This window comes from Dipodomys spectabilis, unplaced genomic scaffold (genome assembly GCF_019054845.1).
Source record: "Dipodomys spectabilis isolate Male_0828 unplaced genomic scaffold, ASM1905484v1 ptg000071l, whole genome shotgun sequence".
NCBI lineage: Eukaryota > Metazoa > Chordata > Mammalia > Rodentia > Heteromyidae > Dipodomys > Dipodomys spectabilis.
Genome location: NW_024870748.1, coordinates 6,828,970 through 6,891,376, shown reverse-complemented (window position 1 = coordinate 6,891,376; position 62,407 = coordinate 6,828,970). Strand labels below are relative to the sequence as shown.

The 62,407-nt window shown below is 42.9% G+C and overlaps 1 protein-coding gene across 2 annotated transcripts; it reads right to left on the bottom strand.

Annotated features, from left to right (window-relative positions):
- Positions 1-1,775: 1,775 nt before the first annotated feature.
- Positions 1,776-33,392, bottom strand: Xpnpep2 (X-prolyl aminopeptidase 2). 2 transcript variants are annotated; one of them, XM_042682399.1, is made up of 22 exons: positions 33,288-33,392; positions 31,114-31,257; positions 28,502-28,575; positions 26,458-26,568; positions 23,956-24,019; positions 22,918-23,022; positions 22,595-22,681; positions 21,550-21,696; positions 17,754-17,855; positions 17,266-17,347; positions 16,754-16,949; positions 15,490-15,579; positions 14,077-14,186; positions 13,502-13,579; positions 11,924-11,995; positions 10,023-10,083; positions 8,683-8,752; positions 8,000-8,104; positions 7,533-7,592; positions 6,890-6,966; positions 3,652-3,741; positions 1,776-3,075 (listed from the first exon to the last, which is right to left on the bottom strand). In XM_042682399.1, exons 2-22 carry the CDS (start codon positions 31,160-31,162, stop codon positions 2,881-2,883), a joined length of 2,025 nt encoding a protein of 674 aa, XP_042538333.1. In that variant the 5' UTR covers positions 31,163-31,257; positions 33,288-33,392; the 3' UTR covers positions 1,776-2,880. The 2 variants fall into 2 exon arrangements, with proteins under 2 accessions (XP_042538333.1, XP_042538331.1); XM_042682397.1 differs by lacking the exon at positions 33,288-33,392 and having other exon boundaries at positions 31,114-31,376.
- Positions 33,393-62,407: the final 29,015 nt, after the last annotated feature.

Here is a 62,407-nt window from a genome sequence, read left to right as displayed (position 1 = left end):
TTCAGTAACTACTTCAAGTTTAATGATATTAGAAGCCCATACAGGCTGCTTTGGGTCAAGCTTTTCTTTCTGTTTTTTTTTTTTGGTCCAGTCGTGGGACCTGAACTCTGGGCCTGGGCGCTGTTCCTCAGCTCTTCAGCTCAAGGCTAGCACCCTACCACTTGAGCCACAGCACCACTTCTGGCTTTTTCTGCCTATGTGGTGCCGAGGAATTGAACCCAGGGCCTCATGAATGCAAGGCAAGCGCTCTACCATGAGACACCTTCCCAGCCCAAGCTTTGCATTTGTGATACCCCTGTGGCATTTTTTGAGGTACCTTGGGTTCAGGGAGTGTAGATAGAAAGATCCAAATGAGATACTTGCTTCCCAACCCTTTCAGTTTTATCTATTTATATATAAATTGGAGTCCTCAATCTTTTCTCCAATGGTGAAGCTATAGCTGAACTCATGCTGTATCAGTCATTAGTATTATCTTTTATCTGTGCAGTTTCCTGGTCTACAGACTGCCACATCTTGGTCTCATGGCCTTCTCTCCATAACCTCATAGGAAGGCCGTATGAGTAGTTTACAGAACGGATAACTGACAGGTGAAGTGACTTGCTCAAGGCCACACAGCCAGTACAAGTGGAACTAGAACCCCTGAATCCTAATTACTAGGAAAAGGGGATTTTCTACATAGTCTCCTCCACAGAAATAATCAACATACAGGAGAGATTTGGTAAGCTCCATTCTCCAGCAAAAAAAAGATCCAAGCCCAGGATGGGCCTTTATGAATCTTCATTTTCAAGTCATGTCACAAGAGGTGCTGTGTGTACTAGTCTAGCTATGACTTGAATATTTCCCCAGTGACTCAAAATGGGGCCCTTAAAGCAGGAATGGTCAGTGTCAGCCCTTTGGATCCAGGGAAGGGAGAATGTGGGCTGGCTGCTACCCACTCTGCAACCATGCTTCTTGGGTGGAAGATCTCAATCCCAAGATGGTGGGTTGGAAAGGGCAGCTGAATTGTGAGTTGTGACCAGGTGGGGTCCTGGTTTTGGAGCTAGGAAAGGGGGGAACACAGATGCCTCTGGTTTAAATGGCCTCCTCCAGTGTGAGCCTTAGACTACAAGAGAGGTTGCAGAGCTTTCTGAACAATGGTATATAATCATGATGTGACAAATGATGACGAATTTTATTAGTGTACCTATCTGTGGGGTGAGCAGGTGAGAGAGCAAACAGGCCCACCAATGGGTGCCACGGGTTCCTTAGTGGAGATAGGTCAGGGCTGGAGCCTCGGATGTGTTAGCTGTCATTGGCCAACTTCGCACACAGCAAATTAGGCCTCGTTGACCTAGCCTTGGGAAACTTCCGGGCCTGGTGACTTTCTTTGACCTATCACCTTGCCCCCAGAGCCTTGGCTCTCATCTCCTCCTACCTTATTTGTGCTCTCCTGGGCCACAAATTCTGGCTCAAACTTTTATAGATTATCTTTACCAACTTTCCTAATATGTGGTTTCCCTGTGTTCCCTCCACAAGGGTCTATCACTTAACACAGGATGGAGGTGGCTGGATGGGCATGGAGCGCATGCTCATGAGTGGGAACACATGCACACAAATACACATGCGCACATGCACATTCTCAAGCTGTTGCGCTCCCCTACTGAGCTGCTGAGAGCTTCACATCCCCATCCTCCACCTTAGCCTCTTCTCTGCCTCCCCTACCACAAAAGCCACAGGTAACAGCAACCTCTGGTAACACAGCAACAGCAAACACAATACAAAACCAGAGGCAGGAGTCTTCACAAGGCTGTTTTAAGCATCTAGCAGGATGTGAGGCCAGGTGGCTAACCGCCAAGACTAGAGAAAACTCTTCTCTCCCAACAGTGGGCTCAGTGAATGAGGGGCTGAGGAGGTAGGTAAGAGATTCAGCATGGTGCTGAAGGGAAAAGGAGCTGGAGTGTTGGTCCATCTGCCCCTCCACCTCCCAACAAAGTGCTGTGTATCCTTGGGAAGGCCCACTCCCTACTTGGACCTCAGTTTTCCTGTCTGTGAAATGGGGAAATCAGACTCCAATGTTAAGGGCCATGTAAGGACTTGGGAAGATTCAATAACATTGGCACCATGGCTGTACTCCAAGGACACCTTGGATGTCAGGAAAGCTTTGTAATAGTGACACCATGTAGTTGCCTCAATTGCTCCCTGAATTCCCAAATGCCTTGCCACAATCCATTCCTAGCCCATAGCCAAATTCTTGCACCCTAACTCTTCATGCTTTCCCTCAGCATGGGGCACACTCAGGGGTTAGGAACTCACATGTGAGCAATGGGCTAGTGCATGTCTCTGGATGATCTCTGGCTCCAGACCTAACCTACCCCCTGCTAATCTGTTTTCAATCCTAGGATGGAAGTCTGCAACCAGAAGATTCACCCACCCTCCCTCTATAGGTACAGCAGGCAATCTGGAGAAAACCTAGTTCCTTCAAGCCCTATGGGCTGTAACCAGGAAGTCATTATAGGGCTGGGGACACTGGGATTGGCCATAGGCAGCCTTTAGGATGTGGGAATACCACCAAATCAGGAGCCAGTATGGATGGAAATGCTCTGGCCATCCATCTGCAGCAGAGGGATGATAGAGTAGGACTCTTCCTGGGCCATGGGTCCCCTAAGAGTAGGGGCACTGGCTTTGGTTCTTTTATTTGGCGTAGGAGGAGCGGCTGTAGCAGGGGGAGCAGGGGATGACCACTGAGCTCTATTATCCTGGGAAGTTGGACTGGGAATCTAGGGTGAGGTGTATAGGCCTTGGAAGAGGGGAAAGCATTGCTTGGGGTTTGGTCCTGAAGGAGGCTGAGGGGAGCTTTGAGCCCACATGTGGGTGGGGGATCAGCAGAGGAATTGGTAGTTGCTAGCTATTCCAGCAAAGAATGGCAAGAGTAGAGGCAACCCACACAGAGGCCAAGGAGGCTGTGCTTGTGGCCCTGGCAGACAAGGGTTCTGTGTGCCGCTGCAGCCATGCCAATTCCTCCAGCAGTTGGCGACGCTGTAGCTCTGGGCCCACCTTCTCCAGGATAGTCTGGTGGTAGTGATTCAGGTACTGGAGCTGCAAAGGGATCAGAGTTTGAGCTAGCTGCCCAAGATCGAGGCCTTGGTAACTTATATATTGGTATCATCCAGGCCCCTACTGTGATATTGTAAATGCTTACCTTGGACCAAGTACCCAGCCACATTTGGGCCTCATGTATTCTCTGGGGCTTCCCAGAGGCAGGTCCCCATAATGGATGCTTATGTTAACAATGATGCTCATGGGAATGGGGGTAAATAACCAGGGCAGGAATCCCATTTGACAAGAGACTGAGGCCCACAGAGGGGAAGGAATTGCTTACAGTTCCAGATCTTCCAGTGGCACTGCTCAGAAGTCCAGCCTCAGACTTCCGAGGGGTTTACTATCTGAGGTTGGGAAGGCTGGTCTAACTACAAAATTCCAGAAACTTTGAGATTCCTGGTAAGCTGGGAAGATATACTCTAGGGCCTGCAGTGCCACTTGTGTGGACCCTCCTGGAGAAAGCAAGGACAGATGGTCTTGGAATAGGGCGAGTAGAAGCAGGAAAGGCCCAGGGCAGGGGAGAAGGCATTGGTTCATAAGCTGAAGAGTAGGCAATAGAGAAGAGGCACTTACCTGATCAGGGGACAGCAGGCTGACATCGATGAGGTTCCGGTCATAGGGCACAAAGGACACCACTTCAAAGGTCAGGTAGGATCCTGGATACTAAAGAGCCCACAGGGAAGGATGGGGAGCAGAAGAGGTGAGAAAGTGAGAGGAGCAGAAAGTGAGGGAGTAGAAGAGCTAGGCTGAAGGAGGAAGGTGCACTCTACCCAGGAGTCATGGACACACTCTTGTCCACTCTGGACACTTCAGGTTAGGCCTGATCGTTTCTGAGTCTCTTCCCTTGGCCAAGCCTCTTATCTATCACTCATCTTTCTGCTCCCCTCTACATTCTTGAAAGTTGTACTTATGTCTGTTTCTCAGAATGTGCATATCAATAGCATTTGGAAAGTATGTTAAATGTACAGATGTCAGGGCCTGCCTTCCAGATCTACTAGAGGCAGAATTCCAGGGTAGGAACTTAGAATTTATACTTAAAAAGAAATTGTTACTGAGAGAGAGCAAGGGAAGAGGTGACATTGTCCAAAAAGAAATGTACTTTCGACCTGACTTACGTAATTGTTAACTTCTCTGTACATCACCTTTATAATAACACATTTTAAAAAAATTGTTTAGCTGGGTGCTGATGGCTCATGCCTGTAATCCTAGCTACTCAGGAGTTTGAGACCTGAAGATCACAGTTCAAAACCAGCCTGGGCAGGAAAGTCTGTGAGACTCTTATCTCCAATAAACTATCAAAAAGTCAGAAGTAGAGCTGTCACTCAAGGGGTAGAGCACTAGTCTTGAACAAAAGAAGCTCAGGAACAGAGCTAAGGCCCTGAGTTCAAGCCCCAGGACCAGCACTAAAAATAAAAATTTCTTTGCCGGGTGCTGGTGGCTCACACCTGTAATCCTAGCTACTTAGGAGGCTGAGATCTGAGGATTGAGGCTCAAAGCCAGCATGGGCAGGAAAGTTCATGAGACTCTTATCTCCAATTAACCACTAAAAAACCCGGAAGTAGCACTGTGGCTAAAGTGGTAGAGTGTTTGCTTCAAGCTGAAGAGTTGAAAGACAGTACCCAGGCCCAGAGTTCAAGCTCCAAGACTGACAAAAAAATTCCCTGCTCTCCATTACCTATCTATCTATTCATTCCTGTATGTATTTGCTATTTCACCTATCTCTAGAAACATGGAAAAAGATTTCCATCTTCCAGAAAGTCCTTGCATGTATGTTTTTGGAAACTAAAATGACACAGTTTCCTTCCTGGAAATATTTCAGACTTATGCAGAAAATATATCGCTATATTTAAACATTGACTTCTTAATTTTCTGTGAATTTAAAATTGCTCTAGTAAAAAAAAAATCACCCAAAATGGATCCTACCATATCCTCTTCTCTGTACCTTCCTCCCATTTATTGTGACCCTCAGATCTCAGCCTCTTAAGTAGGTAGAATTATAGGCATGAGCTACTGATGGCCAGTTAGGCACAAGGATTTTTAATAACTTTTTAAAAAAAACAGATATTATCAAATTGCTATCCAGAAAGTTTGTACCAATTTGTACTACTCCCAACAGTAAATGGACAGTGCTCATTTCACCATATACTTGCCAGCACCTAGTATTATCAAAGCCTCTTAATTTTGGTAATTTGTTATGTGAAACATGGTATTCTCTTGTTTTGGCTTATTCTTTTAAGGATGAAGTTGAATATCTTTCCACATATGTATGAATCTTGTGTGTGTGTGTGTGTGTGTGTGTGTGTGTGTGTGTCCTTGCGCTTGTACTGGGCTTGAAATCAGGACCTTATGCTCCTGGCTTGGCTTTTTTTGCTCAAGGCTGGAGCTCTAGCACTTAAGTCACTATTCCATTTCTGGTTATTTGGTGGTTCCTTTGAGATGAGTCTCACAAACTTTCCTGACTGGGCTGGCTTTGAACTAAGATCCTCAGATATCAGACTCCTGAGTAGCTAGGATTATAGAGGTGAGCCACTGATGCCTTGTGAAATAGCAGCTTTATTAGGTATAAATTCCCACGTTGCTTATGGTAATTAGAGGGTGTACTTTGAGGTAGTTTATTCTGTTGCATTATTCCTGCTGTGTATTTCATGTCCAGTGTTACTCTGTTTTTATGTAGTAATTTATGGTAAAATCTAAAAGGCTAGTTTCCCTTACTACTCCTGTTTCAGAATTTTCCTAGCTACCTAGCTAGCTGTCTTTGCCTATTGTTTTTTACAAAAAAATCACTGGCATTTTGAGAAGTTATAAAAGTATCCATTTAACATTGATATTGAGGTTGTCTTGAATTTATAGAGTAATTTAGGGAGAAATGAAATCTTCATAATCAAGAGGCTTCTTCCCAGACAGCACCATTTACTTAAATCTTTTTTATATCCCTTAGCAGAGAGTTTGTCCATGTAAGTCTTTTTTTTTTTTTTTTTTGGTCGGTCGTGGGGCTTGAACTCTGGGCTTGGGCGCTGTCTCTCAGCTCTTCAGCTCAAGGCGAGCGCTTTACCACTTGAGCTACAGCGCCACTTCCGGTTTTCTGGTGGTTTATTGGAGATAGGAGTCTCACGGTCTCTCCTGCCCGGGCTGGCTTTGAACCGCGATCCTCAGATCTCAGCCTCCTGAGTAGCTAGGATTACAGGCGTGAGCCACCAGCGCCCGGCTTGTCCATGTAAGTCTTTTAAAGTTTATATACGGGTATTTCATCTTGTTAGTTGCTATAATATCAAATGTTTGTTTCTTTGTTATAGGCCGGTCTTGGGGCTTGAACTCAGGGTCTGGGCATTGTTCCTGAGCTCTTTTTACTCAAGTCTAGCACTCTACCACTTGAGCCACAGCCCCATTTCTGACTTTTTGGTGGTCAAGCAGAAATAAGAGTCTCACAGTTTCCTGCCTGGGATGGTTTCAAACCACAATCCTCAGATCCCAGCCTCCTAAGTAACTAGCATTACAGGTACCAGGGCTTTCAAACATTTATCTCTAACAAGCTCCCCTGGTGATTATTATGTGCCTTAGGGAATAAGATTTAGGGGAGGGACATTGATTCTCTTGGTTGAGTGAGGGATTGCATTGGTATTTAGAAAACAAAGCTTCCCAGATGATTTTAACTTGCAGTTTGAGAAAACTGATTTATGGAATTCTTATGGAGTTAAGGAAGACTCTAAAATTCATGCTTGCACATGAAATGCCTTCTCCTTTGGCCTCCCTCATGCCATGCAGTCCAAAATCACTGCCATACTACCAACACCTCCAGTCCATGGCACTTTACCTTGGTCTTTGCTTCCACCACAAGGGCCACATCTTCAAGACGAATCCCAAATTCTCCATCCTGATAGTAGCCAGGTTCTGGGAGATACAGATGCTAATGGCACTAAGCAGGCGAAACTTCCTGGACCAATCCAAGTAGTTGGAGGACCCAGTTGCCTGGCTGCCTGTGGCTTGTTGGCTCTGTCAGCCCCACAACTTGTTAGATGCTCATTGGCAAAGCACAGACAATCTGTCAGGCCTCAGATCTCCTCCAGGCACAAGTCTGCTTCACCTTCCCTCCCTTGCAGTGCAGCATGGAGGACTTAAGTGTCATTTGGGTTTTGGAGATACTCCCATTGCCCTGTGTGCCACTGTACTGTTATCCCAGGATATTTGATTGGCAACTCCACAGTCTAGATATATACTAGCTGGGAACCAAGATCCAAGGATAAAAAGAGAGCATGGGCCAAGGAGGGTGAGAGTAAGGGTGGGACAAGCCATTTGGGGCTAGGGCAGAGATGGGAGTTGGAAGGTGAAGAATATGTTGGTGGAACAGGGACTGTGGCTGTGCCTAGAATGATCTCTGAAGGTGGAACAAGACTGCTATCACCAGCTAGTCCTGCTCTGGTATGGCATAGTAGTGGGGAGGAGCCCAAGAATCATACCAATGGATGTGAACATGCCCTTGGCCATAGGAATGTTGTCAGATTGGAATCCCACTGGCCCTGGAGAGGAAGATAAAGACATGTTGTCAGCTCTCCTGTCCCCACCAGCTTGGAAATGAGCAGATTCTGGGAAAGAGCAGGTAACTGGAGGGTCACACAGGATTTCTACAAGCATTTGCACACACATGATATGCTATGGCTTTGCTTTCTCTGGGGTTTTGATCGTCTGTCTTGTATTCTCCTGGATGCCAAGCAGGCAAGAGGATTTGCTAGCTGCTGACATTCTTTACTGACCCTATGGAACACTATTTTCCACCAGCTGGGTAGCCTTGAGTAAGTCATGCTCCTCTGTGCATGTGGTTGGTCATTTCCGTACCTGTTAAATGCTCTTTTTCTCTTTCATAGGAGAGTGCAGGGATGTCAGACAAAGGAAGGAATCCTGGGGCAGGGGCTGAGAAAATACCTACATTCATGTACACATAGGAAATTGCCAATGCCATGGCCTGTCCCATGACCATAATTGAGCCCAATACTCCACAAGGCTTTGCGGGCAAATGCTTCCACCATTCTCCCTGGAAGGGAAAAGAGATTACCCCAGTTAGTTAGTTGGACCAAGATTGTCTACCTTGGCCCTTCCTGCTTAACTACCAGGGTAGTTCCTAAGGAGAGGGGTTCCTGAGAAGACACAGTGGATATTGAAGTGGGATGGAAAGGGGCTGATGGATTGAAGCCAGTGGCTCTCTGGGTAGCCCAGCCATTCACTAGCTCCAGCACATTGCACGTTGCATGCATTTTCTGAATGGCTCTATTACAATTTCTTTCCATGCATTAGGACCTAGTGCTTTGACACCCACTTCCTTCAGGATTCTTTCATGACTGCTGCAGCCCACAGTAGCAGTCCTGCAGCCTCTGAGAGACAGCATTGGCTAGCACAGGCGGCAGGGGACCTGAGAACAATGCCTGGCTTTCCTACTATCCTTTTGTGAGGAAGTCAGTTCTAGACTAGAAATGCTTGATTCCATTTTCTCATCCATAGGAAAGAGAGGAAGGTGACATAACTCTTGCCCTTTCTAGGTTCCTGGGGCAATGGTCTGGATGCCGTGAAATTAAGGTCCAAGGCTTTGGGTCCAGCCTGGCCTTTGAAACCCACCTGATGTCCCAGCAGGAAAGACAAGTCTAAACAGATCCATGTTTCCCATCAACACACGGGTATATGCCTCCTGGTAGGGAGAGGAAGAGGTGAATTGAAGGACAAGACAAGAAGCTGTGGAACATTTGGCTGTTTGACCTGAAGGGACACGAGTGTAGGTCTTAGGTCTATAGGGGAGGGGGAAGGGAAAATACGTTCTTATATGTGGTCACTCAAGTTCTGGAAGATGGCCAAAGGAGGTTAAGGGGGAGGTTCCTACATCTCAGTCTTAGTCCATGTGGCCCCCTTTGGTTGGTCCATGGGAGTCATAATGTGTAGAGAACTGAGGACATACTTGTAGCAGATGGTGACAATAGCAGTGGCAGGCAGATTCTCTGGGCTGGAATTTTAGCTTGGCTATTCAAACTCTGAGACCTTGGACTATTGACTTTCACCTCTCCATGCCTTGGTTTCCTCATCTGTAATAGGAGCTAAAATGACCTAGTGCCTAAAGTTGTGAGACAGGAGCAGGAAGACTTATAATGAATGTTATATGGTGAGTACATGCTCAAGCAAAACCTAGCATTCTTACTATTGGGCTCCTACTTGACCATTCTTTTGTTTTTAAGACCTGAAGTTAGAGTTGGACCTGATTATTTGGCAGGCCACTCTTCCTCTGTTAGAGAAAGCGGGTAGGTTGATGGTGGTCTTTCTTGATCATTGCAGGTTGCTGGTGATGTAGTCAAGCCCCATCAACTCACAATTGCACAGGTTTGGGATCCCATATCCTGAGGCAGTGGACTCAATTTGCCAGACTGTGAAGCTCCTGGTGGTCTGTACAGTCTTCCCCTACTCTTGTTTCTAGCACAAGCTCTGACTCACCATATGCATGGATTGGACCAGCCAAATACATGGATTTCAGCTCCATGTTTTGTCCCAAGCCACCTCTCTACAGAGCACAGAGACAATGCCCCAGGCTCTTCCTTGGATGAGCAGCCCTCAGGGTTTTCTGATCACTTCCAGTTCATTTGCACTGGGGCTCTACCTAAGCATTTTCCTCCACTTGGAACCCCCTCTCCCTCCTTTCTGTTAAGTGTAGGCCAGATACACACACAGCAAAAAAAGTAATGTTTGTGCACTGACATTCCACAATGGGATAAGGACTAGCCTGGCCTGAGGCCTTGCTGGTGGTATGAAATCTCTCTGGAGTAGCAGAGAATGCTGGGATTTCTGGTAAGAACTTGTCAACCTCTCTGTGCCTCAGTTTTACCCTCTCAAATGAAAGGGCTCTTGGAATGATTGTTTTTTTTGGGGGGGAGCATTAGAGGAAGGTGGCAGGAGATCTTTGACCCAGCCCTTACCTTTTGGAAGGCGGAGGGGGTGCCCCAGTGGACTGTTCTGGTGATGTCTGTGGTTCCATCCCTGTGGAAAAGGAAAACCAAATCACCCAACTCTGCTGGACACTTAAAAGGACCAGGACCATGTGCTTTCTGTATTTTCTGCTAGGGTTCCAGCAACAGTGTTGGGTTAGGGCCAAGTTGGAGGTCAAAGGAAGGCAGGTCTGATCATCAAAATCACACCTTCAACATCCGTGCATAGAAGAGGCTCTGCAGAGTCCTCAAGTTGAAGTGTTCTTTTGACAATCAGGGACCCCCTCCCCAGCCTCCCCTATATTCCCCAACTGGGTGATTTCATAGCTCTGGGTTTCCTTGGGTCAGAAAGGCTTCTTCCAGGCTTGGAATCAGAGGATCATCTCCCTTTTATAGATGGGCGACTAGAGGTCTGAAAGAGAGCACTATCACAACACCCCAATGTTCTCAGCATTTAGCATGGATAAGCTCCCCAGGAAGCATGGCAGAACAGGTCTCTTGATGCCCATTTCACAGATAACACAACTGAAACCTCTCCACTGAGAGCATTGGGCTGACCCAGTGTTTTGTTCAGAGTCCCAGTGCGGCAAAGTAAGAGCTAGAACCATTACTCCTAGCTGTTCCCCTACATGCATCCTGTAACCCTTTGGGAAGCAGAAGAGAGGAAGGGAGGGGGAAATTGTTCCTGGCCTGGGAACTCCTCTTTGGAAAGTCGGACATGGGGCATGGCAAAATTCTTTCTTAGAAGGAGAGAAGAGGAAGTGAAGTGACCATTCTCTACCTCTTCACTTTGAACATGCCGGAACCCAACAATGCTCATAAAAATTCATTTCCCCTTTGCATATCAGCCATCAGGCAGCAGGAACCAGGGACTGCTCAAGTAGATGGATACTAAGTTGAGTGTCTGCCACATTGGCAGCTGAAAGCTGTTCTAAGGACAAAAGAATAGACTCTGCTCTGAGCACATTCACCATTTCCACATGGGAGAAACAGGCAAATCATTTGAAACCACTCTGTGCTCCCCTTTCAGTTCGGCACAGTTGTGAATGACTCGTCATACATTTGAAAGGGATAGGTTAGCCTATTCAGCATGAGTGTCACGTGTGTCTGTTTGGGTTGTACACTGTACAAGGGAAACACATCTCAAGGGTTGCTTCTCTCACTTGTCCCCATCCCCAACCTGACATCGTCATCTCATATATGCTATAGGGGGAGGGGGTGGCTGAGCAGTATGCATGCTACCTGCTGGTAATGGGCCAAATCCAGGGCCTGGAGGAGTGGGTGAGAATATGGATGTGTCTGTGCAGCCAGGCAAAACAGTGTAATAATTTGAAGATTTGTTTAAAAATTGTTTTTGCCAGGTGTCACTGGCCCATGCCTAGAATCTTAGCTATTCAGGAGGCTAAGATCTGAGGATTGCTCAAGATTCAAAGCCAGCTGCAACAAACAAATCCATGAGACTCTTATCTCCAACTAGTCAGCAAAAAGGTAGAGGTGTGGCTCAAGTGACAGAACACCAACCATGAGTACATGAGTAGAGTATATATGGGGGGGAGGGTGTTGACGGTAGGGAGACTGCAGAAAGAGGACAAGGCTCTAAATGTAAGCCTCAGTGCTGTCACAAACAAAACTAAGCAAACAAACAAACCAAACAAAAAAAATTTTTTTACTTGAGCAAAGGATGTCTTTTCCTAATTCTCACAAAGGAGCTGCGTGCTCCCTTCCTCCATTATTCCACTGTCTGTATGCAGGGACCTCCAAATGGGAAAATGAGAAAGCTGCTCAGGGTTTGTTCAATTCAGGCCTGTCCTTTCTCAGATGGAGAGCTCATAGCTCAGGAAAGGAAAGCTTTGACAGACTTTTGGCAGTCAGTCGGGGAATAGGGTACGTACCAGTATTGTCCCCCAGAATCCACCAGGTACATTTCATCTGAGGACAGCTTGCGATGCAGCTCCTGGGTTGGGCTGAGAATGGGAGAGAACACTAAAGGGAGTAGCCTAGCACGGTGGGGGGGGGGAGCATGGGGGGGGCCCGCTGAGTGAAAGCAGAGGAACTCCCTCCTCCCTCAGGACTGGGTTTTCAGGCTCTTCTGCTGAGGGAAATGAGTGGAAGTCTTCCCACTGGGCCCTGGGAAAATACTCAGCTTCTATTGCTGCTGTCCTGAGCACACTTTTGTTTATCTTGCACTTGGCTGAACAAGGGAGCAAGGCCTTGGTCCTTATGGGAAGGAGGAAGGAATGCGCCCAGGATGTGGAAGGTACTAGGAAAATTTTAGAGACCACCTAGTTCACCCATTCTCTTAACATAGGGAGATACTGGCCCACAGAGGCAAAAAAAGCCTGAATGAGGTCATGAAGGAAACAGGGCGGAGCTTGGTTTGGGTTTGGATGGTCCCTCTAGCACTCTTTGTCTATCTTCCTGATGTATTTGAAGACAAAGCCCCCTCACCAAATGGCAGGGACCCCAAGGGTGAGCCTGAGCAAAAGATTAGAGGGCTGAGAAGTCCTTACTCTGCTATTCTCTAGCTCTTCTAGGGAGAAGGGGTCAGGACAGAGTAGCTGAAGGCTTGAGAGGCATTAGGATCAACCAGGGTGGGAGTTCTAAAGATAAACAAGGTTTATCATCGATGGGGCATCCACCATTTCCTGCTATGCCCATGCCAGGATAAGGCATCTGGCCAGTTTGGCACTCCAAAATTTATTAAGCAAACTTACAGTGATTTGTTTTCTATGGGGCCAAGTATCTGGCTAGCTTGTATCTTGGATTCACCATTATTGGTCAGACTGAGTGAAAAGATGTTTCTCTGTAAGTGCTTATGAACTTTAAGAATTGGCTAACTGCCAGGCACTGGTGGCTCACATAATCCTAGCTATTCAAGAGGCTGAGATCTGAGGATCATGGTTCGAAGCCGGCTGGGTCAGGAAAGTCTGTGAGACTCTTATTTCCAATTAATACTCACAAAACCAGAAATGGAATTGTAGCTCAAAGTAGTAGAGTACTAGCCTTGACCAAAAAAAACCTCAGAGACAGTGCCCAGGCCTTTAGTTCAAGCCCCATGACCACCACCACCAACAACAACAAAAGAATTGTCTAACATAAGTTAGGCACAATGGCTCATTACTTTGAAGGCAAAGATTAGGACGATCATAATCCAGTCACTCTGGGCATAAATGTGAGACTCTATTAGAAAATAAGGCAAAAGGGCAGGGGACATAACTAGAAATTGCAAGGCCTTGAGAATTGACTAAAACTAAGTCCCAGCATCTTGTAGGGAAGATCACTAAGACTTCTTGTTTCAAGGACAGTCCCAGTCCTAGACTAAGCTCCTCCCCTTAGCCCTCACAGTGCTCAGAAGCTGAGGAACTCAAACCCTAAATGTGACTCGGGGCCCAGTGCATCCCCCCCACCCCTGTACCCACAACCACAACCATTACAACCCGAACCCTAGAAAACACTTTGTCCTGAAATACCTGTAGTGGGCTAGGGCAGCATTCAGGCCACTCGCAGAAATGGTTTGGAAACTGGGTCCAGAGGAAAAGTCTTCTTCTCTGGACATGCAAAGCAAAGAATGGTGAATGAATGGGCCTGGGGACTAGGCTATATCCTGGATTCCCACAAGAACACATGAGGGCCACAACTGTCTTCACCTCAGCCTGACTCCATTTGTCTCTCCAAGCTCCACCTCCTGCCTCCTTCTATGCCAGCTCTGTCCTGTCACTGTACGGCATTCAGAAACAGTGGACAAACTGTGAACACCCATACCCATCTACCTTCTGGAAATGTTCTAGTCCAAGACTGCTGGCCAAAGTCAGCCCCCCCTAGGGAGACTGAACTGTGTCTGAAGCACACGCTAGGGGGTGCTGATGGGTTGTTCCGCTTTTCTGTGGGGTCGGAGAATGTCATCCAAACACCTCCAGCACAGCTCCCAGACCACCCAAGAAACTCAATCTGACTTCCAAATACAAGGATGATCTTTCTCCTAAGTAAGGGGACTAATTACCCCTCGCTGCCCCACCCCCACAGCAAAAGATAATCATTCTCTTACCCTCGAAACTTGTCCAAGAGCTGTGCCCCAGAGAACTCATCCACAGTGCCTTTTGGCACGTTCTTCTCCAGCCACACCAAGTACCGAATCACAGCCACAGCATCCCGCACCTGGAGCAGGAAGCAGAGAAGGAGTGGAGGTGCGGCCAGAGCAGAAGTCACAGACTCTAGAAGAAGATCCCATAGCTACTCTGGAATTTGGTGTCATAAAACTTAGGATGACTGGTTATTTGATATCAAAGGATTCCCATTTGTGTTTATATCTGATTATAGTGTGCCTGTGTTTTTTTAATAAAAGCATTCTTATCTTTAGAGATACTTACTGAAGTGTTGACAGCCAGAATGATATGATAGCTGGAATTTGCTTTAAAATAATCTAGCAGCGGGAGTGGGAGTGGAGGGCACGGAAGTGGGTTTATAGATGAAACTATGCCTTGATTACTGAAGCTGGGTAATAGGGGACACAAGGGATCGTTATGCTATTTTTCTCTACCATAGCATGTGTTTAAAATTTCCCCTAAGAACAAGTTTTTCAGTATGAAATAGTTTATCCTAATTTTACCAAGACTATTTCCCAAAAGTGAGCCATCCCTCTTGCTAGGGTAAGGAAATCATTATGGCTAACACTTATTTAACACTTAGAATGTACCAGGCAGTGCTCAAAGCAATATATATTTTACTGAGTCTTCACAATAACCATATGCTGTAAGATTACTTTTTCTGACACAAGGTCTTGCTATGTAACCCAGGTTGGCCTTGAAATTGAAATCTTCCTGCCTCAACCTCCTGAGTGCTAGGATGACAGGTATAAACCACCATGCCCAGCTAAAATTCCTATTTTAATGTATGCTAAAAATGAAAAGAAATAAATGTCAGGAAAACAAACCAGGCTCTTGGGTGGCAAGTATCAGAGAAAGGGGGGAGAGGAAATGGAAAGGGGGATGAGGGTGAATATGGTCAAAGTACTTTAGAAACATGTTTGAAAATAGAACAATGAAACTTGTTGAAATTGTTTTAGAAAGGGAGGAGGGCAAGTGGGAGTAAGATGGAGGGGGTGAGTTTGATCAGGGTACATTGTAGGTGTATATTATGTATACGCATATAGGGTGTATATAAAATACGTAATGTATTTTCTTTTTCTTCACCCCCATTATCATCTCCTTTCATATTCCTCTGATTAGTATTTTGATCCCCATTTTACATAGGATACTGAAGTCCAGAAAAGTGAAATAACTTGCCCAAGGTCTAGGTAGAAGGTGGAGTTGATGCCTGGCCCCAAACCTACACCCAGGAGTTTGGTGTCTGCTTCTTTGTTTCATTGAATGTCTTCTTCATGCTCCTCTGCCAAGCTTCCCTTTCTAACCCTTCATACCAAGAGCTCCAAAGGGCCAATTAACATCAGAAGTGAACTTACGTGGCTGGACTTGAGGAGGGTCTGCTCCTTGCTGTTCTTCATTGCCTTGGTCACCATCACTGGGGAGTAGTCATCTGTCTGGAGTTTCTCCTGTTGGGATCAAAGAAGCAGAGGAAGACTAGGAGTACCCTCCAGGGCACAGTGATATTTCCAAAGGACCAGCAGGGCTAGGCACTGGTGGTTCACACCTATCATCCTAGCTTCTTGGGAGGCTAAGAATGGGAAGATCACATGGTTCAAGGCCAACTGGGACAGAAAAAATTGCAAAATCCCTTTTCAACCCGTAGCTGGGCCCAGGGGCACATACTTACCATCCTAAGCTATGTGAGAGGTTGAGGTTAAGAGGATCACAGTTCTAGGAAAGCCCAGGCTTTCCCAATGGAAGGAAATATGGACATGTGGTATGTGCCTCTCATCCAAGCTAGGATGGGAATCCTAAAATATGTGAATCATGGTCCAAGGGTATGCCAGCCAGAAAGTAAGACTGTATCTCAAAAATAGCCAGCATAAACCAGGGCTGGAGATATGTCTGTGGCAAAGCTCCTCGTTAGCAAGTATGAGGCCTTGAGTACCAAATAAAGTGAGGCTTACTACTTCTTCAGAGCAATGACCTCTCCTTTAGACACTCTCTGGCTATGCAGATCTTGCCTAGGCATGCGACCCACTTACTCACCCTCCCTCCCTCCAGAAAGGCTTCTATAATGAGCAGGCTTGTTGGCAGTTCATTCCCTACAGAACTCTGGCATAGCTCACAGCCAGCCTGGCCTGTGGCATCCAAGGGCTGTTTTAACAGTGTGAGTTTCCTGTATATATCATAGCATTCATTACCATTTACTGAACACCTACCAGGTATTGGCCATTGGGCTGCATTGATACTATCTCGTTTAAATCTCAGAGTAACTCCTCCTATAAGGTCAGGACTCTTAGTGTTATTTTACAGGTGAAGAAACAAATACTGAGGTTGACTAAACTGCTTATCCCAAGTCATTGCACAGTCAGGAGTAGAGTTGGGTTCAATGTCATGTTGACCTGTGTCTAAAATTTCTGCTTGATTAGACCAGGCTATATTGTTTCTAACCTCTTCCACAACTATATGAACTTTCCATGGGCAGAGAACTTTCTGCTCTCTTCCTAGGGGAGCCTGGAAGGGAATACACAGACATTTGTTGACTAACCAGATGATGGAATGACTGAGGGGCTTTGGCTCCATTTTAACTCAACACTTACTGGATCTGGAATAGTGGAAGTTACCTGGCAAACTCACCTTGGGTATCACTTCATAAAGCCCATGTGTGGTATATATGGTCCCAATCCAGACCTTCACATTTCCTACGGCGTAGGCCTGAACACTGTCTTGAACTTGACTGTAGTCCTCAATTTGCACACACATGGATTCTGTGCAATTTGAGTTCAGGTACTGCAGAGTCTCAGGACTAAAACGGCTCTTGTTTGCAAATAACCTGGGTAGAGAAAAAAGCTGGGCAGTATCCCCAGTATCTGCTAAAGATAACAGAAAAACCTACAGGCACACATGCAGACTCTTTGTTCCTAAAGGTCAGAGGAAGAGGAAGCCAGCATAGCATTGGGAGCCAAGCAGACCACATTGAGATTTGTTAGGAGCAGAGAAGAAGGGGTTATGAATATCCAACAGGAGGTTTCCCAGGGTGGGGATCCTGTTACAGCAGGCTCTGGGCAGCCTGAAGGCTGGATATTGGGGACAAAGAGAAGGTAGAAGTTGAAGGAAATTCAAGACTGCTAGCGAAGGAAAAGCCATACCTGATGGAAGAGTTTGTGAGCAGAGTGTAGGAATAGAAGAAGGGGTTGAAGGGGATGTCACGGCTGCGAAGGTTGAAAAGCCCTGGGAAAAGAATTATAGGGACTGAAATTCAGGCCTGTTTTGAGGGTCTTTGAGATGCTGAAGGAGATTACATACCTTTTATCCACCACAGTAATGCAGATACAAAGCAGTTAAGACATAGCTTTCATGGCCCTTAGAATGGCTGAAGTCTAGCCATAGAGATTGGGCAGAAATCCCTGATCTTTCCCTTAAGTAGACAGAAGTATTCTGCTGCTTGGGTCAGTCCATTCATCCCATGGCTTGTGGCTCACCCCAGCTTGCTCAGCCTCCTTACTCTGCAGACATGAGCTTCTGATCTGTTTTCCCTGAGGTCCCATAGGCCACTGGTGGGCACATGGGTGTCTGGGGGAAGGGCCATAGGGCTCAAGGACCTTATGTACATCCATGTCCACAAATCCAGACTCACAGGCTGTCTCATCAAGTGCTGACAGAAGAACAGCAGTTGGAGCCATGCTATGCTTCTGCATCTGACTTCGGATGTCAGATACTTTCTCCTGCCAAGTGCTCCCTAGAAGCAAAGAAGCCCAGAAGAAATTGTAAGCGGCACATCTTGTCTTTGACAAATAGTTCCTGGAGGACTTCCTTAGGATAATAGTTCCTTGCCTTTTTTTTTTTTTTTTTTTTTTTTTTGGTGCAAGGCTTTGCAAATAAATACAAAGCCAGAGCTCTAACACTAAGCTATGAACCTAACCCTTCATTTTGTTTTAAAAAGGCAAAAAGTAGAACCTTAGTTCAAACAAACTTGCTGTATACTCAGTGATGACATGGACTCTGGGCCTACACTGGACTCAGATTTTAGTTTTTCCTTTACTAGTTGGGTGACATTGGGTGAATCACTTAATTCTCCATGTCTTATTTTGCACATCTGTAAAATGGGGATGAGTTGCTATGACTAAAGCATATAGAAAGGTGTCTTGACATTTAGTAAGTCTGGTTGACTTTTCTGATGGATAAACATGCAAAAGAAAACAGGAGAACCAGCCTAGTTGAAGAGCAAAGGGAGAGGCCTGGGGCCATACTGGATGCTCCCCTGAAGTAACTCTAGGATTTAAGAGGTCACAAGTATTGGGCTAAGTACTTCATGTACATTGTTTTCATTCTTACCCCATTTTTAGATAAGGAAACTGAGGCTTTAGAGACATAAAGTGACTTGTCTAGGGTTTTATGTGTTTTAGTGGTAAAACTGGGATTTGAACCCAAGGCTGTGTGACTACATGCCCCATATTCCTTATCTGTACAAACAGTGTATTGTCTTTCTAGTATTTCTAACCTGTTAAGCTATCCCTAAATTATGTATCACAGTGCAGCCCTTCCTAGGATGCTTGTATGAGAGTTCTAGGGCTTCTTTCCATGCCCCCCTGCAAGGTATAGTTTCCCATGGTGGGACTAGGAAGGTTGTTAATTTTTTTTTTTAGAAAGTCATAAACATGGGCCGGAAATGTGGCTTAGTGGTAGAGTGCTTACCTAGCATGCATGAAGCCCTGGGTTCGATTCCTCAGTACCATATAAACACAAAAAGCTAGCAGTGGTAGAGTGCTAGCTTCGAGCAAAAAGAAGCTCAGGGACAGTGGCCAGGCCCAGAGTTCAAGCCCCAGTACTGGCAAAAAAAGAAAGTCATAAACATTAAGGATCCTGCTTGGACCCAGATAGCATAAATGATAAGTTAATGCCATTAAGAACTTTGTGCAAACACGTAAATGTATTCAACAAGAACCAAAGGTTTGGGTATGATATACTTGGGGGAAGTTATTTTATTGTGGAAAAACAAATATGAAGTTTATCATTTTAGCCTCAGTTTTTAATGTGTTAGTACTGGGGTTTGAACTCAGGGCCTTATGCTCCTGTTTAGCTTTTTCACTCAAGGCTGGTGCTCTAACACTTGAGCGACAGCTCCACTTTGGCTTTTTGGAGATGAGTCTCAAGATACTTGTCTGCATGGGCTGGCTTTGAATGTGTTCTTCAGATTTCAGCTTCCTAAGTAGTTATGATTAAGTGTATAAATCATCAGTGCCTAGCTTCTTTAGAGTACACAATTTGATTGGTTTAAGTGTATCTCAATGTTTTGCAATCATAACCACTATCTAATTCTAAGGCATTTTCATCATCCTAAAAGGAAACCTAATACCCATTAAAGAGTCATGCCCAATTCCCTCCTCCTTCCAGCCCTCTCCTTCCAGAAACTACTAATCTATTTTCTGTTCATGGTTTTACCAATGCTTGACGTTTCATATAAATGGAATCATACAGTACGTGGCCTTCTTTGAGTGGCTTTTCTCACTTAGAATTATGTTTCAGGATTCAATAGTATAATACATTTTAGAGAAAAATAAAACTTAAATGTTCAGAGGCATAGAGCTATCTTTGAGTAGCTAACTTTTCATGTTCTGCCCTATACTCCCTCTACCGTCTACCCTGCTTTTAAAAATTGCAAGGGGATGGAACGAAAATCTCTCTTGTCTAAGCTTTTTGAAGCTGAATTTTGTGTGTAGGCTTCCAGGCTCAGCTCTGGTTCTGGATGGCTTTCCATTGAAGATTGGCAGCCTGCAATATTCAGCATCTCTTTACTTGTGGAAAGTGATTTTTAAAAAATCTATGCAAATCCTGTACCAATCTCTCCAGTTGATATTTCTTTTTTCTCCTCTACACTTTTTCCTGGCATACATGTCATCTTTATGGGAATGAGATGATTAGTTGTATTTATGATAAAACAGTCTTGGAGAAGATGTTCCTTTAAAAATGGTGGCAAGAGGCACAAAGAGTGGAACATTAAAACAGATAAAGAATTCTCACCAGTTTCATTATACCCACAATTTTGACATGTCCCTCCTGCTTTTTTTACTTCTTTCCAAGCCAGAAATGTCCATGTGTATAAAAATGGGCCTCTCAGATTGCCCAATGTGACTAACAATCCAAACCTATTGGCCTATTCAGAATTCCCAGAAAGGCAGGGTGGTTAGTGGCCAAGATACTGATTCACATTCAGTAGCCTAGTCCTGGTCAGGATTTTATTATTTACAAGAATCCTAGAGAAACTTTACCACAAAAGGTCAAGGACACCACCCAGGCACTGAGTTCAAGCAGCAGAAATGTCGCGCACGCATGTGCACACACATACACACACTCACGCATACACACACAGAATTCTAAAGCATACAGATCCTATGAGATAGTTAGATGGTGCTACTGAGGTCAATGTTATGGATATTAGATTTTTCCGGGTCAGCTAACTTTTCTTTGTGGTCCAGCCAAAACCCAAATCTTCTTTTATGCCAGGATTTACCCTAAAGTTAATTGTTCACTTTTGTCCATGCCAGATATCTTACAAAACTAAATTCCTCATTGTAGGAGAACAAGATGTAAAAAGGGCCAAATGATTTCATAAACCAGTTCCCACTATCAGACAAGCAATTCCTATCACGTCTTTCCTATTCAATTCCCTTTGACTCTCATTTCCTCCCTTCCTCATATTTCATGTTTCATATCCCAACACTATTTATTTCAGTATTTTTTTGTCAATCATGCACCTTGAAATTTGGGCCTAAGCACTGTCCCTCAACTTTTCAGCTCAAGGCAAGTGCTCTACCACTTGAGCCACAGCACCATTTCCAGTCTTCTAGTGGTTTATTGGAGATAATATTCTCATGGACTTTCTTTCCCCAGGCTGGCTTCTAGCATCAGTCCTCAGATCTCAGCCTTCTGAGTAGCTAGAATTACAGGCATGAGTGACCACTACCCAGCTTATTCTCATATTTTCTTTTTTGTTGTTGTTGTTGGTACTGGGGCTTGACCTCTGGGCCTGGGCACTGTCCCTGTGCTCTTCAGCTCAAGGCTAGTGCTCTACCACTTGAGCCACAGCGCCACTTCCATATTCTCATATTTTCTAAACAGAGCTCTAAGGACTCAGATTCTCTGTGGAAAGGGGGTAAAAATTCTGCACTTTCATCAAGCATCTCAGGGCTAGGAGCATAGCTCAAATGGTAAAATGCTGCTTGCCTAGCTACTGTGAGATCCTAAGTTCAAATCTTAGTATCATCAAAAGAAAATTTTAACCAAGCCTTTTAAGTGACATGCTAAGTTTGTAATCCATTGGGTTGGGACCTCTGTTGGTGACTTTTCCAGCCAAAGGAGCAGCAGTGGGGACCTCTGTTATGAGGAAGCCATGGTGTTACTCATTGGAAAGAGGAATGGGTTTACTCAATCACCTATGAATTCCTCCTGCAGGGCATAAATGGGTTCGCTTGGCACTGGTGGCCTCTCAGAGCCCCACACCAGGTCCACAAGGTTGGTGGTAATGGATACCAGTTCTCTGTTGACTTTTTCAAGGGCCAGGTCATAAGCCATCCAGGTAGCTGTAGAGATAGGAAAGAGTCAAGGAAAACTGGTTCAAGCAAAGTTAGGTTTGCTTTACTTTGCCTCCCACTTCACTCCTGTAGCTCCAGTTGTCTTAAGCTTCCCCTTAAGTGTGGTCCTGCTGCAATGCAGTCCCCCCCACCCCATCCTTCTCTTTGTGTTTTCTTAGGCTAAATTGCTGAGCCCACCTCAATGCTCTCTACTGCCAACTGGCTAATCTTGTCTTTTTAAGTGTCAATGGGTGGGAGTTGACACTCTTTAGCATATTCATCATTTTTACCATGATTTGATGCCACTATTTAAAATAATAGTGATGTTCAGATATTGGGTAGGTTGATAAAGAATTTAGTTTGGAAGTTGGAAGTTTTCCTGGCGTATTCAGGAGGATTCTACCTTTGAGAGTATCGTCGGCTGCCTGGGATCATGATCTTTTATTAGTATTATTATCTTTAAGTAATTGTATTTATTCTTTTTAATGTGTCTCAATTACACAGCCATCAATATAATTTGTTGCAAAATATTCTACAACCACAACTTCAAAACTGTATTTTTTTGTTAGTCATGGGGCTTGAACTCTGAGCCTGAGCAGTGTTCCTGAGCTCTTTTTGCTCAAGACTAGTGCACTACCACTTTGAACAACAGCTCTACTTCTGTTTTTTTTCTGGTGGTTCATTGGAGATAAGAGTCTCATGGACTTTCTTGCCCAGGCTGGCATTGAACCATGATCCTCCTAGCCTAGCTTCCTGAGCAGCTAGGATTACAGGTGTGAGTCACCAGCACCCAGCTCAAAACAATATCTTTAGGGTCATATTACCCCTTTTGAGAAAGTATGTTTTTTACTACCCAGGAGGCTGAGACACTCTGTGGACAAGTCCAAGAATACAGGGATGAACATACCAACCGAGAAGAGGAAGGGATCCACACCCACACGCCCTCCATTAGGAATTTCAGCAGCAAGCCAAGTGGTAATGGAATTATAACTCACTGAAAGACAGGAAGAAATGCAAAGGTTACCTTCAATGCCATCCTCAGATTCCTCTAGCCAGGCCTCTGTCTGCAACAGTCCTCCATCAGTCTTAAAGGGCAGAGATAGATTCAAATTATTGGAGCTTCCCAAATGGACCCAGCAGAACCTTGCATATAGTCCCTCATCTTTGCCCTCCCAATCCTAATCTGGGTTCTATGGCTTTGAGGGGGACAGATCCATTTGGGCCTTCTACCTTCTTTATGGAGTTCCCAGTTGCAGTCCATCTGTCTCTCTGCCTGAGTCCAGTACCGACTGTCAGTCCAGACACCTGCCTTCCTCATGGTCACCACAGCAATACCTGGGCAGAAAAGAGAAACCTGGAGTAGAGGAGGAAGGTGATGATGAAGAATGTGACTTTGATGGATGTGAAATTGAGTACTGACTCTGAAGATGTTACAAGGGGCCTCTAGAAAGGGTTTATCATCTCCACTGGATGGAAGAGGGACAGGATGTGTTAAGAACAAGACCTTGGTGGTAGAACATCTTGGTGAGACTTCTCTCTTTGTGTTGTAGTCTTGTAGAGGAAGCCATTCTTTTAGCAGGAGAAGTAGCTTTTTTGTGAGTTGAAAAGAGCTGATAATACATATGGGTGCCCTTTGGAAAGAGAAAACTTGGTGTTGAGACTTGGTGGCTAATAAGAACACTGAGCCAGAGGTTTAGCTTACAGTGGGTGAGGCCAAGCAGCTTGAAGTTCAGGAAGGAATGTTTAAAGATCAGCAAAAGAATCTGGCTTCCATTGAAGAGGCTGGGACGCAGGTAGGAGCCCCTTTAGAAACAGGGGCATTATTAAGAGCTTCTGGATCTGGGTCTCATTTGGCCATGTGAAGTGATATCTATAAAAAAGACCTGTAAATTAAAACTTATCTCCAAGTGAGCTATCATATGAAAGAATGAATGGGTCCCTTGTGGGTAAATATAGAAGTCGTAACTATCTCAGTAATGGAATCCAGGGAGTGCTGGGTTGCGCCTAGCTATGGCAGCAGCATGGGAAGTAAGCCAGAAGAGTCATCTGCCTCACTCTACAGAAATGTGGCCAGTGTACTTTGAAATTTGTGCCCTGGAGAACCTGCTGATTTCAGGGTTGGGACAGGAGGTTGAGAAAGAGAGAGAATAAGAGGAGCCTCTGTATAGATCTTGGTGTCCTGGTTGCTAAGGGACTATTTATGCTAGGTCCTCTGTAACTATCTTTGGTCCACCAACAGAAGCCAAGGTGGCAGGTAATGGCTGTTACCTGCAGTTCCTGTGAAGCCTGTCATCCATGCACGCCTCTCATCATGTCTGCCAATGTATTCATTCTAGAAAATGGACGCCATAGAGTTACATCCTACATGAAGGCTCCAACTATATTCCCATTTTTTTTGGTCTCATTAGTTGCAACCAGTCCCATAAGGCACCTCTGTAACTGCCTCTGTCCACTATCTTCTCTTCCTTTGAATAATTAAATCTGTTTTAGTCTCAACTCCACTGTCTAGCACTGGACTTGGGGTTATACTGGACTGTTCTTCACTGGCCACTCTAACCAGAATGCAAATTCTGGGCAGTCCAGGACCATGACTTCCAGGTTTCCTTTCAGATATCCCTTCTTCCTCTCCAGTCTATAATAGCCATTGGGTACAGTGATTCCTTATGAGCAGCATCCATCAAACACAGGCTGAAATTACCCAAAAATGTTTCCACTAAAAATGTACAGACTTTTTCTTGCCATTATTCATTAAACAATACTGTATGACAACCATTTACAGAAATTTGAATTGTAGTAGGTATAAGTATTTAAAGGATATGGAAGGGTATGCATATATTATGTGTAAATACTACACTATTTTTATAAGGACTTCAACATCCATTCATTTGAGTGTCTGTGTGGATTCTGGAGCCAATCTCCCATGGGTGACTTTATTGATTTATAATTCTTGAAGACAGATCTTGATATTTGCTTTAGCAAAAAAGAAAACTGGAGAGTTGAGGTGTGGCACAGTGGTAGCATCTGCCTAGTGAGTTTGAGGCTCTGAGTTTGAAGCACAATACCACCAAAAAATAAAGAAAAATGGAAACACTCAACAGAAAGAAAACAGTCTCAGAGACCATCAGATATGTGTCCAAAGTTCTTAGCCATCCACATCAAGTGGGAAACTAATTTAAGAAACCTTATTGGCACTGAAAATGCCTGTTCTTCCAGGTGGGCTGTTACTTGATGTAGAGTGAGTGGAAAGGGTGCAGGCAGAGCCACTGATGGGAAGGGGTGGGCTACTGAGGGAGATCACTGCTTTGGGGAAAGTAGTTCTTATTCAGACTGTTGTGTGTTTTAGACTGTGTGCCCTTCTCAATTGTATATGGTACATGCTTGTGTATCCCAGAACTCACTGTTTCATCCAGCTGGTTCTAACAAGGCCGGGGTCAAAAGGAAACTTACAGTAGTTCTACTCAAATTCTCAGCCTCCCTTCTAACCTCTCAGGGCAGGGATGACCCAGACACACCTTCTGTATCTGCCACTACCTAGGAATTAGTCAAAACTAATTCAGATAGGGTAAGGTTGAGCACAGAAATGGTAGGACAAAGGGTGAACCAATGTAGCAGTGATACCCACTAGGCACTATGTTAAAAATGAAGAACACAACTTGTGGGGGAGCAACTGGGGGGGAAAAACTGAGAGAAGAGGTGATATTGTTAAAAAAGAAATGTATTAATTTCCTGACTTACGTAACTGTAACCCCTCTGTATGTCACCTTTACAATAACAATAAAAATTAACTTTGAAGTTGTTTTATATCCTTCTGAAGGTCAAGGAGATTTGGCTGCGTCTTCCCTCTTGTGTAAAGGAATATGTTTTTTTGTTGTTGTTGTTTTTTTAATTTTTGCAGGTCTTGGGGCTTGAACTCAGTCTGGGCTCTGTCCCTGAGCCTCTCTGTGCTCAAGGCTAGAGCTCTACCACTTGAGCCACAGTGCCACTTCTGGATTTTTTCAAGAGTTTATTGGAGATAAGAGTCTCAAGGACTTTCCTGCCCGAGCTGGCTTTGAACCGTGATACTCAGATATCAGCCTCCTGAGTAGCTAGGATTACACACATGAGCCACTGGTGCCTGGCTCAGGAATGTTTTTTAAGTTGCGTTAAAACTATCCTGAAAAAAAAAGAAAGAAAAAAAATTATCACGTACAGGCTGAGCATAGTGGCAAACATCTGTAACCCAACTACTGGAAAACATAGGTAGGAGAATGGAAGTGTGAGGTTGGCCTTGGGCTAAAACACAAGACCCTATCTCAAAAATAAGAGGTGAGGGCAAGACTTAAATAGTAGAGTACTGGGCTGGGAAGGTGGCTCAGTGGTAGAGTTCTTGCCTTGCATGCAGGAGGCCCTGGGTTCGATTCCTCAGCACCATATAAGCAAAAAAAAAAAAAAAAGCCGGAAGTGGCACTGTGGCTCAAGTGGTAGAGTGTTAGCCTTGAGCTGAAGAGCTGAGGGACAGCACCTAGACCCAGAGTTCAGGCTCCATGACCGGACCCCCCAAAAAAAATAGTAGAGTAATTTTCTAACAAGTCAAAAATAACAGTTGAAAGCCTAGTACTGTCAAACAAAAACAAACTGCCACGTGCAAGGTTTCTACTTTGGTCCCTTTGATTGTCAAATGCTTTCTTTGCTTTCATTTTCTGAGTCAGAACTGCCTTCTGTTTGTGGCCTATGGCTAGTGGTTGACCCATGGTAGCACATAGGACAAGAGGAAGAGAAACAGTTGCTCACCATGTGTGCATCCGTGTCTGGGATTAAGTAGGCAGAGAGGTTCCAGGCCTGTATCTGCTGGCGGAGGGCTGTGAGTCGTGCTGTAGTATTGACCACAGTAACTGGAAGGTGCTAACAGATGATAGGAAAACACTCAAATGCACATACATTGTTTAGACAAAGTGAGACATAGGCCCCTACCTCTAGAGGAGCCAGCCTTTTATAATGAAAGGTGGAATGGCAGCTGATATTATTGCTTAGTCTACAGACAAGATGCCTGGGCTAAATCCAAAGGGCGAGGGGTAGAGTTTGGGGAAGAATCTCTGTGTCAGTAATGGGATCCGAGTGTGGGATGGGAGTGTGGGTGAGAACTATAGGAATCTGAACTCTGTTCCTGGGCCAGGTCAGGAAGACAGTCTCTCTCTGGATACCTTGGGGTACAGTTAGCAAATAAAAATACAGGATGCTACTCAGCTACATTTAACTTTCAAATTAATAATGAATAGTCTTTTAATATAAGTATGCCTCATGTAGTATTTGAGACTGTTTTTTTGGCGGGGGGTGGGGGGGTGGGGGGTGGGGGAGACTGGTCCTGGGGTTTGAACTATGGGACTGGGTGCTGCCCCTGAGCCTCATTGTGCTGATGGCTAGTGCTCTGCCACTTGAGCCACCATGCCACTTTTGGCTTTTTCTGAGTAGTTTATTAGAGATAAGAGTCTCACCAACTTTCCTGCTTAGGCTGGCTTTAAATAGCCATCCTCAGATCTCAGCTTCCTGAGTAGCTAGGCTTACAGGCATGAGCCACTAGTTTATTTGGGACCCTCTTAAAATATAATATTATTTGTTGTCAGAAATTCAAATGTAATCAACCTAGTGTGTAGTATTTTGTCTAGAAACCTCTTTGGGGCTTTTTCTCAGGTTGTCACCATTGGTCCCAAAAGACAGAGGAAAGTGCATGAATACCCCCTCCTCAACACCCTCAGATAATTTGTCCTCTCCAAGACAGATATTTCTTTAGAAGACAATCTTTATAAAATGAAAACTATGTTTTTGGTTTGTAATGTTTGGCTTTATACTCAACAATATATCTAGGTTTGTATTAATATAAAAGTTATGGTAGTGAGGGGTTGGAGTGGATAGGGAAAGAGAAATTGGTTTTCTCTGTGCCAAGAGGGGGTACTAGCAGGAAGGGACTAATAAGGAGGATGAAAGAGGCTGAATGAGGTTGAAATAGATTATTAGCAACTATGAACCAGAATAATGAAACCTGTTGAAATTGTTTTGGGAAAAGGATAAGGGATCAGAGAAAGTGATAGAAGAGTGTGATTGGAATACATTGTAAACATGTGGAAAAATGTGACAATGAAATCCATCGCCCTATAACTAATGTAAACTAATTTTTAAAAAGTAAGGTGGTTTGCCTAGCCATCTATTAAGTGGCTTAGAGTATTATACACTTGCCCACTCATCACACTTCCTCACCTACCCCTTCCTGGAGAAGTTCATTAGATCCAGTTTAGCTATACAAAGAATTACTGAGTCGTCAGCTAGGAAGCTGGCCACCTGATCTATTCAGCTGGCTCCAGTCTTCAGGCTTTCTGGCTTTCACACCCTATGTTTTTCCTCTGGCCCTTCCGCTGGCTCTTCTAGTCCCTTGGCTTCCTCCCTCCTCTCCTCTGTGCTTCCCTCTTAGCTATTTTTCTAGAATTTCTAGTTTCTTTTCTCCCATCCTCCTCCTTGCCTCTGCTTAGCTACATCAAAGGAAATTTGGGGCCTCCCCACCCCTTTCTTTCTCCCTCCCTCTGATGGGTGTTTCCTAGGCCCAGCCAGTGTAGAAGTTAACAGCATGCTGTTAGGAAGAGTGGAAGAGAGACCAGGCATTCATAGAGAGCTGAAGGGTATGTTGGGCACCTGAATCCCTACAGACAGACTGCTCTGATGGATGCTCATAACAGGGGTTTCCAGTGTGAAATCAAGAGAGAGTGTAGTTGGAAGTGGCTAGCAACTGAGCCAATGGGAGAAGACCATAGGGTGGGGTCATATAGGGATGGGGCCAAGTCCTCACCGGAGGGTTGGTTGAACAGTTTCTCATATCCTTTCTTCCAAGGTTCACAGGCTTTGGGTGACTCCAGGCATAAGCTAGAAACCAAGAGAAAAATCCAGAGTTATTTAGTTACCAGAGAATTCTCAGAATGCAGAGACATTCTCCTTCATTCCCCTCCTTCACCTTGCAGAACCTCCATCCTTTGAAAGACACCATGCTGGCCAATTCTACTTAAGGATAAAAATAATCACATTTCATGGGATATCAGGCTGAATTGGATGGCACCCTGAGTCACAAAGAAACTAGTTTCATCAACAAGTGATTGCCACTTTTGGGGGGGTTTAATACTCATTACATCAATTCATTTTTCCTCTAATCTAAGTGGGTCTTTTCAGGGAAATGGAAATGTTGGGTGTAAATTAAATTTTTTCTTTTTTTCTTTTTTTTTTTTGGGTCCGGTCGTGGGGCCTGAACTCTGGGCCTGGGCGCTGTCCCTCAGCTCTTCAGCTCAAGGCGAGCGCTCTACAACTTGAGCCACAGCACGACTTCCAGCTTTTTTTTGTTTTTGCTTATGTGGTGCTGAGGAATCGAACCCAGGGCCTCATGCATGCAAGGCAAGCGCTCTACCACTGAGCCACCTTCCCAGCCCCTAAATTAAATTTTTAAAATCAAATTTTCTTTGAAATATTCTATAGGATCTCACTAAATATCTACCCCCACTTTAATCTTAGTCTTCTATAATTGTAAGTATATATGTATATATAATATATATTTATATATGTACACACACACACACGGTTTACCGAAATTCAAGGCTCATATTGCCATTTCTTACAATCCGAATCTCCCCATATCATTCTAGGTTTATATTTTATTTTTAAAGTATTTTAATTTTTATTTTTGTTGCTCATGTGCCTTGAACTCAGGACTTGAGCATTGTCCCTCAGTGTTACCCCTCAAGGCTAATATCACTCTACCAAAGCTCTACCTTTGGCTTTCTGGTGATTAATTGGAGATAAGAGTCTCACAGACTTTCTTAATTGGGCTGGGTTTGAACCACAATTTCAGACGAGCCTCCTGAGTAGCTAGGGTTACAGATGTGAGCTTCCACTGCCTGGCTATAGGTTTATTTTATTTTATTAAAAATTATTTTGTTCCAGTACGAGGGCTTAAACTCTGGGCCTGGATGCTATCCCTTAGCTTCTTTGCTCAAGACTGGTACTCTAACCTATAAGCCACAACTCCACTCCCACCCTTTTTGGGTAGTTAACTGGAGATGAATCTCACAGACTTTCCTTTCCCTGCTGGTTTCAAACCATATTCCTTAGATCTTAGTCTCCTGAGTAGCTAAGATTACAGGCATCAGCTACCTGGGTGCCTGGGTCTAGGTTGATTTTAAATATAAGACATAAGGGCTGGGAAGGTGCTCAGTGGTAGAGTGCTTGCCTTGCATGCCTGAGGCCCTGGGTTCGATTGCCCAGCACCACATAAGCAAAAAGAAAAAAGCCAGAAGTGGTGCTGTGAGTCAAGTGATAGAGCGCTAGCCTTGAGCTGAAGAGCTGAGGGACAGCGCCCAGGCCCAGAGTTCAGGCCCCATGACTGGACCCCCCCCAAAAAATAAATATAAGACAGAAATCCTACTCTGACATCATCTGGTGAGTGAGGAAAGGTGAATTAGCATTTAAAGAGCTCCTACTACATGCAAAACACTGAAGTCAGCAATTTAACTATTGATGCATATGGCACACACCAACATTATGGTCAACAAAGGTCAGCATATAGGACAATGGTCCCAACATGACCAACCTAATGACATCACAGCCATTTTAGTTTGCAGAAGTCCACTCCATGTTTGTGTGACAATAATTTGCCTCATAATGTTTCACAGAATGTGTCCCCATTGCTAAGTGACACACAACTCTATCTCATTTAGTACTTGAAATAATTAGACTCTAAGAGGTATGTAATGATTATTCACTTCTCAAAGACTCTTTTTGATGGAACTTGAGATAGGCTCCTCCACTCTTTTCTTAACAAGATCTTGACCTTGGCCTTCAGGGTCACTCTTGCCCCTATAGGCCTACATTACAGTTTAAACAATACCTCCGCCTTAAATATCTAAATGATTCCTCCCAGTATCTGATCACAAGCCACGTCCTCCACCCTAGATATCTGACTTTCCCGCTCCAGCTCAGTGGGAACTCTGTCAAATCAGTTTAGCAGGAAACTCCACACTCTGGATGATTCCTCACACTCACTTGCCATGTTCCAGGCTCCTCATTCCGCTCTGGTTTAGATATCCATCCCTAGGGTGCTCTGAAAGGTTCCAAAATGAGCCCCACCTGTTCTTGGTGCTTCAAGGCCCTGTTATCTCTAATAAAGCCTTTATCACTCTACAAACAAATACCAAAATAATTTTTATCATTAACTGGAGGAATAGAAGGACTCCACCAAAGATTCAGCTCACGTCATAAAGGCTCAGAATGAAGATTGGCCCTAATGGGGCTGCATCCCAAGACAGAGAAGGTAACCTCAAGAAAGAGAGACAACCAGGGTCCTAGCCCTCACCCCAATGATGAGCCCCAGAGGAAGAGGCCAGAGCTGGTCTCTAGAACAGATCAGGATGTACATACCACAGAGGAGGATAAGCCAGGGGCAGCAGCCCCAGGGAGTCAGGGCCATGGGATCTCCAGAGGCTGATGCTGAGTGGATAGGGTTAGGTGGCTTTGGAGAGTGAGGGCAAGGCTGTTTCTTTCCCCTCTTCCTCTAGGACTTTTCTAGGCAGAAGCAGACAGTGGTCAGGACTAGTAACAGGAAGGAGGCTGCTCCCTTTCTTCTTTTGTTCTGATGGGCTCAGAGAGCCACAGTGAGCAGAAGAGTCTTGGGCTTTCGCAGACAACTGGTGCAGGCTCCTCGGATAGGGTGTGAGCCCGCCCCAGGGCAGAGTCCAAAGATCTTGGAGACTGAGTAGTAACAGCTGGTTTCAATCAGCCAGTTTCTCCCAGCCCCCTCTTCAGCAGCCCTGCCCTGGCCATTCCTGAATTCTGTCTCCCTCCCTCCAGTAAGCTGTTTCCCATTAGTTCTCCCACACAAGGCACTGGGTTCAGCCTTACTTTTGCTTTGGTATGAATATTTGTCCCTCCTTCTCTGAGCTAGTTTGATCCAGAAAAAAAGCCAGTGACCTCTCTTTCTGCACCCCTTGAAGAAGTTGGTGACAACTACAATTATGTTCTTGAGCTGGTGAATATTCCTCCAGGACAGTCCACTGTGAAAGATGCCACCAACCCTTCCTTTGGGAGCCTCTGAATCTTCTTCAGCTGCACATTCTGTACTCTGCGAAGTCCAAGCTACTTAGGGACAGTCATACCCGGCTGGTGGCACGGTGGGGCAGGAGGAGGGTTGGCACAGAGGCACTTAGATTTCAAGGAATCAGGGGATATCACTAAAGATGGAAGTGAAAGGATCCATCACATCCATGCCAGGGGACCATGCAGAGGCAGGCAGGCAGGCCCAGGATTATTACAAGGTTTATTAGAGGAGCCATAAGAGAGAGCACATGGCCACCTCCACTATCTAGGTAGCAGCAGGGTCTGGGGGTAGGAAGTGAGGTAGATGGGAGCTCAGATGTGTCTGGGTGGAGAGAGGGAGGGGCCAACTGGTTAGCAGGAACTCCAGGGCTAGGAGGAGCTCAGGTCTGGGTGGAGCTGAGGAACAAAGGTGAGCATAATGCTTACAGGAAGAAGTTCCAAAAAGAGGAATTTGGGGGCTCTGAGAACTTTGGTTAGTTGGAAATGTCTTCCTACCATGTCTTCTAGAACAGGTGCTTGGCTATGCTGCAGTGAGGCTTGCTCCTGCATAGCATGACTCTCTGTGATGGAAGTGGAGAAGGTAAGACCAGCATTGTCCCTGTACTCAGCTGTGTCACAGAGCACCATGCAACACCAATTCCAAGGCAGTGTCCAGTAAATGTTTCTAGAGTTTTTGGGTTCTTATGAGCTCAGGAAGGATTTGCTTCCAAGAGGCAAACAGACCCAGTGTATGGATTCTCAACTAGCCTGAGGGTTAAGGTACATGGCCTATTCCTATCTACTTATATGTTTGTATGTTTACCTTTTTGCAGTGCTGGGAATGAGCTAAAGGCCTTGCAGTTGCTAGACAAATGTTCTACCTTTGAGTTTTAGCTCTAGCCCCTACTTGTTTGTTTTTTTTTTTTTGAAAGAGAGTCAAATTATGAAGTTCAACCTGGCCTTGTACTAGCTATATAGTCCAGTTTGGCCTTGACCTTCTGGGTGCTTGGATTATAGGCATTATTGGTTTTGGTTTCATTTTAAATGCATTTGTCCTTATTTATAATAAATTCAAGACAGTTTTCAACAACCCATTAAAAAAACAGTACAACTTTTATAGAGGGAAAGGGGACCTTTATGGAAGTCCATGACAGGGCAGAGTCAAAATGAGTGAGGAAGCTTTGTGAACTTTACTTTCAGGAATCAAAGCAGAGGACAGAAGCTCTGAGCCTTTCCCAACAGATATGAGAAATCTTGTCATTTTGTGGCTGCTGAAACTTGTCTTTTCCCTGTCCACTCTTTCCCACCTCTTCCAGGACTGGTGATGAGGTTATTCCCAGAGCTCTGTGGATTAAGGAAATGTTTCTTCAAAGGCCCTTTCCCTGCCTCTCAACTGTATTCACCATCCCAAGGGGCAAGGAAGTAGATCTATTGGGGTCATTCAGAGAAGGAATTCTAAAGAAAGTCTTCAAGGACAAGCACAGTCTGGCCTGTTCATCCGTGAACCTAAGAGCACTGACCTGGGATCCAGACTGCCTCCATTTCAATGCCAGTTCTGTCCTGTCAGCTGCATGGTCTTGAGTGGTGACTTCACCTTTATGAGCCCTCAGGTTCTTTGCTTGTCAAATGGTGCACAGTCACATTCAGTTCTCAGAGATGTGATGAGGATTAAATGGTTAATACTTAGGAAGCTCCTAGAACATTCCTGGTAGACAGTAAAAGTTAAATGCTTTGTGTTTATTAATACAAATGTATAACTTGAACCAAAGTGAGTCTCATCTGCACCTTGGCCTCTCTCTCCTTGGCATCCAACACTGCTGAAATGGCAGTTACCAAAAGCCAAGCTCAGCAGGGGCCCCAGGACCTTGAGACAAAGGACTCAGACATCCCTCCCTCATATACTGACCTCTGCCCAGGGATGGTCTCTACACAAGACTCAGGCCTCCAATTCTATCCTCTGGGTCCTTGCTTTGGCCCTGGTGATGATGATGACCTCAGCTCTTTATCTCCTTATCTCAAAACCACTCTCTTCACTTTCATCAGTTTGGGGACTTGAACTCAAGTTGGCAACAGGCCTGAAGCAGAAGGAATGATTTGGTATAGTCAGGGTGAATAGCCAAGGGTCCTTGTAACAGACTTGCTTGGAAGTCCTATGAATCACTGCAGTTCACTGTGGCATGCGCAGAAAAGTTAATGTCTTCTGCCTCTTTCACTTTCATTTATTTTTTAATATTTATTTAAAAATTTATTGTAATGGTGATGAACAGGGGGTTTACAGTTACATAAGTGAGATAATGAGTACATTTCTTTTTAGACACTGTTATCCCCTGCCTCATTTTCTCCCACTTACCACTCCCCACTCTCTTCCCCCCACCAGATTGTAAAGTTCATTTCCAACATAGTGCCTAGTAAGTACCACTGTTGCATTAGCTCATCCTTTGTCCTGATGTTTCTGTGGTTCCCTTTCCCTTCCACGAATGAGATAAGCTTGTATACAAGACATAGGATACAGAAAACTAAAACAGAAAGATAAAAATAGAAATAACTGCATACAGGACATAATAAGAACCTCTTAAAGGCCAAATTCTGAAAGTAGAGAAGTTGTTTTTTAGGGTCTTTCCTCTCCATGTTTTTGTATTTTCTTTGTAGCTTGAGCACACTCAAGGCTTGTCACCCTGACTTTTTTTTTGTATATATTTTTAATTGTAAAAATACTGTTCAGAGGGGTTACAGTTACTTCAGTAAGGTAATGAGTACATTTCTATGGAGAGTTGTTACCTCCTCCTTTGTTTTTCCCCTACTACCCCTTCCCCTACCTCCCCAACTCCTCCCACTCCCGTCCTCATCGAAGTTGTAAAGTTCGTTTTCATCGTAGTGTCTTGGACATCTCATTGTTACAATGGGTCAACCTATATCCTTATTTCAGCATGTTATTTCCCTTCTTCTCCCCAAATTAGAAAAATGTATATTCAAGATTCAGGGCACCAGAATCAAATACAGTGAAAACAGGGATTATACCATGGTGGAAGAACATACAAAAGAAACAAAAATTAATCACATGGTACATTATAAATATATTAAAAACCACAGCAAGAAAGATAAAACCACATGTGTCTCTATCTTGGGGTTCATTTCACTTAGCATCATCTTATATGGTCATATGTACATAGCTTTTGACCTATTCTGTTTGTCCTATACTTATACAAGTTATTGCAAATAAGGGAAACCATGGGACCTATGTTTGTTTGGGTCTGGCTTACTTCACTTAATGTAATTATTTCCAAGTCTTTCCATTTCCTAACAAATGGGCCAATGTCATTCTTTCTGATGGAGGCATAGAATTCCATTGTGTATGTATACCACATTTTCTTGATCCATTCATCTACTGAGGGCATCTGGGTTTTGATCTGGGTTTCCATTGGAATAGAGCAAACCAGTACCCATGTCCTTCCACCTCTAAATGTCATCATGAAACTCATGTTGTAAAATTGGTATATGCTAATAAAAATTTTAAAAACCCAACAATCTATTAGATATTCTGAGAAAAGGCATGTAAAGTGAGCAGCAAGAACTCTTATACCAGGACCACAGTGGCTCTGCTGTGAGAAACCCTGGGCCAAGGGAACTGGGGGGAAAGCCAGGAGGAAGGAGGTGAAGGTCAAGTGGCCATGAACGTTGGCAGTAGTGGCCCAGAAATGACAATGCAGGCATTGGTCATAGGGAGCCCTGTAGCCTGGGGACAGATTGGTGACAACAACAGAATGAGCAACCTGTTGAAAAGAACACATCTGGGCAGCAACATAGCCTGGGATAGATGTGGTATGGGACAGAGATCTAGTGGGGTTCTGAACATGTGCCTTACATTTGCCGGGATGTCTCAAGATACTGAAGATGAAACCTGTAAGAGGATTTCCAAGGTCTTGCAGTTCTTCAGGAGGAAAGGGGCCTTTGAGCTAGTGTACTTTAGGCCCCACTGCTGATGTGACCTCAGAGGCTGCCACACTGGAAAACCTTGGCTTTATAGGCATGACATATGACCCCAGTTTCCAAGCCCTTTTCTTATTTCATAAGGTTTCTTTTTTTAAAAAACTTAAAATTGTTATTATAAAGTGATATACAGAGAGGTTACAGTTACATAAGTCAGGTAATGAGTATATTTCTTTTTGGACAATGTCACCCCTACCCTTGCTCTCTTCTCATTTTCCATTGGGTTTCTTCACCACATTGAGAGACAAGTGGAGTCCTCACTAGCAGAAAAGAAGATAGACTTGGAGAAGAGTGGGAGCATTGCCTAGGTCCAAGATAACCTTCTGGCAGAACTGGAACTCAGACCTGTATCTCTTCCTTCCATTACGCTGAAGCTTCTCCATGGCACCTACTCTATGTAGCACAAAGCCATGGCTCCCATGGCTCCAATCTCTGCAGTTTAGTAACAGAAGCCTTCATCCTTTATATATCTTATTATCCCTTTCTTTTTGTACATACTCCATCAAAGTCTAGCTTAGTCACCTCATACACCAAGCCCCAGACCACCTCAAATTCATCCCTCCATCTCAGGGGCTCTTATAACACATTGTCTGAGCCTATGTTTTAAAGGTCTTGCATTGATCCCTTACTTTTCCTTCTTACGTCACTCATCCCTGAGGGCAAGACCTTGCTTTTACAGATATTTGGCTTCACCAAAGCATTCAGGACAAAGCCAGCTCAACAGAATGGGATCAACACCAGTTTGTTGAGTTGACACTAAACTCCAACAATATGTGGCCCAGCCTCTCCATCTGTCTCCTGTAGTGTCCTGAATAGCGGGTGGAGAGTGATTTTCTAGTTCCAGAAGGCTGCTGTGCTACTCATGGTTGTACTTTCTATCATACCTCTTCACTGGACAAAAGCTATCTTGTGCTAGACAAATTCCAGTAGGATTGAGGCAGAAGAATCATAAATTCAAGGCTGACCTGGGAAACTGAGACTTTGTCTCAAATTTTTACAAAAAAAAAAAGAGTGGTAGAACACTTGACCAGCACATGTGAAGTCCTGGATATGGTGTTGCTGCTGCTGCTATTGCTGCCACGGCCTTCTCCCCCTCCTCTTCCTCGCCCCCTCTCCTCCTCCTCCTCTCTTCTTCTTCTTCTTCTACTTCTTCTTCTTCTTCTTCTTCTTCTTCTTGTCCCTCTCTGTTTCTCATGCATGCGCACGCACGTGTATGTGTGTGTGTGTGTGTGTGTGTGTGTGTGTGTGTGTGTGTGTGTGTGTGTGTGTGTGTGTGTGTAGGGAGTGTTCAGAGGGGAAGGAACATGAGTTTATTTTAAGGAAGTTGGTCTTTGATAGATTTTGGCCCATACCCTCTCCACTCAGACAACCTGGCAGCAGGAGTCTATCCTCTCAGGAAGAAGCCTGATTGTCCCTTTACTATAATTGGTCAATGGAGTGAGCAGCTCCTTCCCTGTTCATGGCTCCTCCTCCTTCCTCTTGCTCTTATTCTCCTCCTACTACTCCTTCTCATCTTCCTTATGGTCTAAGTGATTATGATCCAGAAACATGGGGAGACCCAGTGGGCCACTTGGCTAGGTTCTGTTCTCTGGTCAGAGGCTGAGTCAGATCCTGAGCTCCAGCTGAGTTTTATGCTCAGCCAGGCATGCTCCAAATCTGTGCTACCACCTCAAGGACCCTGAACTGCATTAAGGACGCATGACTCAAGCTAAGGCTTGCCAAGGGTCTAGTCGATTCCACTCAAGCCTCCATTTGGTGGTCTTTAGGCCCTCTCCCAGCCATCTGTTGTCTTCAGTAGCCTGATCAGTAGTCTTCAGCCGTCTTGTGCTTTTTGCTTTCTCCTTTCTTGCGACACTATCCTTTCTGCTGATTTCAATGCCCCTCCAGTATAAGACTTTGCTTGTTCTTTACTCTACACTTGGAACATATCCTTCCTTCCTCTCTTGGTCCTGCCAACTCCTCCCTTAGTCTCACCTCAAGGGTCACTTGATTTGGAAGTGACCACTCTGACGTCTTACTCCTCTGGTTGCAGTATCTAGTTACAGATCCTGTCATATGACTCTTAAGGTTTCTCCAGTCATAGGGAAGACCATAGCAATGAGATCATGGCTGCTTCCTGACATCCACCATTATCCTGGGTGACATCAAGGTTCCTGTTGATAACTGGCCTAATATCTGATCAAATCCAAAGTTCCTTCTATCAGTAGCCCTTTCTCCTCTACTCCTTCGCAGCCCCAATACGTAAAGCAGCATCTTGGGCCTAGTCATTGCCTAGGATTGTTGTCCTCTGACATACTGAATTCCAACCTCCCATTCTCTGACTACATCCTCCTGTTCTTCAGTCAACCTTTCTCCCTTACTTTTACTACACCTAACTTTTGACCTCATAAAATCTTCCTTTCTCTTACCCCGTGCTTTAAATATCCATTTCTCAGCTTCTCCTAATAATTTCCCTCCCAATTTGCTCCAAACACTGGAGCTGTGGCTCAAGTAGTGGAGTGCCAGACATTTTCAAAAAAGCTCAGAGTGTGCAAAGCCATGAATTCAAGCTTCTTTGCCCCTCATGAACCAATAAATGTTAATGAAGTAGTATGGGTGCTATGATAGTTTATAAGAAGTCTTAAGAATAGAGAATGAGGGCTGGGAATGTGGCTTAGTGGTAAAGTGCTTGCCTAACATGAATGAAGCCCTGGGTTTGATTCTTCACTACCACATAAGCAGAAAAAGCTAGGAGTGGCACTGTGGCTCAAGTGGTAGAGTGCTAACCTTGAGCAAAAGAACCTCAGGGACAGTGTCCAGGCCTTGAGTTCAAGCCCCAGGACTGGCAAGAAAAACAGAAAATGGATTAGCTTTTTTTTTTTTTTTAAAGATAACTTTAGGGCTCAGATATAGCTTACTGGTAGAATGTGTGCTTAGTATGGGCAAGGCCCCGGACTCAATCCCCAGCATCTCCTGGGTCAGAGCAGAGAAGAGAGATTTTAGGGAGATCCATTAGAAGGCTCTGAAACAGCCTGAGTAAGAAGACTGAGAAGATGTGATAGAAATGAAGAAAAGTGGGTAGATTTGAGATTTAGGAAGTAAAAAGTAACTAATGTATGCCTTTTTGTCTTGCTTCCCATGGTAGGAGCTGTTTATAGTACAGTACCAGTACTGAATATTTGCTGTTAGCCTTAAGGCTAAGAAATAATTTGTGGGATTCTTTCTTTCATTCAACTTATCTTGTGTTTAAAATAACTGTTGAGTGGTACATTTGGGGAAAATAAATATGTGATTTGTTACAACAATAATCACCATTTAAAAAAAGGACAACATTTCCATTCACTTCAACCTCCCCTTTTCAAACACATTTAATTCTCCTGTTCCTTTGAATATCCATTACATCCATCTGTCAATCTCTACCCCCACAATGAGCAGTGTCTAACCTTTGCTACTATTAAGAGTGCTCTTTTTCCAGAAATCAACAGGCTGATTCCTTCATGTCATGTTGACTTCTATTCAAATGTCACCCCTTCAGAGAGACTTTCCCTGATCTTTATTTAAACACTACTTCTTCATCCTCTATTCTGTTTCATTTCATATTCTTCACAACAGTTACCTGGAATTATATTATGTAGCTCCTTATTTATTTTTTATTTTTACTTATTCTATTTTTATTCTCTTTCTACCTGCTTATTTTTATCCACTTCTATATTCCCCAGGATCTAGGACATTGCTTGGTACTTAGTAGGTACCCAACTCAAAATTGTTGAATGAGTGACTGAATCTCAGAACATTTGAACCATCTGTCTTTTCCATGGGAGAATATATTCCAACTCAGTGGATTGGGGTCAACCCAAATTCACAATGTCCAACCTTGGCAGGCCTCTTGGCGCTGCTTGGCAACCCTTTTACTTGTTCTGGTTCAGTTCTATTTCCTAATGCCCTCACTGGCAATTACAGACTGTTATCCATGTCCTCAAACCCATACTCTGTTTGCATTTCAGAATGGACACTTAAGTTGTTCCTGACTTCATATTATTACAAACAAGTGCAATGAGAATCCGTGGACATGTAGAGGAAATTCTTCAAGATCTATATCTAGAAGTAGAAAAGTACATTTTTCATTACAATAGATTGTGCTGAATTTCTCTCCAAGACAAGTGGAATCAGTTCCTAGTCCTAACCAACAGAGAATGAACATAGCTGCTTGTACTTCATCAGCACTGCATATCATCAGTGTTTTAAAATTTTATCAGTTTGAGGGGTTTGTTTTAAAATTTGTGGTTATTGTATTGCTAGTATTGACTGAATGTGTTTTTATTTATTTTTGAGGCAGGATCTGGCTTCGTTGATCTATTTACATACATCAAACAAACTACTTAGACCATGTTAATCCTCATTCATTCCCCTTGTTAACCCAATCCCTGTTTTACTTGCATGTCATTCTTTTCTTTCTTTTTCCAGTGTGTTTTAATTACACCAAGTGTCACTATGGAATTCCAGACATGCACCTATTATGTTTTGCTCAGAATAGGTTATTGCGTTGTCTTTCCTTACTCCCTCATTCTCTTGTTGATCCACAGCTTTCATTGAGATTCCCTATGTAATCTTCACATATATTTTAAAATGACTCACCTTCTTTCTTCTCCGTCTTTTCTTCCTCTCATCCTCCGAATTAGTCCCATAGTTAGAATCATGTTCTATGTGAGTGCAAGTACATGCAAGTATATGTATATATGTGTGTATACATGTAATATATATTATATACATATCTGTGAATATGTAAGCCTTTCAGGTCCACAAATCAGTGAAAACATATTTTGTGCCGCTTAATTTTATAGGCTTTTTGTATATTTCTGGATATTAACATCTTTTGAATAGCTGGCAAGAATTTTCCTCCATTCTGTGGTTTGTTTCTCAGTTTTGGTAATTGCTTATTTTGCCTTTTAATTTGAGATAGTCATATTTATCAATTCTTTTGTCTGTTTTTAATTTTAGATGTGATTCTTATGTAGCCAAAAATCTATCAAGATACTCTTATACTACTAGGATTTGTGACTTACTTCAAAAAGAAATATTATCCTAGATTTCCTCATACTGTTTTAGATTACTTTTGTGAGTGCCAACATGTTTAGCTTATTAACCGATGCAGACTTTATGTTTGGATTTGATGAGAGGAACAGAGCCAAAAATGTCATGGACATTCTTCCTTCACACTACCATTTTGAGAAATAATTGTCCCCAAGCTATTTATTGATCAACATATTTTTTCTCTTTGATTTTCAATACCTAACTTGGTATGTGTTAAAATTCACATGTCCACTGGATTGTACTAAACCTAATTTGCTCCTTTGATCTATGTTACTGTGCCAGTATTCCACTGCTTTACTGACTGTAGTTTGTATTATGTTTTGCTAACTGGTAGTGTAAGCATTCTGCTCTATTTTTCACAATGTCTTGGTCATGTTTCATATTTTCTTTAGACAACCAGCCATTCGCATCCATTGGAATTGAGACTGCTTTCCATGTTTGGATTGATCTCAGAAGAATATTTATTGTTATAAAACTGGAGTTTAAAAAAGTCATAGAACTAAGTCTTTTCACTATTTTATGTCCTTTTATGATGTTCTCCACTCTCACCTTCACCCTAGGTGCTGTGGTTTTAGCACTGGCCAATCCACTAAAGATCCTCTGACAGAAGTCACCATTGACTTTTGTGGTGGCCTCTCATCAGTGGTGGGGTCTACATCTACCCCTTTTAATAATAAGAAGGTTTTTTTTTACTACTTTGACCAACAGTAGATGATAAAAGTAATTTTTTCCACTAATGTAGGTGTTTTTATTTTCTATGAACAGTGTTTTATAGTTTTTAGTATATATGTCTTTCACTGCCTTGGCTAAATTTATTGTTTAAGATTTTCATTAATTTTTGTATTACTGTACGTGGAATTGTTTTCTCAATTCCTTTGAATTATTCATTGCTGATATCAGTTTGGGCTGTAACAAGTTACCATAAACTGGATGGCTTAACAGTTTATTTCTCAGTTCTGGAGTTTGGGTAGTCCAAAATCAAGGTGCTGATAGATGCAGTGTTTAGTAAGAATCCTCTTTCTCAGTTTGCAGATCGATGAGTGAACTTCTTGAGGTGTCTTGACATGGTAGGGGGTGGATGGCAGCTCTCATTGTTGTGTCCATGTCGCAGGACCCCCAACAAGAAGACCACCGAGAGTCGGACTTTACAGCTGTTTTAAGGCCTCATCCTACACTCCGACACAGCGGAGCCTAGGAGGAGAGCCCCGAGCTAAGGATTTGCAGGGCTTATAGAGGACACACAACCAGGTTTTTGGATTACCACCACGTGTTGCTCTGCTAGCTGAGATAAACAAGCAACAAATGGTCACTGCCTCATAACCCTTCACTCATGCCTCGTTTTTGTTGATTGTAGGGCTTGAATTCAGGACCCAGATTCAGTTCCTAGACTCTTTTCCTCAAGTCATGCCTCTTTTCTTTAAAAAAAAAAAAAAAGGCACTAGTTAGAAATACATTAACAAAAGCCGGGCGCCAGTGGCTCATGCCTGTAATCTGAGCTACGCAGGAGGCTGAAATCTGAGGATCGTGGTTCAAAGTCAGCCCACGCAAGAAAGTCTGTGAAACTCTTAACTCCAATAAACCATCAGAAAACTGGAAGTGGTGCTGTAGCTCAAGGGGTAGAGCACTCACCTTGAACTGAAGACCTGAGGGACAGCGCTTAGGCCCAGAGTTCAAGCCCCACGACCGTCAAAAAAAAAAAGATACATTAACAAGCCAGGCACTGGTGGCTTATACCTGTGATCCTAGCTGTTCAGGAGACTGAGATCTGAGTATCTGAGTATCACAGGTCAAAACCAGCCCCAACAGGAATAGTCCATAAGACTTATCTTCAATTAACTACCAGAAAACCGGAAGTGGCACTGTGGCTTAAAGTGGTAGAGTGATAGCCATGAGTGAAAAAGCTCAGGGACAGGGCCCAGACCCTGAGTTCAAGCCCTATGATGGAAAAAAGAAAGAAAGAAAAAGAAATAGTTTAACAAATGAAAGTAAGCTTACACCCATGAGGAAAGAAAGCACTAGCCTCATCATAAGAGTTTAATCCTCATTTAGCTCTAATGACTGCCCAAAGGCTTCATATCCAACTATCACATTAGAGATTAGAGTTTCATTGTATAAATTTTAGGAAGTGCAACATTCAGACCATAGCACATGAGATTCTCACTCCTGAAGCTGTAAGATACCATGCAAGCACTCTAACTACACTGGGGTTTCCATGTTGTGAAAAGCTCAAGGTAGCCCATGTGAGAGGTAGTTTGGAGAGACTCTGAGACCACAGGAAGAATAAGAGAGATGCCTAGCCAATATCCAGCTGTTTCAGCCACCACACCCAATGTTTCTGCTCCAGCCAGGAACATTATTGTTTTACTACAACCATATGAGAGACCTTGGGCCACACAGCTCAGCTTTCACAATTCCCAACCCATAGAAACCATGAGACATAGTAAATTAATACAATTACTTATGTTTTTAGAAGAACTTAAGAATCTCTTATACTGCAATATGTAACCAGAATAGCTTTGTGATTAAAAAATCTAACAGACCATTTTTAAGGTATTACCTTCTCTCTGGTAATTGATTTAGTAGATCTAGTCCCTCCTTGAAACTCTCCCCTTCTTTGACTGCCTTATCTTAGTTTTCTTCCTATCTCCATGGCTGTGACTGGTCAGACCTGGTAGTACTTGCCTGTAATTCTAGCAGTGAGGAGAGTCATGAGAATCCCAAGTGTGAAGACAGCCTAGGCTATATATAGAGAAAAAACAACAGCAAACAAATAACAATTCCCTTCAAAGCATTGTACTTGCTACTTCTTTGTCCCTTACATCACTCCTTTTCATATACCTTCTCCTAAATATTAATGCTCCATCACATTCAGCCCTCTTCTTTGCTGATGACTCACACTGTCCCTGGTTAGTCTTATTCATCTCCACATTAACACCAGTCCAGACATCTTTCTCGAGCTCTAGGTTCATGAAACAAACCTCCTTCTGGCCTTTACCTGGATATTTAATGTTTGGAATGTCCAAAATGGATTCCTTCATACCCTGCACAGCCTAGTATGATCCTCTTCACATGGGTGTCCAACCAGAATCCATTTCAGACTCCTCTGTCTTTGCCACTTCCACATTCAATCACTGACGATGTCTTGTCAAGTTTATTTCTATATTTCTGTCCAATCCTGGGGCTTGATCTCAGACTGGGCACTGTGCTTGGGCTTTTTCACTCAAGGATAGAACTCTACCACTTCAGCAACAGATCCACTTTCATCTTTTTGGTAGTTAGTTGGAGATAAAAGTCTCAGAACTTTCCTGCCTAGATTGGTTTTGATCCTCAATCCTTAAATATCAGCCTCCTTAGTCAATAAGATTGTAGGTGTGAGCCACTGGTATCAGGCTCAAGTTTATTTCTTAAATATTTAAATCTCATTACTTCCTCTGCTTTTTTTAGGGTCATGTATGATTGTCACAGGTCTTCACTGGCATGTCTGTCTCTACTTTCTTTCCCTCTAAACTACTCTCTATGTCCCAACCAATGGTTTAAGACATAGGATTTAGAGCTAAGTAGATCTCTTTTTGTGTCCCATCTCTACTCTCACTGGCTCTGTGACTCTGGGCCTGACATTTAACTTTCTGAGTCTCAGTTTCTTTAAAAAGTAAAACATGTATACTAAATATAGCAATGTTAGTGCCAGGATTCGATAAAATAATGCATGTTCAGCATTTAACACAGTGCTAGCTATATAGAAAACATCCAATAAAGAATGTGGAATGTTTAAAAAGTGGCTTTAGCATATGGATGGCTACAGTAGCTCATCTTTACTGAAGGGCTCCAATCTCAAGGACCACATCAGTTGGGGCTTGACGATCAAATGTGAATGGAAAAAAGTACCATTTGTGATCATCAAGGAAGAGACTACGTATTGCAGAAGACAACTATGATGTGTCAGAGATCAGAGTGGCAAGTACTGCATAGGGTAGGTATGTCTTTGAAAACTGACTTTTCTCACCTAACTGGAACCAGCACTTTTGGAACCCACCAGTAGAGGGCAGCAGAGGTTGATGTGATTGCGGTCTCTAGGTTGGAGTAGGGAGTGTGAAACAAAAACCTAAAAGAACCTAATTACAAATGGGAGGCTGGTTTAAGAGAACTTTCCAGAGGATAACAGTGCTTTGGGGCTCACTTTCCTTTAGGGCCTGAGATGATGGTTAAAGAAGTAGGGTATTTTTGAGAATAGGAAAGGGATTACAATTTAAGGAGGAAGCTGAATTGGGATATTTACAAAGTATAGTAAGGAACACAGCCCAGCAAGTTCAAGTTCATAGAGTTAGAATCAAGAGTAAAAGCTAACATGCACTGAGAACTTTCAGGTGGCTGAACACATTACATGCATTACTTATTCTCACAATAATCATTTAAGGCAGCATTGGATATTGTTTTACCAGTGATGTTTTATAGATGAGGAGACTAAAACTCAGAAAGGCTAAGCCATTTTCCCAGGGCCACACTGCTAACTGGCATTTGATTTAGGATGTAAACCAAGTCAGTCTGACTCTAGGACCTGAGCTCTTAACCATCACATTCTGTTCTTTGTTAAGATCATGGATTAGGATTCTGGCCTCCCAAATCAAGGATTTTGCCATTACAATGACCTGGATGGAAATCTAAATTTAGTAAATCAAATCTCGGTCTTAAAGTAAGCAAAATAGAAAGGCAGTTTAATACAGTAACTGGTTGCTTAGTTGATCCTTTTGTGCCAACATTTTTATTCTCCCATCTGTAATTTACCTGCTTTGTGATGTTCCCGTATTTTGTGAACCATTCAGGGGACAAATGGTTGGTAGGTATTCTGTTGGATGGTTTCTTTCTCAGCCAGCTCTGGTTCTCTCCTGGGCTGCCTTCTCATACCAGATTGTCAGTGAAAGAAAGTCAAAGTGATAAGATTCTTTTGGACAATTCTATATTTTGTTTTCTGTGTACTATTGCTTGTTGATTAAGCTGCCATTTTTATCATTTTTAATATTTTTCATTTTAACAAATCTATGTGTAAACACCCCTCTATCATTGCCATGTTTAGTTTTATTCAGTGTCTGCATATAGGAATTCATTCATTTATTCATTATTCATTCATGAATGAATGAATGAGAAACCACTATGCACCAAACATTATCCTGGGAGTACAATGATGAACCAGTATACACAGTCCTTCCATCATGAGATTTTGCATCTGGATGGGAAGAATGTTGACTTATCCTTCACTTCTTAGTTGGTATGGAGAGTCACCTATCTTCTCCACCTCCATTGCCTTAGTTTGAGCTAACATTATTCAACTTCCAGCTGGTTTGTCTGTCTTTGCTTCCTCCCAGCCCCCACCCTAGCCTGCAAATAGCAGACAGGGCAGACAGACTCTGCCTTTGAAAACATCCCTTTCAACATGTCACATCCTTCCCCAGCTCAACTTGCTCAAAATTCTTCAGTGACTCCCCATTTCCTGTCAAGTGAGGTCCAAACCCCTTCACCATCTAGCCAAATCAAAACAGCTCTATGATCTGATCCTGCCCTATCCTCTCCTCTGTCTATTTCTTCCCTGTCTGGTCCCTTTATTCCACTATGGGAGGGCTACTGAATGTTCCCATGTGATGTCAGCACCTTACCTTCAGTTCTATCTCTTCAAACCCTCCCTGGCCTTCAGAAGCTCCTACAAGACTGTTCCTTCTTCTTCTTTCCCATCTCTGTGATCCTAGATCTAAGGCCCAATTGGTATGAGGATCAAGTGAGTTGCCATCATGGAGAAATGCTTTGCCTTTCACAATGAGACTTGTGATCACATCTGTCCTTATAGCTACCATTTGTCCTCTATCAGACAGTGATGCTCAGTGGTTTTCAGACATCATCTCATCGAATTTCCATGACACTCTACAAAGTATATCACATATATTATGCGCATCATCCAGATGTGGCAATACACTCAGTGAAGTTAGATATCTAACCCAAGGTCACACTTATATGGAGGCACACCCGGGGAGGCTGTGCTGTCTCACAACCCCAGCTGTTTCTCTTTTCAGCCACCTGCAGTACAAATTTAGATGGCCTTTCAGTTCTTCAATACTTGATTAAAAAAAATTATATTGCCATTTCCCCTGATTCTAATTGTCTGTTTCTAGTTTGTCATTGTTTTGTTGTTGTTGTAAACACCTTAAAACACTTGGGAGATAGGGTAGGGGCAACTGAACATACACAAATGAAAAATTAGCTGAGTGCTGGTAGTTCATACTTAGCTACTCAGGAGGCTGAGGTCTGAAGATCATGATTAAAAGCCAGCTCAAGCAGGATAGTACATGAGACCCTTATCTCCAATTACCCAGCAAAAAGCTGGAATTGGGGCTGTGGATCAAGTGGTAGAGCACTAGCCTTGAACAAAAAAAAAAGCTAAGGGGGGCTGGGAAGGTGGCTCAGTGGTAGAGCACTTGCCTTGCATGCATTAGGCCCTCAGTTTGATTCCTCAGCACCACATAAGCAAAACAACAACAACAACAAAAAAAAAAAACAGAAGTAGCGCTGCGGCTCAAGTGGTAGAGCGCTAGCCTTGAGATGAAGAGCTGAGGGACAGCGCCCAGGCCCAGAGTTCAGGCCCCACGACCGGACCCAAAAAAAAAAAAATGTACAGTGACCCCTCTTTTCTTTCTGCTAGAGCTCTTTCAAAAGCTGTTTATCACACCTTCAATATGTACACTTCAAAATGCTATGTTCCCCTATCCTCTCCTAAGGAATGGATATTATTTCATAAAGTACAGAAAGAACAAAAAAGTTTACTTCTTGATTTTGAGAGTAAAATGAGAAAAAAAGCAGTTCAATGAAAATATTCACTAATGTAAAATAACCTTAATCTTAATTATTTGTACTACTTATAACATGCCCAAGAGACAGTATTTTAAGGCTTATATAGGCTTAGATGTCTGGCTAGGAAATACTGGAATATGAAAATTAAATAGTTAAATTTGTTATGTATATAACATGGCAAGATACTTTTTTAATTCAGAAATTATCTGGTCACAAGTTGGGAATGTGGCTTAGTAGTGAAGTGCTTGCCTAACATGCATGAAGCCCTGGATTCTATTCCTCAGAACCACATAAACAGAAAAAACTGGAAGTGGCACTGTGGCTCAAGTGGTAGAGCACTAGCCTTGAGGTGAAGAGCTGAGGGACAGCGCCCAGGCCCTGAATTCAGGCCCCATGACTGGACCCCCCCCCAAAAAAAACCTAAGGAACAGTGCCTAGGCCCTGAGCTCAAGCCCCAGTACAAATACATAAACACACAGACACTTACATGTGTATACACACACACACACACACACACACACACACACACACACAGTCCTAACCCCAAACCAAAAGCATAAATCAAAATGTTTCTCCTGTTCACTCTCAATTCCCAGAAGAGAAGTAGACAAGGGTGCTGGAAGAGCATCAATGACCTTGTGCTCTGTAAGGCTGTTAGGAAAAGGTAATACAAATCAGAAGTCAAAAGGTCAGTTCCTTTTGTTGAATAAAAGAGCACAAAATCTGTTCCAGGTCCTCTATCAAAATGGCACAAGTGGCATGGACTCTATTTCCTTTTGTAGTTTTATTTTTATTTTTTTTCAGGAGCCATCAGGTGGTAATGGATGATTCATGTTTTACTTTTCTTGTTTATTTCCTTTCCTCGACCTTCAGATTGTTTTCTCCTTAATGTTTGTTCCGGTTTTGACAAAGCACTGGGGTACTTGACTAGGTCGGTAGCTTCCCCCCACCCCATATCTTCTTAGGAAAAAAATGAAAGGAAGTGACAGTATTCCCCAACCATCTTTCATTCCATCAGTGGATGGATTGCACCTGTTACTTCTAAGGCCCCTCTCCAATCATTTCCTTTTACAGTAAAAACTCATTACAAGACAATCTCTGAGTGCTGAAGGAGCTCTACCAGGTCGTACTTAAATTATTGTTAGCAAACAAATACATTGAATAAATGGTCTGTAAGCACTGGGTTAACTTCAAGGCTCCAAAGATTGTCCTTCCTTAGGCAAGACTATTTGCATACAAATGATTGATGCTGGAGATTCTTTTTATTTCATTAAGGTAAGTCTCTGATGACTTAGATTAGGCTACAATTTGTCAGCCTACTTCGAGTTACTTTGAGTTATTCAAAGCAATTATTTCAAAGCTTCATTTCTTTATAAGTAACTTACAATACAGATGGTTCACTAATTTGAAAGGCTACCTCCAATTAGTTTGAGTAAGTGAGGTTGGACTGCATTCAATAGCAATTTATTGATTTCCTTCATCAGACAAATCACTCTTCCTGGGCAAGATTTGTTTTTAATAGCTCCTGTACTTTGTGAAAACTGGAATACTGGGTCTCCCTCAGAGATGAAAACGCAATGTCCACTTACTTGCCTGTGAGTTGGAACCTCAGTAGTAATGATTCCTTTGCACAAATACATCTACATGCTTATAGGCCTGTCCTCTGTGATTAAAACATGGGTGGAAGTTCAGGGTCAGGCTTTGAAGGAGAGAGGATTGGTGGTGAGTTGCTTTACCTCTCTAGGCATGAGTTCTGTCATTCTGTAATTATATACTGAAGCTGTGATGAGATGAAGGGTCCTAGTTACCAGGGTTCACTGTGTGGACAGTGTTAAGGGAACATTCTAGACTAGAGGCAGAGCTTGGTCAATAGCTAGATTTAGAGCCTGTGGGTAAAGAACTAAGCTAATGCTCATTGGTTGCTTACAGGTTGCTCTTTTCTTTATTCTACTGAGCTTAAGACCCACAATATGAGTAGTAACTAGAGGAGACTGGAATTACAGGCCAATGAGACTTAAGAAGATGTGTAAAGATATTAGACCATTCATCTTCCCTGCCCAGACTTTATATAAAGAAGACAAGAGAACTGGGCGATGGTAGTTCACACCTGTAATCCTAGCTACTCAGGTGACTGAGATCTGAGGATCATTGTTCGAAACCAGCCCAGGCAGGAAAGTCTATGAACTTCTTATCTCCAATTAACTATCAGAAAACTGGAAGTGGTGCTATGGGTTCAAACTGGTAGAGTGCTATCTTTGAGCAAAAGAACTTAGGGTCAGTGCCCAGGCCCTGAGTTGAAACCCCATGACCAAGAAGAAGAAGGAGAAGAAGAAAGAGGAGGAAGAGAAGGAGGAGGAGAAAGAAGAGGAAGAGGAGGAGAAGGAGGAGGAGGAGGAGGGGGAGGAGGAGGAGGGGTTCATTCCTATAGTCACTGGTGTAGCAAGGAATTATACAATTCCAAGGTAGTATTTTAGTTGTTTGCCTTTCTTTGCTGTGAATTTCTCTGTCAGGGACTATAGCTCTGGGGTGCCGTGGGACATGTGCCAGGCAGGTTGTCTGTTGTCTGCCTCTGCTAAGAGTGGGGAAGAAAGGAGATGGGTTGGGCCACCTTGGACCACACTTGAGTTCTGAAATGACAATGGGAATTCCTGCTTTATGTGCCAGGGAAATGGGTTTCTCTGATCTCTTGGGAGGAATTGTAATTACCAGGTTTTGAAAAAGCCTAGGGAATGCATAAGGGAAGGTGATTTTCTTTTGGGACAGGAAGAGACAGCCACGAGTGAGACTGATAAGTGAAAGGGTGTGAAACACTATTTCCCCCTGCAGGATACCGGGGCTGGGCTGGAGAAGTTGTTGCAGGAGGTGCTGGTGCTGAAGGGGGAATCCACCCTACTTGACTTAAATGCTCACCATGACCCGGATGAGCTCATTATGATTATCATCCTCACTTGACAAATCAGGAAAGCAAGGCATAAGGAAATGTAGAGCTCACACTTTGGGTGAGTTGCTGAGCTGCAGTTTGTACTCCAGAACCACCAAGAAAGGATTATTGGGAAGATCTAGTCCATCTGGAACAGCAAAGATAAGGAGAGGAAGAGACGAGAGTTATGGTAACATGGCACCTTAAGTACTCTGAGTGAAGAACACACATTGGGAATCTCACAGTCTAAGTCAACGTCTGTGTTCATATCTCAGATCTATCACTTCTTGGTTCAGCTTCTTCATTTGTGAAATAGAATATAGGGGCAGTCGTACTACCTCCTCCACTGGGTGCCACGAGAATTTGATAAATCGATGCAGGAGAGTGTTTAGGCACTGAATGTCACCCAGTGAGGATTCCCCACTATCTAAAACCTTGTAGAAAAATACAGTGCCCAAGAACTAGTCTGTGGTTGGCTCAGAGTTCTTTGAACTTCAGTTCCCCAACCACCTACTCTGGGATTGATGTGAGCCACAAATAAAGCTATGTCTGAGAAAGAGAACCCACACTGAGCATTAGATTCTTGGTGGCTGTTTTGGGTTATTTTATCAGCAACTAACAATGAACCTGAGGGTAGAGTCCTCATTCTCCTGATGGCCTGGGAGCTTTGAGCTTCAAATTCAAACAGTGCATCAAATCAGTGAGCCAGTGGCAAGGGATGGAGAGAATATTTTGCTTGACAAGGAATTTCACTTTTAATGGAAGTAACGTTCCATTTTGCCATCAGACAGTGATGAAGGCAAGACCTATGGTCTCAGATACTACCTGGTCCAGCTCTGGAGCTTCAAGAATTTAAGCTCTTCAAGGAGTGGGGACATAAAGAATACAAAGTCTCTTTGGGATTAACTGTCAGTTCTGTCACACATCGTGTGACTTTGGGCAAGTTATTTTGCCTCCCTTTTCCCCAATTTCCCTATGTAGAAAATAGAGATAGTATTTCTATCTTCCCCACAGGGGCATTACAAGAATTAACAATGTGGACCCATGTAGAGGGCTAAGACCAGTGCCTGGCACGTAGTCTCCTACTTGTTGACTGCTTTCCAAAGAAACCAAGGAGATGAATGAGCAATGAAGGAAGGTTATAGCAATTCTCTCCACCCTCTTCCCTTCCCCACTGGCTGGAAGATGCTCCTGTCCAAATGGGAAATGGAAACTAAAATAGCACAATAAAAGAAAGGAAGTGCTCCAGGAGCAGATGGGCTCCCACTTGCAGTCCTCAGGAATGTGCTGACTATTCAGGAACAGGACTTTGGCAGTCACTTAGCACAATCACGAAGCAAAGGGAAATGATCAAGTCTGTCACCAGGGCCAGTGCCAATGTGTTTAAAGAAAGTGGTGAGGCAAAAAAGGAGGATGTGGGGACCAGAGGGCCCCTGAGCATTCCTGAAGCCAATTTGTCAAAGCTCCATGGGCAGCAATCCCAGGTGAACGTGGTTGGGGACCTGTTCTCCCGGCATGCCCTCCCAAAGTTCTTACAAGAGCAGACTTGACCATCATGAGGGACTAGTAGTTTACACGGTCTTAGGCAAACTGAGGCCTACATGCTTCCTTCTGTCCACTAACTTGTACTGGGTAGTTGCTCCTTACAGGCCCTAGGCCAGGCACCATGGGAGATGCTAGGAACAATGACACAGGTAAGATTCTTGTCCTCAGAATAACTCAAAGAGGATTGAGGATGAGTTTCCTACAAATGGAGAAAACAGCTGAGATACTCTGAAAGATGGGGGACTAAACAACTACCCCCTTCCCAGGGGGTGATCTGGAAAAAGAATGAAAAGCATAACATGAAATAACCTCTAATAGTGGAATTAGCGGGGGTGTTATTTGCTGAGAAGGGGGGACGGCAGGGCCATGGCAGACTGTAAACTCATTATAGGAAAGGCTTCTGCCTCTGACAGTCCCTGGACCAGTAGTTTACACACCTTGAGAGTTCTGTAGGTAGGTTGTTTAGAATGAGATTCTACCAGCTTTAACTGAGCTCCTTCTGTGCACCAGGTATACACAACGCAGGGATCTCTCTCACGCTTTGATATTATAGAAAATCTAGCTGAGGTGAATTTTATGTAAATATTGATGATTAAATGTAAAGATAGGAAAGGCCTATAACATAACCCAGTGGCCTTCAAAGTGTCATCTCTGGACCATCAACATCAACATCATATGGGAACTTGTTAGAAAATCCAAATTCTCTGCTGGTGGCTCATGCTTGCCATCCTAGCTACCCAGGAGGCTTATATTTGAGGATCATGGTTTGGTGCCAGGCTGTCAGGCAAGTTAGTGAGATTTGGCTTAAGAGTTAGAACACTACCTGTGAGTGGAAAAAGCCAAATAAGAATGGGAGGTTATGAGTTCAAGCTTTTGTACTGGCTCAGAGAGAGAGAGAAGACAGACAGACAGACAGACAGACAGAGAAAGAGAGTGTTAAAACTGTCAGTCCCATTCTATATATACTGAATCAGAAACTCAAGGTGTAGGCCTCCAGGTGATGCTGATGCATGCTCAAGTTTAAGGATCACTGATGTAATCTAGTTATCTCCCTTGACTGCCAGAGAGATGCTGAGGAGAAAATCTGAGAAAGGAAAGGGGATGCGACCAATTCAAGGATAGTGAACTTTTTGTAACTGTGACAAAATATTGGAGAAAAATGACTTAAAGGAGGAAAGGTTTTCTTTTAGCTCAGTTTTAGAGGTCTCAACACAGTCACTGATCAGCTGTTTCTTCTACTTTGGGTGTGAAGCAAGGCAGACGATAGTCATGCTGGTAGGAGCCTGTCTTGAAGGACGTTACACACCTCATGATGGCCAGGATGCAGAGAGCAAGAGAGCAAGCATCTAGGGACAAGATATACCATTCAAGGGCACCCTCCATGACCTACTTACTCTAACTGGACCATGCTATCTAATAGTCCTTTCCGCTATAAATTCACCAATGGATTACTCTACTGATGAAGTTAGCACCCTCACCATCCAATCACTCCTCAAGGCCCACCTCTGAACTCTGCTGCACTGAGGACAAAGCCTTGAATGTCTAGGGGAAATTTTATATCCAAACACAAGCTCCATTTTCATCGACCTTACCTGTTGCGTTGCTACCTCAGATTTTATTTGAAAAACATATTCCAAGTAGAATAAATTTGAAGACCATAATTTGTTACCTTTTCAATTGTATCTATTTTGCACCGTCGTTGTGCACATAGGGAAGACTGAGTCCTAGAAAGGGTTAGGCTCCAGGAGGCAGGGAAGACCCTCCACCCAGGCCTCCTAACCGCACCCAATGCCTTGCAGCATCTCAGGTTGTTCCTTCATGAGGAGGAAAGAGGAAGCCAAATCTTTGAGCCATCTTTTATTAAGAGCCTGGGGCTCTCTGTGTTTCTTTCTAGTTATGCCAGGAAATGCTAGACATTTCGGGAGTTCTTGGAAGAAGTACTTCTGGTTCTGCCCTTCTTCTGTGGTCCAAGGCCAATATCCCAGCCAGCCTAACTCTTCTTCCCATCACTCACCCCAAGGTGGAATCTTCTGGAGCATCTGTTTGAATGCTCAGCCCCCCCTCCCAGAACTACAGAGCACAGAGGTGACATGTGAGGATCTGCCCTCCTGCATGTCCCCTGTCTTTTGCTTCCTTTCCACATCAATCCCTAATGTAGACACTTCTCTGTCACAGCCCTCATACTAAGTCACAATGAGAGTCTCCTGTACTATGTCCCATTCCAGTCTCCAACTGCCAGGCCTGTTGCCCTGCTAGCAATGTAACAAGCCTGGGAAGAGTGATTTTCCTGGTGCTGCTTCTGTTGTGTCTCAAAGACCCAGTTGCCTAGACTTGGTCACTGCTGTCTGTGCCTTTTCAGATGTCGGGAGTCACCTTTGACTTCTAACTCTGACAACTTCTGTTAGCAGTCTTCTTCCAAAGCAAAACACTTATTCTAACCATGCCCACAATGAGGGAAGAATGCAGTGGCTTCTCTGCGTGCCAGCTGAGGTTACCCCCAAGGCTAGGGCAGGGGTTTCTAGCCCCTGAGCCTACGTGAACAAAGTCAAGGCAACTGTGCTGTGGTGTGTGAGTCAGCTACTTGGCTTTTTCCTTCTGTGTGTGTGTGGTAGGGGAAGTGGATTCTGGAGGAGGAAGAGACAAAAACAAATTTGGAAACACGATCACTAAGCTATGTCAGCTCAAGCCCCAGCCCCCTGCAAAGGAGCATTTGAAATCCTAGGCAGGCAGGAAGTGAGACCCAATCTCAAAAATAACCAGTGCATAAAAGGGCTGCAGGTGTGGCTTGGAGGTGGAGTGCTAGTCTGACAAGTGTGGGCTCCTGAAGGCAAACCTCAGTACTGCTAAAAAAAATTAGTGGTGATAATGGTGATGACAATGGGTATACAAACTTAACACTAGCCATAGAATGAGCACTGACCTGGCCATCTCACCAATACAAGTCCCAGCTAGGCTTAAATGTATTGGTTGCATAAAGTATGGGGTTAAAATGGACCCCTGACCAAATACTCCTTCTCTCTGGCATATCCTATTCTTAAGATTTATTTTTTATTATTTTATTTTATTTTTTTATGGAGAAACCACTGTTCACTGAAGGTTGTCACTAAAATGTCTCAAAGGGAGAGTAGTTTTAGTCATTGGTTTACTCATTCATTTAACTCCAGTGGATATTGGGTTGAATGTATAGTCCCTGCTCTAACAGAACTTTCCTTTTGATTTGGGAGAAGCCCCCCACCACCACCACTTTAGAAAGTTACCATCAGCCCACTTTTTTTTGGTGGTGCTGGGGTTTGAACTCAGAGTGCTCTGCAGGTGTTCTACCTTATGAGCCACGGCCTAGCCCTTTGTTATTTTTTCAAATAGGATCTTGTGTGTATGCCTGAGTCAGTGGGGACCATAATCCATATTTCTTTTTGTCCATTTTTTAAAGTTTACATTAGTTAGAGGGAAGAGGGAGGATTTCATTGTTACATTTCCACACATGTTTATAATGTACTCCAACTGATCTCACCTCCTCCATCACGCTCCCTTTCCCTTCCCAAAAGAATTTCAACACATTTCATTGTTTTATTACGTAGTTGCAAATCAACTATTTTGACCATGTTCATCCCCTTTCATCTTCCTTGTTAGTCCAAATCCCTTCTGCTAGTACCCACCGCCTGACAGAGCCTTTTTTCCTTGCTCATCCCAATACTATATTGATCATAGTGTAAGGCCTTGAATTCATATTCTAGCCCGCACGTGCGTGTGCGCACACATACACACACACACACACACACACACACACACACACACGCATACACCACTAAGTAAATAAAAATAAAATAAAGTGAACTAATATAAACATTTCTGCTAGGGCTTGTTGTGGGTGTTTGTTTTTATTCTCTTGAATAATGACTAGGAGTGTAATTACAGGATGAAAATATTGGTTTCTGTTTAATTTTATAAGAAACTTACCAGTCTAACTACCACACTTGGTTCTATCATTTTATACTACGTATCCAGCAATGTAAGAGAGTTACTTTGCTTCATATTCATTTGGTATTGTCATTTTCCAGACATTCTACTCTGTGTATACTAGCACCTCATGGCCACTTTATATTGCATTGATAACTAATGCTATTGAAACTTTTTTCATGTGGTATTTGTATGTCTTCCTTTATGAGGTATCAGTTTAAATCTTTTGCCAATTTGGGGAAGTAACTTGAGGTAATAAAATGCATCCATTATATGTAAACAATTCAATGAATTTTATGTAACTGATAACCAGTACTGTCCAGATAGAAGTTGATTAATTTAGTCAGTCATTTCATAGCAGCCAATTTTGTTTTTATTGATTTTCTCTGTTTTGCTGGTTCATTGATTTCTGCTCTTGCCTTTATTATTTCCTTTCTTCTATTTACTTAGGATAACTTGTTCTTTTTCTAGCTTCTTAAATTTGAAGCTGAGATTATTTATATGAGATCATTCTTCATTTCTAATATAGGTATTGAGTATTACAAATTTCCCCCTGATTTAGTGGAATCCTGCAATTATTTTTGTCAATTGTGGGGCTTAAACTCCAGGCTCTGTCTCTGAGCTTTTTACACTCAAGGCTAGTGTCCTACCACTTTGAGCTTCAGTGTCACTTGCAGTTTTCTGGTGGTTAATTGGAGTTTAGAGTCTCACAGACTTTCCTCTCTGGGTTGGCTTCAAATTTTGTTCATCAGATCTCAGCTTCCTGAGTAGCTAGGATTACAGGCATGAACCACTGGCACCAGGCTGTAAAATTATTTTTGAAATGATATACACTTAATTACTGGTGCTAATAATAATGGAGATAAAAGTATGATAGAAAATATTTTTTGGGGGGCTGGGAAGTTGGCTCAGTGGTAGAGCGCTTGCCTTGCATGCCTGAGGCCCTGGGTTCGATTCGTTAGCACCACATAAGCAAAAAGAAAAAAGCCGGAAGTGGCGCTGTGGCTCAAGTGGTAGAGCACTAGCCTTGAGCTGAAGAGCTGAGGGACAGCGCTCAGGCCCAGAGTTCAGGCCCCACAACCGGACCCCCCCCAAAAAAAGAAAGAAAATATTTTTGGGGAGAGTCAGTAATGGGGCTTGCACTCTGGGCCTGGGCACTGTCCCTCAGCTCTTCAGCTCAAGGCTAGCGCTCTACCACTTGAGCCACAGCGCCACTTCCGGCTTTTTTCTTTTTGCTTATGTGGTGCTGAGGAATCGAACCCAGGGCCTCATGCATGCAAGGCAAGCGCTCTACCACTGAGCCACCTTCCCAGCCCTGATAGAAAATATTTTAAAAAAGAAAATATTTAAAAAGAAGATATTTGGAAAATCCTTACATATTTGGAAGAACAAAATTAAATACTTGTATAAAAGCATGGGCCAAAGAATAAATCTAAACAGAAATAAGAAAAGTATTTTTGAATTAATAAAAATGAAGAAAATATAAAATTTGTAGGATTCAGCCAGGCTCTGGTAGCTCACAACTGTAATCCTAGCTACTCAAGAGGCTGAGATCTGAGGATCATGGTTCAAACTAGCCTGGGCAGGAAAGTCCATGAAACTCTTATCTCCAATAAACCACCAGAAAACCAGAAGTGGCACTGTGGTAGAGTACTAGCCTTGAGCTGAAGAGCTGAGGGATAGTCCCTAAGCCCAGAGTTCAAGCCCCAGAATTGACCACAAAAAAATCAAAAATAATTTTGCATATACTTTTTCTCTGATTTCAAAGTAGATTGGAAACATTCTATTATTTTTATTGTAAAGGTGATATGTACAGAGGGGTTACAGTTGCATAAATCAGGTTATTAGTACATTTCTTTTTGAACCATGTCACCTTTTCCCTCTTTTCACCTAGATTTTCCCTCCCAGCCCCTTTCCCCCACAAGTTGTATAGTTCATTTTCAATATAGTATCTAATGAGTATCACTGCTGCGTTTGTTCACTCTTTGTCCCACCATTTATTTCCTTCTCTTTACCCTTACCAAAACAGATAAATATACATACAAGACAAAAGGTACAGAAAAAACCAGCAATAAAGAAAGAAAAAAAAAACAAAAAGCAAAATAACAAAAACCTTCTTGTTTCCATTTCTTGGAGTTCATTTAGATAAAATTTTATATGATCATATGCACATAGCTATTGAGTCTTTGTGATTCTCTCCTAAGAAGATCCTCCTTTGATCTCACTGCATGAATGTTTAATTTATCATGTCCAAGTATATTTTTTGTCTTTTTTAATCTATTGTGTTTACTTGTAGATTTATAGGTACATTCTAATTACTACAAATGAGGGAAACCATGCAACCTCTATTTCTTTGGTTTGGCTTACTTTGCTTAATATGATTTTTTTCAAGTCTTTCCATTTCCTTATGAATGATACAATATCATTCTTTCTGATGGAAGCATAGAATTCCATTGTGTATATATACCACATTTCCTTGACGTATTTGTTCACTGAGGGGCATCAGGGTTGATTCCATATCTTGGCTATGGCAAACAATACTGCAATGAACATAGTTGTGCTGGTAGCTTTAGTGTGGTCTGGCTTGTGGTCTATTGGATAAATGCCCAGAAGTGGAGTTGCTGAGTTATAGGGAAGCTTTATGTTTAGTCTTTTGAGGAACCTCCATAATGCTTTCCAGAGGGGTTGAACAAGTTTACATTCCCACCAATAGTGTAGTAGCATTCCCTTTTGGCCACATTCCTGCCAGCATTTGTTATTGTTAGCTTTCTTCACAATAGCCATTCTAAGTAGGGTGAGGTGGAGTCTTAATGTTGTTTTGATTTACGTTTCTTTTTTGTTTGTTTTGTTTTGTTTTGTGTTTGGTCAAGATGCTGTCCCTGAGCTTTTCCTCAAAGCTAGCACTCTACAACTTTGAGCCACAGCTCCACTTCCAGTTTTTTCAGTGGTTAATTGGATATAAGAGCCTCATGGAGACTGTTCTGCCTGGGCTTCATACCGTGATCCTCAGATCTCAGCCTCCTTAGTAGCTAAGATTACAGGCGTGAGCCACTGTCACCCAGCTTTTGATTTGCATTTCTTTTGAGGTCAGAGATATTAAACATTTCTTCATGTGTCTATTGGCCATTCTACTTCTTCTGAGCAGTCTCTCTTAAGTCTTTAGCCCATTTATTAATTGGGTTGTTGTTGCTTCTTTGAGGGTTTGTTTTTGGGGGGGTTTTCAAATATCTAATTTGGTTTCTAATTTGATTTCTAATGTGATTCTATTGAGGTCAGAGAATACAGTATACGTGATTTTAGTCCTTACATTTCTTTTTTTAGCAGTCCTGGAGCTTGAACACAAGGCTTGGGCACTGTCCTTGAGCCTCTTTGTGCTCAAGGCAAGAACTCTACCACTTGAGCCACAGAGCCACTTCTGGCCTTTTCTGATTATGTGGTACTGAGGAATGGAATCCAAGGCTTCATGCATGATAGGTAAACACTAAGCCACATTCCCAGTCCTAGTCCTTATATTTCTTAAGATTTATTTTAGGTCCCAACTTATGATCTATTGTAGAGAATGTTCAATGTATGTTTAAGAAGAATATGTATTCTGTAGGTGTTAGGTGTAGATGTTGGATATTCATGTTAATTAGATCAAGTTGATTGGTGATGGTATTTAAGTCTTCTACATCCTTACTAATTTTTTTACTTGTTTTCTTAGTAATTGAAAGAAATGTCAGTCTCTCCGACTAAATTTTTTTTATTTCTCATTTCTGTTCTGTTACTTTTAGCTTTATGTATTTTGAAGTTTGTTATTAGGTAACATATGCATCTAAGATTGCTATATTGTCCTAATGAAGTGACCTTTTCATCATAATCAATGTGTTCATATCTGCTAATGTTCCATGTCTTGAAGCTTATTTTGAAACTAATATAAGCATGTCTAATATATTTCTATCCATCATTTTGGCTTTAATCTATTTATGTCCTATTTGAGTTACTTTTACTTGTGGCACTGGGGATGATATCCATGACCTTTTACATGTTAGGCAAGTTCTCTACCCCTGGACCCCATCCTTTGCCTCCTATCAGTATCTTTATACTGAAAATATATTTTTACTGGCAGTTAAAAGAGACTTGAGCCAAATTTATTTTTTAATATTTTCATCTGTTCACTGTCAACATTTCCCTCTTTTCTGCCATGTTTTGGTTTGATCAGATTGGATAAGTTTTAAGTTTGAATTCTCATGAGAAGATTATAAAGGAACAAGACTAGCCACTCCCAGTCTCTTCTTTGGCTTTTTCTCTGGCAATTTAGTATCTCTGTCAAATACCGTTCAGCAAGAGGTCCTCTTTAGCTTGAAGAACTGCCTGTAGCATTTCTGGTAGCACAGGTCTTTTGAGTATTTCTTTTTTTTTTGTTTGTTCATCTAATAATTTTTTTATTGTATAAATACTGTACAGAGGGGTTACAATTACATGGGCAAGACAATGAGTACATTTCTTATCAAGCATTGTAGACTCCTCCTTTGTTTCCCCTTCCCATCCCATCCTCCCCCCAACCCCCCCCCCCCCCCCCCCCCGCACCCAACCCTCCTCCCCCACCTACCAAAGTTGTAAAGTTCGTTTTCGACATAACGACTTGTATGTCTCATTGTTGCAATGGGTCCACCTGTATCACTATTTTTTCCCTTCCCCTCCACAAATTATAACAACATCAAATACAGTGAAAGCAGAGGTTATACCGTGGGGGAGGGACATACAAAGCAACAAAGAAATAATCTTATAAATGTGTTAGAAACAATCGCAAGAAATAAAAAAAACATTTGAATACATATCTTAGGGTTCATTTCCCTAACATCAACTTAACTGACCTTTTCTGCTTGACTCAGACATATACTAGTTATTGCAAATAAGGGAAACCATGGGACCTATGTTTCTTTGGGCCTAGCTTACTTCACTTAATGTAGTTTTTTCCAAGTCTTTCCATTTCCTAACAAATGGGGCAATGTCATTCTTTCTGATGGAGGCATAGAATTCCATTGTGTATATATACCACATTTTCTTGATCCATTCATCCCCCTACAACAAATCTTCAAAGAAACAACTGCCCAATAAATAAGTGGGCTAAAGACTTAAAGAGAAACTTCTCTGAAGAGGAAAGAAGGATGGCCAATAGACATATGAAGAAATGCTCAACCTCTCTAGCCATTAAAGAAATGCAAATCAAAACAACATTGAGATACCACCTCGCCTCAGTTAGAGTGGCTATAATCAAGAACTCTGATAACAACAGATGCTGGAGGGGATGTGGACAGAAGGGAATCTTTTGAGTATTTCAAAGAAGTCACTCCATTGTCTTTCGGCTTGCAACATTCTGGTTAAGAAGTCTGTGTTTTCTCTAACTTAGTTCTCTTGGATGTAGAGTTTCTTTTTTTTCAGAAGCATTTTTGTCACTCTTATCAGTAATTTTCAGTGATCTGTTTATGAAATACCTAGGTTTGATTTTCTTAATTATATCTGTCTTGAGGTTTGCTGAGTTTCTTGGATCTGTAGTTTACAGTTTTCATCATGTTTGCCAAATTTTCAGCAATTATTTATGCGAATATTTTTCTGTCTTCATCTCCTCCTGGAACACTAATTATGCATATGCTAGACCGTGTGATAATGAACCATAAGTCATTGAGCTCTCTTAACATTTTTTTCAGATAACATCTTGGGGATCCTCCTTCTTTGTTTTCCTCTCTAATTTTTTTTTGGCTGGGCTTAAACTCAGGGCCTGGATGCTATCCCTGAGCTTCTTTTGCTCAAGGCTAGTGCCCTACCACTTGAGCCACAGCTCCACCTCTAGCTTTTTCTGTGATTAATCGAAGATAAGAGTCTCATGGATTTTCCTACCAAGTCTGGCTTCAAACGGTTGCCCTCAGGTCTCAGCGTCCTGAGTAGCTAAGATCACAGGCATGACCCAATGGCACCTGGCTCTTCTCTACATTTTTATTAACATTAATTATGTGTACAAAAGGGATTTAATTTGACATGCTCATGTATGCATTCACTGTATCTTGATCAGATTCACCCTTCATATCATGCTCCCTAATCCTCCCCATCTGTTAACATTTAAAAATAACAGTTTCATTAAGCTATAAATCACCAACCACAAATTCACTTATTTGAAATATATAATTCAGTGGCTTTTAGCATATATATATATATATATATAGAGAGAGAGAGAGAGAGAGAGAGAGGAAGAGAGAGAGAAAGAGAGAGAGAGAGATTTGCAGCCATTACCAAGGCACTTTTAGAATATTTTCATCAGTTCCAAAGAAATCCTGACCACTTTAGTTG

Excerpts from the sequence above, each read along its gene's own strand:
- Xpnpep2 (XM_042682399.1), bottom strand. The coding sequence starts at position 31,162 with ATGGCCCTGACTCCCTGGGGCTGCTGCCCCTGGCTTATCCTCCTCTGT. Across the intron at positions 17,856-21,549 it reads CCTGCAGGAGGAATTCATAG|GGAGCACTTGGCAGGAGAAA; the intron begins GTGATTGAGTAA and ends CTTTGCTTCTAG. Across the intron at positions 7,593-7,999 it reads TTTCCTATGTGTACATGAAT|GGCCAGTGGGATTCCAATCT; the intron begins GTAGGTATTTTC and ends CTTCCTCTCCAG.